This window comes from Nicotiana sylvestris, chromosome 11, assembly GCF_000393655.2.
Source record: "Nicotiana sylvestris chromosome 11, ASM39365v2, whole genome shotgun sequence".
NCBI lineage: Eukaryota > Viridiplantae > Streptophyta > Magnoliopsida > Solanales > Solanaceae > Nicotiana > Nicotiana sylvestris.
Window position 1 is genome coordinate 149,016,702 of NC_091067.1, and position 60,948 is coordinate 149,077,649.

General features: G+C 35.7%; 6 protein-coding genes across 10 annotated transcripts; 4 read left to right on the forward strand and 2 right to left on the reverse strand.

Annotated features, from left to right (window-relative positions):
• The first annotated feature begins 8,905 nt into the window (after positions 1–8,905).
• LOC104224064 (actin) lies at positions 8,906–11,795 on the forward strand. Of its 2 annotated transcripts, none has more exons than XM_009775622.2 (5): positions 8,906–9,018; positions 9,654–9,723; positions 10,132–10,525; positions 10,699–11,312; positions 11,609–11,795. In XM_009775622.2, the coding sequence occupies exons 2-5, from the start codon at positions 9,664–9,666 to the stop codon at positions 11,672–11,674; spliced, it is 1,134 nt and encodes a 377-aa protein (XP_009773924.1). In that variant the 5' UTR covers positions 8,906–9,018; positions 9,654–9,663; the 3' UTR covers positions 11,675–11,795. The 2 variants fall into 2 exon arrangements, with proteins under 2 accessions (XP_009773924.1, XP_070018667.1); XM_070162566.1 differs by having other exon boundaries at positions 8,928–9,018; positions 9,651–9,723.
• A 4,096-nt stretch (positions 11,796–15,891) lies between these two features.
• On the forward strand, positions 15,892–24,584 carry LOC104224063 (U-box domain-containing protein 33-like). The gene is made up of 7 exons (XM_009775621.2): positions 15,892–16,215; positions 17,158–17,276; positions 19,857–19,963; positions 20,953–21,538; positions 22,080–22,622; positions 22,913–23,632; positions 24,155–24,584. The coding sequence occupies exons 1-7, from the start codon at positions 15,927–15,929 to the stop codon at positions 24,347–24,349; spliced, it is 2,559 nt and encodes an 852-aa protein (XP_009773923.1). The 5' UTR covers positions 15,892–15,926; the 3' UTR covers positions 24,350–24,584.
• Positions 24,585–26,164: 1,580 nt separating this feature from the next.
• LOC104224062 (epsin-3) lies at positions 26,165–28,725 on the reverse strand. 2 transcript variants are annotated; one of them, XM_009775617.2, is made up of 4 exons: positions 28,520–28,723; positions 28,197–28,319; positions 27,714–27,875; positions 26,165–26,995 (listed from the first exon to the last, which is right to left on the reverse strand). In XM_009775617.2, exons 1-4 carry the CDS (start codon positions 28,666–28,668, stop codon positions 26,434–26,436), a joined length of 996 nt encoding a protein of 331 aa, XP_009773919.1. In that variant the 5' UTR covers positions 28,669–28,723; the 3' UTR covers positions 26,165–26,433. The 2 variants fall into 2 exon arrangements, with proteins under 2 accessions (XP_009773919.1, XP_009773921.1); XM_009775619.2 differs by lacking the exon at positions 27,714–27,875 and having other exon boundaries at positions 28,520–28,725.
• Positions 28,726–32,500: 3,775 nt separating this feature from the next.
• LOC104224061 (xanthine dehydrogenase 1-like) lies at positions 32,501–48,861 on the forward strand. Of its 2 annotated transcripts, XM_009775616.2 has the most exons (14): positions 32,501–32,767; positions 33,652–33,751; positions 38,722–38,830; positions 38,974–40,482; positions 41,345–41,587; positions 41,665–41,979; positions 42,765–43,004; positions 43,599–43,883; positions 44,026–44,247; positions 44,815–44,976; positions 45,460–45,594; positions 47,217–47,453; positions 47,973–48,146; positions 48,487–48,861. In XM_009775616.2, exons 1-14 carry the CDS (start codon positions 32,632–32,634, stop codon positions 48,727–48,729), a joined length of 4,110 nt encoding a protein of 1,369 aa, XP_009773918.1. In that variant the 5' UTR covers positions 32,501–32,631; the 3' UTR covers positions 48,730–48,861. The 2 variants fall into 2 exon arrangements, with proteins under 2 accessions (XP_009773918.1, XP_070018435.1); XM_070162334.1 differs by lacking the exon at positions 32,501–32,767 and having other exon boundaries at positions 33,650–33,747.
• Positions 48,862–49,746: 885 nt separating this feature from the next.
• LOC104224068 (extensin-2-like) lies at positions 49,747–50,541 on the forward strand. The gene has a single exon (XM_009775626.1). It carries the CDS (start codon positions 49,747–49,749, stop codon positions 50,539–50,541), a length of 795 nt encoding a protein of 264 aa, XP_009773928.1.
• A 2,739-nt stretch (positions 50,542–53,280) lies between these two features.
• Positions 53,281–60,166, reverse strand: LOC104224060 (1-acyl-sn-glycerol-3-phosphate acyltransferase PLS1-like). 2 transcript variants are annotated; one of them, XM_009775615.2, is made up of 11 exons: positions 59,986–60,166; positions 59,169–59,291; positions 58,570–58,609; positions 58,381–58,454; positions 57,593–57,652; positions 57,089–57,166; positions 56,842–57,000; positions 56,530–56,655; positions 55,956–56,048; positions 55,476–55,562; positions 53,281–55,383 (listed from the first exon to the last, which is right to left on the reverse strand). In XM_009775615.2, exons 1-11 carry the CDS (start codon positions 60,061–60,063, stop codon positions 55,168–55,170), a joined length of 1,134 nt encoding a protein of 377 aa, XP_009773917.1. In that variant the 5' UTR covers positions 60,064–60,166; the 3' UTR covers positions 53,281–55,167. The 2 variants fall into 2 exon arrangements, with proteins under 2 accessions (XP_009773917.1, XP_070018684.1); XM_070162583.1 differs by lacking the exon at positions 59,986–60,166 and having other exon boundaries at positions 59,185–59,254.
• Between the last annotated feature and the right edge of the window lie 782 nt (positions 60,167–60,948).

The window sequence follows — 60,948 nt, forward strand, 5'->3', positions numbered from 1 at the left end:
CAAACACGTGCAAAGAGTTATAATCTACAGCAGGTTTTCCGTACCATTTTTCAAATGGTGTTTTGCCATCAATAGCAGCAGATGGTAGACGATTAATGAGGTGGCATGCATATGTAATTGCCTCAGCCCAAAATTCTTTGCCCAAGCCAGCATTGGACAACATACACCGTACCTTCTCCAGCAAGGTCCGGTTCATACGTTCTGCCACTCCATTCTGTTGTGGTGTATGTCTAACAGTGAAGTGTCGGATGATGCCATCATTTTCACAGACCTTATTGAAATGATCATTTTTGTATTCACCTCCATTGTCTGTGCGAATACACTTGATTCTCCTGCCTGTCTGATTCTCCACCATCGTCTTCCATTTGAGAAAAATTCCCAACACTTCATCTTTGCTCTTCATTGTATACACCCATACTCTTCGGGAAAAATCATCAACAAAGGTTACAAAATAGTGCTTCCCACCCAATGAAGGTGTTTTGGAAGGACCCCAAACATCAGAGTGTACATAATCCAAAATGCCTTTAGTATTATGGATCGCTGTACCAAATTTAACCCTTGTCTGTTTCCCTTTAACACAATGCTCACAAAACTCCAAGTTGCAAGCCTTTACTCCTTTTAACAATCCTTGATCTGATAGAGTTTTCAAGGATTTTCCTCCAGCATGTCCCAAGCGCATGTGCCATAGCTTGGTTGCTTCTGCCTCTTTGTCGTCACTGGATGTTACTGTCGCTGTCCCAATAACTGTACTGCCACGATAGCGGTACATATTATTATTCTTCCGATTAGCCTTCATTACCACTAGTGCACCGGAGCATACTCTCATCACTCCATTTTCTGCAATGATTTTGAACCCTTTTGATTCTAGGGCTCCCACAGAGATGAGATTCTTCTTCAAATCCGGTACATATCGAACATCTATCAATGTTCTGATCATTCCATCATGGTTCCTTAATCGTATTGAACCAATGCCATATGAGGTAAGAGGGCTGTTATCCGCTGTGTGGATGACTCCATATTCTCCTTCTTGAAATTCCATGAACCAGTCCCTGTTGGGACACATATGATAGCTACAAGCCGAGTCCATCAACCATATGTCTGATGATGTTGATGACTCTGTTGTAACTAATGAGAAGTCTGAATCATCACAATCAGCTACATTTGAATCCATAATAGCCTTTCCATTGTTATGTTTGGCCTTATTCTTCAACTTCGGACAGTCTTTCTTCCAGTGCCCTTTTTCTCGACAAAAGGCACATTCATCTTTACTGGGTCTGGATCTTGACTTGGATCTTCCCTTCTTTGTCCTCGTTTGATTTTGAGGACGACCCCTCACAAACAGTGCTTCTCCTTCTCCGCCCTTCTGTTTTTCTCGCTTTCTTTGTTCATAGCTGTACAAAGCTGAACAAACTTCTCTGAGAGAAATTTCGTCATTTCCATGGAGTAGAGTAGTTTCAAGGTGCTCGTACTCATCAGGAAGTGACGCCAACAACATTAAGGCCAAGTCACCATCATCATAAGTTGTATCCATATTTTGCAAATCTGTGACCAACTTATTGAAACTGGTGATATGTTCATTCATCGTGGTACCAGGAACATAGGTGAAGTGAAACAGTCTCTTCTTCATGTACAATTTATTTTGACTGTTTTTCTTCAAAAATTTATCCTCCAGTGCTTTCCATAATTTACTTGCAGAAGTTTCCTTTGTGTATGGATATTTCTGCTCTCTAGCAAGGTAGGATCGAATGGTACCGCAAGCAACACGGTTGATAATTCTCCAATCTTCTTCTCCAATAACATCTGGTTTCTTTTCTTCAATGGCCAGATCTAGCCCTTGTTGAAAAAGGACATCTAGAACCTCGCCTTGCCACATCCCAAAATGTCCGGACCCGTCAAAAATTTCTACCGCAAATTTCGCATTTGACACAATTCTTGTCATAAGCGAAGATGCCAATGATGACGTATTGTTGACACTTGATGTAGATTCTTCTTGTTTATTGTCCCCCATATTTGACACAAATATTATTTAATAGCTGACGACACAAATCAAGATTATTTCCTTTCTGATGTAGAAGATCAGACTAAGCTGCAACTACAGAGCATACTCAGACAGAACCTTGACTCAGTTACCAAGATAAATCTTTTCTGATGTGGAAGATCAGACTATGCTGCAACCACAGAGCATACTTAGACAGTACCTTGGCTCTGATACCAATTGTTGCGGAAGCCAAATGTATATAGTGTGAATAAGTCACAACTACTATACCAAAAATTATGACAGCCACCAAATAATAAATAAGACAATAAAACAACAATAAAGGAAACACCAGAATTTACGAGGTTCGGCTAATTTTGCCTACTCCTCGGACACAACCAATATTTTATTCCACTCCAAAAATACAAGTGAAATAATACTAAAGAGAGAAGATACAAATGCCTTAAACAGATGAGAAGGCAAATGAGAGGTGTGTCTCAATCCTAAACATTAGGCCTTCTTTTATAGGGGAAAAATCCCCTCCAAACTTAACTCCCAACCAATGTGGGACTTTGGCATTTTGCCAAACTTCAACAGTTTCCACTGTCAAAATTGTGTAAATTAAATCTTTTAAAAGTTAGTTAACATATATAGACCTCTTCTCAGCATTTAGATCGATATTATCAAATGCGAAGTCAAGATTTCAAGCTTATAAGTTCGAGATTCTAATCTTTTTAAGTTATTGGATTCTAAATTAATTATTTATATATATTCAATAAATTTTTAAAAATAAATACATGGTTCGAACCAAAGCTACTAGATTTGGCCGAACCCGTTCCCAATACTCTAGCTCCGCTCGGATATTATGCTCTTAAAATATTTTAGACGGATTGATCAAATGAACAGCTAAAGATCATCAGGTCACAAATATCAAAATGGATCCTGTAACATTAATTAAAAGTTTAGTATCATCAAGTATTTTGCTTTTCCTTAAGAATACCGAATAAATAACATAGACGCGGTACCACTATTTTTATATTTTTAAATACCTAATTCCTATTGTTCTTTCTTGAATGAAGCAGATGACTAAAAAGAAGGAAAATAGTAGAATTTTCTTAGCTAATGAAAGTCAACTACACTTTCCTATTGAGAGATATTTCATTCTTAATTTGTTTTGTAGAATAGAAGTGTTTTTATGTTATCATGCATGTTCTATCTAAAATCAATTAAAGCAAATCAATTTTGATTCTTAAATAATTCACTTCACTTATTATTTTTTAGTGATGAAAGGAGGGCGCCTGAGCTGCACAAGGTAGGGTAAAATTGTGCATATACTATTTTTTTCAGACTTTTTTGTAAAATTATACTGAATATATTGTTGTTGTTGTCGAAAAGGAAGGCGTCTAAATATTATTTAACTAGATAGATTTTTTTTCCTTCTCTCAACTCGTAAATAAAATAGTTTTAATATATAAAGCATCATCGGATAGTCGGCATCTTTCAAATAGTGGAATTTTCATGACTTTTATCTATGTTCTATCTTCGAAATAATTGCCAATTGGCCTCATTTCTGACTTGTTACTTCCTCTCAGCTGGTGGAAATTGCAGGAAAATAGAACTCGCAGGAATAAAAGTAAAATATTTCTAATCGAATCTTCTTTATCTATGTTTCCCTCTTTGAAATCATTGCCAATTGGCCTTATTTCTGACACATGACTTATTTACCTCTCGGGTTGAATCTATAAATACAAAGAACAAATGTACGAACACATTTTTTTTTTGGTCCGAAAAGATAATATATATAAGCATTTAATAACCGCGTACAAATGGCTGGGGCCTAATTGGCACCCTATCACAAACCATTGTTGTATTACAAAACCCTAAACTACTACTAGTTTTTATAGCTGTCATGGTCATCATATTGGAATTATCATCATGACAACTAGTTACACACGGATATAGGCTATTCATATTGCCACTGTAATTTTGCCAAGCAGTGTCTTGGCGTGATTGAGTTCCTTCCTAACAAGCCTTGTCCTGTGCAAAAGTTAGTTCAACAAAATTAGGAACATGTTCAAAAACTCTTGGCAAATATTCCTTTCCAAAATTGTGGCCTGTTTTTGCTAGTCGGTCTGCTACCATGTTTTGCTCTCTGTACGCGTATTTGACTACAGGGTTACCTAGCTGGCTCAGATAGTACCTGCAATTAGCAATTAAGTTAGAGAAAGCAATATTTTCAGAATGTAATAATAATATAAGATCATTTGCATCCACCTCCACCTCCAAAGGTGCAATGTTATTTTCATAAGCTAATTTCAAGCCTTGTGTTAAGGCATAGAGCTTTGCCAAAATGGATGAATCATGTGGTGCAGATCCTGAGAAACCTAAAATCTATTCAGTTTTGGAGTTCCTAATTAATCCTCCTATGCCTGCCGTATTAGATGAAAAAGCTCCATCAGTATTAAGTTTATAACAAAGAGCAGTTGGAGGATTCCATTTGATATTCTTAGCTGGTTTTATTATACGATTAGTCTTACAAGTATAAGAAGCCAAATAAGTAAATTCCGCTGCTTGTTGAGTAATATGATTATGGAGAATATTAACTCTAGTCATGTTAAACAGGTTATAATGTACGAACACATACTACCATAGTTAGGGGTGTATTTGTTCGATTTTTATCAAAATCAAATAAAACCAACTATATGAATTTGGATTGGTTCGGTTTTATCGGATTATTGTGTTATATGAATATTATTTCAATATTACTTTGTTCAATTTTTGATAAGTAAATATATGTTTAATAATACAAATATATGATCTATTAAAATATTCTTATGGAAGAATTTTCATAGTAACACATGATGGTTATTTTTTAGTCGTCTGTGAATAACTTTACGTTGATGTACACTTTCAAGGTTAACCGAATTTAATATAAACATAAAAATAAATATGAACCTATATAATGATGTGCTTTATTTAATTTTAAATTATCGAAATACCATTTCAAATTCGAAAAAGATATAAGAATTTAATAGAGTTTGACATATGAATATAAAAGAACAAAGAGATTGACACATTTCACTAACCCTTGACAAGAAAGTGATCATACAACCGATTATTTAAAGTTAATAAATATGGAACATTTCATATTTAACTAAATATTACATTCCATAAGAGAATCACAAATATTTCTTTTAAAGAAAATTCTATAAAAAGTCTTAAAAGTATATATAAAAATTATATATTTATATGTCGGTTTGATTCGAATTTTTTTATTCAATACCAAATCAAATCAAACCAAACTTAATCGGATTTTTTAATTAGTTTGGTTTGAGTTTTCGGTTTGGTACGATTTTCCGGTTCTGTTTCACTTTTCGGTTTGGTGCGATTTTCCGGTTTGGTTTCACTTTTCAGTTTGGTGCGGTTTTCCGGTTGGGTTCGTACATCCCTAACCATAGCTATACTCAGAGGGACGAAGTAAGCATTTGAATTTTATGGGTTCAGAATTATAATTCTTTTAAGTTGCTAAATTTTAAATTAATAATTTGTACATATTCAATAAATTTTTAAAACAAATACAAAGTTTGAACAATAGCTACTGAGTTCGGCTAAACTCACGTCCCCGCCCTCGGCTAAGATCCACACCTTGTAGAAAGCTCTACATACAATGAGAGTTCTTTTGTCAAGAAAGCGTTCAACTTTCATGTACTGATAATGTAAAAAAAATATTATATTAAGTAGCTTAGAAAATACTTGGTAATAAGTGAGATTAGTTATAATTAACCTGAAAAATTAAACGTATAAGTTAAAATCAATATATAAGTTAAATCCGTCAAAAACTTAAACGTTGCATTAGGAGTGACTAAACTGGTTTTTCCTATCTGAATTTAAAGTTGATGTACTTATAACAGTTTAAGAAAACAATATTTATGCAACAATACTTCATTAAGGTCCAGATTAACATTTTATATATTATGCATCCTCTAGACCTCTCCTATTAATTACTTCCTACTTCCATAATTAATGATCCCATTTATTGTTTTCTTTGTATAATTTTTGTCAAATATCTCACAGATCATGATAATCTCACTTTAATAAGATAATATATGAAGATTTGACTCAACCAAGAATTGTTTGGGTAAAGATTTTAGATTTGTAGAAGCCATTTTGACTTTAAACTGATTGCATTGAAACAAATAAATCTTGGATAATCAATTTTATTGGAAAATATGGTACGAAAATATCCAAACTTGACAGGCCCTTAAGCATCTCCGTCAATTGATAGAATCTGATCCTAGCTTCCATAATAACCTTTAAATAAAAGTATCAAGATCTGAGGCTGCCGGAGAATTGGAGGCAAATTAAAGGCAGATGAGGGATGTAAAATTTAATGGGTTCAATTTTTATAATTTTTAGTACTGAATTTATTATATTGTTAGAATTCGGGTTCAAATCTAATAAGTGTTAGAGATTTTAATAGGTTTTTATATATAGAATCATACTCCGTATTGCAACTATAGATTCAAATGAACTCATAGCTGAAAAGCTATATCCGCCCCTGATGGGTGGTCATGATAAAGGCACTAAGAAAAAGATGGATACAACACATCTCTTCGTATAAATGTAAAGACGAGGCATGAGGCATTGTTGTCATACTTACAGCATGTTTGGATGGTTGTTATAACATATCGTTTCATAATATAATAATATAATGCATCGTATTGTATTGTATTGTACTGTACTGTATTGTTTGATGAATACAATATCTGGATGGATTGTGTCGTTTTGCCGTCGTTCATGGTATCAAGCTCCAATAATATGATAATAAACTTGTAATATTATAAAGAAAAATTATGACACGGTATATTAAAAAGTAGGGTAAATGATAAAATAAAATTATTTAATAATAATGAAGGATGAGATTGAGAAAAATAGACAAGGTAACGACGCGACCACACCAAGTCGATCGTTACATAAAGTGGCACATTTCATCGTTACGTAATGACGGATTTAACGATGCGATACAATAAAATTTAATAATCAAACAAATATTGTATTTAAAGTAACAATACGATACAATACAATAATATGATACAATACAATAAGTAACAACTATCCAAACAAGCTGTTATAAGGGGAAAAAATTAATTTTTTTTTAGAAAAACAAAAGGATGTGTCTTTATGAGATCACATGCATGAAACTAAAAGATGAAGAAAAATCAGATCAAAGAAATAAGGACAATGTAACAAGTAGACTGATGGGTTTATTAAAATAAATTTTGATGCGAATATTTTTGCAGTGGGATTCCCACAGATCTTCCCCACGTTAAGGTCAAGTGCATCTCATGATGTTTATCTCAATCTAAGATCTAAATTCTAATTAAAAACAATTATGGCATCTATCTCATCATTGCCTATATGAACATAGTATATAAGTACAACTAATGAAGAATATTCCAAGTTCGAAACTATTAGTTTTGACATCCCTTTATTTAAGTGGATTAGTCTCTTTACTAATTTATTTTTCCTTTAGGTTTATAATAGTAGGGAACACTAATAATTTAAGTATCTCACACTGAATACAGGGGTATTATTGTCTTCAAGTAAAAGAAAAAGAGCAATCGGGTATACTTTCTTCGGTCCATTTTAAGTGATTTTTTGGTCTTTTTGTGGTCCACAATATCTGATTATTTTATATATCAAGAAGGAATTAACTTCTTCTTTTCAAAAATGTCATTCGAGTAAAGAGCCTAGGAGTAGTTTGTTATATTTTCAATGAGTAAATTAAGGTTAATATGGTCAATTTTATTGTTAATTAATGATAAAAGATTCCTTAATATATGTGAAAAGAGCCAAAAAAAAAATCAATTAAAGTGGATCAGAAGGAGTACAAAATATCCCGCATTCACATAAGGTACGGGGAAGAGCCGTACTCCAAGGGATATGATGTAGGCAGTCTATCTTGATGCACACATATCAGTGGCTGATTGCACGTGTAGACACTGAAACTTTTACATATCAAGATAAATCATAAATTCAAGACAACTCTTGAAATATTAGGAGTCTATTAGGGTTACTTGGTGGCTGCTCCACTCAAACCCTAATTCATGCCTATAAATAAGGCTACATATGTCCTTCAAAGACCATCTCAATAATTCCATAAACTCTCGGAATATGCAAAAAGAGATCAAATATGAGATCTCCGAAATTCCATGAAACTCTTGGAATATTTATTAAGAGATCAAAGACATGTCAAATATGTCTTGCTTAAATTTCTAGCAACATTCAAGATCCAAATGGAGTGCTGCTACATGCTTGTTGATCATCAAATACATCAAGGAGATGCATATCATTCTACGTTCGAGAAATACACCGCTAAGGCCCTCGAATCAAATAGAATAAATCAGAGGAAGAATCAAGGGATAAACAGAGTTGTAACCTGCAATGTTTATCAATAAAATCTTTTTTTCTTTATAGTTGTTTGTGATTGCAATTTTATTTTTCTGCCCAAAGTTATTGCAAACAGCACGGCTCGAATTCGTGACCTATAGATTACACAGAGATAACTTTATTACTACTTCAAATCCAGAGTGTCTACAAGAAATTTTTTTTGTACCTCGTATTTTAACTTTTTTCAACAGTACCTTTCTAATGTTAGTTAGAAATTAAAGTTTAGAGTATGAAAAAAAAAATCAAAATTTAGAGGAGCAGGCCAAGCGGTTTAAATGGGCCAAAAGAAGGGGGAAGCCCAAACAAGAAAGCAGTTATAAGTTACTAACGACCACTGATGAATATGTGACACGTGGCAACGGACAAAAGCAAAAACCAAAACCAACGAATAACCAACGGACACCCAGGTTTTGAGACAGCAAAAATTGCGGGGTTTTTTAGCATTTAAAAAGCATACCATATGATTATTTTTTAGCGTTGGGTTTCATTTGAATTTTTTTTGTTTTGCATTTGGAACTCATAGCCAACCGTGGGCACCACTAACTTACTCCTCCTACGACCTCCTCCTAAAGTTCCCTCTTTTTTACACAAAGGTAATACATGCGACGAATTCAGAATTTAAACTTAATCAGTAGTATGCATTATTTGCTTATGATGTGTTAATGTTTGTTTCTCTTTGCATTTATAATTGTCAAAACATAATTTCTCGTAGTTTGTTAAATATGTATTTACGATATGCAACATCTATTCTGGACTGACTTGAAATTTTTGATATTTTTGGACCTTGTCAAATTTTGCTCTTATCGTTGGATTCGATAGTTTATTGAGCATTGCTAGCCATGCGAGTTGGAACCTATATTTTTTGATTTCATTGAATTTCTTGGGTTTTAGCTCAAATTTGATTCTTGATTGTTCATATCAATCACATTATGGTGGACAATTGGATAAACTTATTAGGTTTTCAAATGTAGGAATATAGTTAGAGTGAAGATAGATTCTTGGATCTTTATTAAGTTTTGCCCTTACCCATTGGATTTGATAGTTTAATTAGAAATACTGTCAATGTTAGTGGGAAGATGAATCTTGTTCTTTGTGTGTTACTGCTTGATTTAGACTGCCAATTCCTCTTGCTCTTGGTTATTAATGGTGTTTTGTCTGATTTCTATTATCTGTTTATTTCTTTTTTATGGTCTTTCTAATTTGAGGCTTTCAATTTTGTTGATAGCAGTAGATAGAAAATGGCAGACGGTGAGGATATTCAGCCACTCGTCTGTGATAATGGGACTGGAATGGTCAAGGTATGTACAAAAACTTTCAACTATCCAAACATATAAATCTTCGTTTCTATATAAAGGGTACACCGGGTGCTAAACTCCCACTATATATACACGAGGTTAGTGTAAGGACGGATCACATTATATTGGTCTATTGTACGCTATGTTGCTCGGATCTTTCGACAATATATAAGATCTGACACAGGTGTGACAACATTTCTAGAGAGGATCCGAGCAACATAAATGGTATGCATCCTTATACCTTTGAAGTTTGTTTCCATAACTTGAACTCGTGACCTCCTGGTCATACAACGAGAACTTTCACCCTTGCGCGATGGCTCCCTTTCAATATGTGTGCTATTATAAATCATAAAAAATGCCATTCTTTGGTAGTTACTTATTCATGTTTTGTATTGTGTGCCCATTTTATAGGCAGGGTTTGCTGGAGATGATGCTCCACGAGCAGTATTTCCGAGTATTGTTGGTCGCCCACGCCATACAGGTGTGATGGTTGGCATGGGGCAAAAAGATGCATATGTTGGTGATGAAGCTCAATCCAAACGTGGTATTCTAACTTTGAAATATCCAATTGAACATGGTATTGTTAGCAACTGGGATGATATGGAGAAAATCTGGCATCACACGTTCTACAACGAACTTCGTGTTGCACCAGAGGAACACCCTGTACTACTCACTGAAGCACCTCTTAACCCGAAGGCTAATCGCGAAAAGATGACTCAAATCATGTTTGAGACATTTAATACTCCTGCTATGTATGTCGCCATTCAAGCCGTTCTATCCCTTTATGCTAGTGGTCGTACAACAGGTAAACACTTTCTTTTGTTCAATGGCACGTCCAGAGTGTTCAACGTTATAGTAGGAACCCATAAACGTTAAATCCCGGATCCGCCTCTGTGCTCCTGTTTCATTTTTTCCTTGATATTATCTAGAGCTTGGACAGTTCTGCAATATAACATCAAATGTTTTAATGTTATGCAGGTATTGTCCTGGATTCTGGTGATGGTGTTAGCCACACTGTTCCAATCTACGAGGGATATGCTTTGCCACATGCTATCCTTCGTCTTGATTTAGCCGGTCGTGACTTGACCGATCACCTAATGAAAATCTTAACAGAGCGCGGTTACTCATTCACTACTTCTGCTGAACGAGAAATCGTGAGGGATGTGAAGGAAAAACTCTCCTACATTGCGCTTGACTTTGAGCAAGAAATGGACACGTCGAAAACTAGCTCTTCTGTTGAGAAGAGCTACGAGTTGCCCGATGGTCAAGTGATTACCATCGGTGCTGAACGTTTCCGATGCCCTGAAGTCCTTTTCCAACCTTCAATGATTGGAATGGAAGCTGCAGGCATTCACGAAACGACGTACAACTCAATCATGAAGTGCGACGTCGATATCAGAAAGGATCTGTATGGAAATATTGTACTCAGTGGCGGTTCGACTATGTTTCCTGGAATTGCTGATAGGATGAGTAAGGAAATTACTGCCTTGGCTCCAAGCAGTATGAAAATTAAGGTGGTAGCTCCACCTGAGAGGAAGTATAGTGTTTGGATTGGAGGTTCTATTTTGGCTTCTTTAAGTACTTTCCAACAGGTGAGTGAAAAATTAGAATTTTACATTAACATTTACATTTATTGTCATTCATATTTTGTGTTTATAGTTATTAAAATAGTTTCATATTGGTCGTAGATAAGGTAATTGGTCTCTTTTTACGGACTCGGCAATTCTCATCTCATGAGCTAGCTTTTGAGATGAGGATTGCTCGAAACCATATAAGGAGACCAATTACTCCATCTACACAGTCGATGGGGGACTATTTCGTATCGTGACTTGTTATATAACGATTAAACTACATTGACTATAATTCTATGTTGTTTTTTGAAATGCAGATGTGGATTGCAAAGGCAGAATATGATGAATCTGGTCCATCCATTGTGCACAGAAAATGCTTCTAATTTTTAGAAGTGTAATATTTTTATTATGTTGCTTATCGATCGCTGTAACAATGGCAAACAAATTTTCCAGAATTGACAGTAAAAAACAGATATTTCAATGTAGATTTTATTTTATTGTGAACTTTTGTCCTTCAATGCTAACTCCAATTGTTTTCCATTATGTCCGTACGTAAGTACATAACATATTACATAGAGAAGTAACTATTTTTTATAATCATGGTGTTCGAGTCAGCTTACGCACATCTTGACTAATTCCACAGTATCTTGTAACTCGGATCCATCAAGACTTGATGGATGGGAAAAGATCACTTAATGTGTTTTGTATGTGCTGAGATTTAAACTTAAGATCTCATAATTTTCAACCTACTTCATTGGCCATTTAGCGAGACCCGTTTTAATATGACATCTGCTATGAAAAATGTAGCACTCTAGTGCTGCAAGCTCTTCAAAAATAATTGGCGTTATACATATAATAATGAATTAATTAATTAAAAGAAAAAGAGTATCCATATTAAGAACTAAAGTATCGACTGTAGATATTAGATAACAGGCTACGATCTTTCAATAAAGACGTTTCCCTTTCTTTGGAATGAAGATTGGAAACAAACATAGTTCTTTGGTGATGTTACGAATAAAATAAAAATAGAAACAATTCAAAAGAAAGTTTTCGAAAATAGCACATAAATGTTTTCCCAAAATATTTTCTCAATAGCTAATTTAAACGCACACTGGAACTCTTTTCCAACATAATCTTTCAAAACTCAAAAGTCTTTCAAGAACCAAACTTTTCAAAAATTAAACCAAATTCAACAACAACAAATCCAGCATTTTCCTACAAATAGGGTCTAGGGAGTGTAAGATGTACGCAGCCTAGGAGTGGCAATTGGCAAGCGGGCAGGTAGGGTCGAATATGGTTCCGGTCGAAGACATGTAATGAAAAACACAGATAAATTATCCGACCCGACCCATATTTAATATGGATAAAGACGGGTTAACCGACGGATAATAAAGGTAATCATATTATCCATGATTCCTTGCATATGATCACATTTGGGAGAATTCTCGGTCTCCCTAACTTGAGGAACTCCCAATTTGAGGCTTTACAAATGTAAAAGTTGGTTTAATTTTACATTTAAACTTTTGAGCCATTTTAAAAAAGTTCATTAGCCAACCCATTTTAATGAATAATATGGGTGGTTAACTTTTTTCTTTTAATCATTTTGTCATCTCTGTCACAGCCTTATCCCTACCCCTGAAAGGACAAAGAGGTTGTTTTCGAAAAAAAATTAAAACCAAATTCAAATACTGAAATATATTTTTCTTACCAATGCAACCATCGCATTCAAATGTATAGCCAAGAAAAAAAAACATATACTTATCTTTTTGAAAAAAATCTGGCATTTTCTATATAAACCTCCCCCGCACCCCACCCCCCTCACCACCCCACAAAGACTTCATTGGTCTTGATTAACCAAGATTTGTTGCTTTCATCACTGCTTTTTGACAAATCAAAAAATTAATAATTTTTCATAACCAATTCTCTTTTGGCTGCATTATCCACTTTTCGTTATATGATATGATAGAAATATTAAAATTTGGTGCTTCCGAGGATCATGGTCCACAAAAGTTCATTAATTTTTTTCATAGATAATTAATTTTGATTGGATTGATGTATAGCACACTGTTGAAAATTGACTTTTGTTTTTTAGCTTTGTGCAACAGGTGCAAACATATTCACCGTATTTAACTCGAAATAGTTAGTTTTAAAAAAACAATAATAGCATATATTTATTCTAAACAAATTTAGACTTATCATCAAGAAAATAGCACGAGCAAATTAACTTAAATTGTGAAGGAAAACTATACAGTATAACCGTCCTAAAAAATAGTAGCCATTTTTTTTTGTATATTTATAGCGAATGTTATTATTTTTGGCTGAATGGTCAAATAATTAACTTGCCAATCGCAAATCTGTCTATAATTGAAATTAGTTAGACTAGTGGATAATATGTAAAAGTAGAATATCAATATGACATGAATCAACCTAGGATCGAATCCCGCCTCAATGCCTTTTGGGTTGAGCGGCTTACATTCCGTATGTGGTTTGCAAGCTATTACACAGAGAAAGGTTTACTCAGTGCACACAAAATGCTCACCACATTGTGCTCACCTGAAGGATAGAGGCTGTAGCAGAAATTGTAGCGGTCGCGAGTTTCTCCTCTTGCCAAAAAATAAAAGAATGACATGAATCATCACAGGTCAAAGTAGGTACGAAAAGGAAAACTCTTCGTCATTAGTAGTTTAGTATTACTGTATTAATACTGTTACATTTCGGACTTTTTTATTAAAAACCTCAGAAGCTCTTGGAGGAGGAGAAGAGGTCGAAAACAAAAGATAACTTCCTAAAGTCAACAAAGCATACCTAATCTCAATTAATTAAGTACAAATTAAATTAGCAACAAATTATTAGTTCAAATAAATTTAAAAGTAGTTAGCAAAGACGGATTCAAGATTTAAACATGATAAATTCAACCTTTAAAATACTATTTAATACTAAATTTATTGTACTTTTAATATTATGGTTTCAAAATATTATATTTGTTAATTTTTTTAGTTATTTTCACATATGCAGGGACGAATGTACGTAGAACCAAGTGTTGCCACGTGATATCATTTTATCGGATTTTTTTATAAAATATATGTAGTAATACTATACGAATACAATAAGGTAAAGAAAATGACACCACTTGATGCATATTGTAATTTGACTTGCTGATTAAATTATTTGTTTCGCTAGGAGGTCAGAGGTTCAAACCACAACTAGATCATATTTTTGTCAAATATTTGAGAGAGTATCTATTATTAAAAGTTGTAGTTTGGCATAATTGAACTCGTAATCTCTTTTAAATCAATAAAACAAATTGATTAAGGTTATTTCTTATCATGTAGTGTGACAATTAATATTTTTTATTCTCCGTTCTTTTATAAATATTGAGACCGTTTGTGAAAATCTTGCGTACGCCCCTGCGCATATACACTTATATATGTTCAATATTAAAATATTAAGTTTAGTTGAATAAGCAGCTAATTAAGAAGCTACATTGTTTTATTCTCGCTTTAAATGCTAAACTACGAAATACTAGTTATAGATTTGGCTCTTAGTGGAGTAGTTAGTGTTAGCTCATTCATTCTTTATTAGGTGGAACTTTATTATATTTTTTAATTTAATAAAAAGTGAAGCATTATTATAAAGTACTAAACTGCGACACTCAAACTTTCCTATTCTTTTTTCTCCCTTTGCTCTAATATCATCTTCAATTTGTTACGGTTTTCTGATTAATTTCTTTTTAAGGCAAAAATATTTGAAGAAAAGCTGTATGTTTGAACTAATTGTTAAGCCACTTTTTAAAAAAAAATTATTATAGAGAAATCTCTGTTACCTAGGTTGGATTAATTTTCTTTTTATAAGATTACGATTTAATATTTGAATATATCCTTTAATCTAGACATTATTATATCTAATAATTTTAACGATATTTTTCTTCAATAATTTTAAAGGTGAGTGGACTTGCGATAAATAGGACCTCTAAACCGCTTTCCTCATGGATTCGCGAGGCGGGAAAAGAGCTCATTCTTCCATTTTGAGATGTTTAAATTCGTAAAATCATAATAATAAAGTACATTTATTTTCTAGTGACTATTATATTAATCAAGTTTTAACTGTCAACTTCAAATTAACTTACCTAATAGAAATTAAGAGCGTTATCTAAAAAGTTGAAAGATTACGACTTAAAATCTGTTACTTGCTACTTGTTATCTATTTTATTTTATTATGTTATTACGGCAGAGTTCAGAATAACTTGCATGCATTATACTATTTGTTTTCTATTTTACGAGCGTTCACTGTTACGTAAAGTGAAGTTTAAACCCATTAAGTTGTAACCGATCTAAGAACATATTATTTTTTATGGATTTATAAATTAAGATTAAGAAAATCTTCTAAGAACATATTGTTTTTGCTTGATTTATTAGTTAAGATTAAGAAATCATCATTAGCTTTGGCTTTTTAAAAGTTGAAAACCTTTTCTAGATTTTCTCATTATTTAAGGATATTTTCATTTAAGTCGTGTGATGCAGACACGAGCCTAAAAAGACTAAAAAGTCCTCAAATTACACAAAAAAACGTTAAAAACGAACAAAAGAAAGTAACTCAACTTTGTCCCAGCCAGTTCGTTCTTGATATTCAATAACAATGGAGTTGTTAACCCCTTCTCCTACTCCTCTTACTCCTTCTTCAAATTCCCTTTCTGGGTTTTCTTCTATGGCCACTTATCGACGTGGGTTTTACAGAACTAGCCAAATCATCACTCCTCAAACGAGAGAAATCGTAGAAGAACAAAATGAGCCTAAAGTGTATATAGCAGTTGGAAAGTCTGTGAATAAAAATGTTGCTTTGGTTCAATGGGCTTGTAAAACATTTGGGAACTCAGAAATTTGTATTTTTTATGTTCTTGAACCTTCTCCTTATATACCCACTTTATGTAAGTCTCTGTTTATATATAAATTTATCATCTTTTGCTAAAATGTTGTTATATAAATTGATAATTTTTTGATCTTTTAGGGTGCATTTGTTGCAAAGAAAAAATGTTTATACTTTCTATGGAAAATGTTATAGCTTAAAAAATTGTTTTTTTTGGATCATTTCTAGTGTTTTCTAGGGTATACAAGTTGATGATATATCATGTAAATCATGTTCTTTTACAAAAATATTAATCAGTAAATTGATAAAGTTTTGGTCTTTAAGAATGTTTCATGATTATAAATTCATATTCTTTTACTCAAATGTTGTTCAATATTTGATAAAGTTTTGGTCTGTAAGGAATGTTTGATTACCTTAAAGGGCAGCCCGGTGGCATTTATGCAAGGTCCGGGGAAGGGTAGCACCCAAGGGGTATGATGTTGACAGCTTATCCTAATGCAAGCATTAGTAGCTGCTTTCACGGCTCTAACCCGTAGCTTATAGGTCAACTTTACCGTTGCTCCAAGGCTCCCCTTCAAATGTTTGATTGCCTTGAATTACGAAAAAGTTTTGTCCAGGAAAAATATTTTCTACCGGAAAGGAATGAGCAAAAGTTTCCTTTATAACGATCCTAATTTTAAGTCCATATCATTTGCTTCAGTCAACATTAGTCACTGTTTTTAATACTCATAAATATCACTAAAAATGTATCCTTGTACCAAATATTTTTCCTTGTACAATTACCACATGTCATCTATTTTGGTAAACCTAAATGTAGAAAATGTTCTAGAATATAATTTCTTGGAGTATGATAAACATTTTCATTCGCGCCAAATGACACGTTTGAAAACATTTTCTGCGATACTAATCACATTTTAATTCAGAGTAGAGTATTCTGGAGGAATTAATGATTCTTTCAACATACACTCATGTATAATTGTCCATACTTGTAATTTTTATGCAGTAGGAAGATTGCCGGCTACTCAAGCTAATGCGGAAGTGGTATCTGCATTTCGAGATGCGGAGAGAGAAGAGGCTAGGAAACTTCTATCTCGTTATTTGAACGTGTGCTGCAAATCGAAGGTATCGTGTGTCTGATTGGTGTGGAGTGCTCTGGACTGTTATTATGATGTTTGAAATGTCATTTATACGTTATGTATCACTCTTCCACTGTTTCCTTCTCAATGTTTAGAATAATTGTTCTGTCTAGGTCGTGCATTGTTACTTTACTTAACTAATTTGTTTTGGAAGTGTGGTCTATTTTCACAAAAGGTCATTTTATTACTCGCAATTGTCGTTGATGAACACAAATTAAGGGCATCTGCAACATTTTCTACTGAATTTAATTCAGTAATGTTATCTTAGTGGACATACTTATTTTGGTATGATTTGCATAAATTGTTAGTGTGTTACAGGGGCAAGTGTCTGAATGCGACATCTCTAAACACGTCTGAGTACGATAAACTAGATTGGACCATTTCCTTTTATGGTTCTTATGTTGTATGAATGATCATCAAGGTCACTTAAAAACTTCATATCTTAAATGGTGAGAATTCTTATCCTATATCATTAAAAGCTGCTAGAGGATTTTGTGCATTTTGTTTCAAAATGACTTATGAGCCAGATGTCAACAACTCATTTTTGTTCCAAAACCTTGTGCTGGGATTATTTCAGGGCTCAGGTTCAGGTTTGGATTGTGTATTTGTGGGCTTTTTGTTGAGAAATTTTACTTAATAGAATGGTCGGTTGCACAAATTGGGACCACAATCAAATATCTTGACTTTAACTTGTTGTCTTAATGCGTCGTTACAATCTTTTCCACAAGCATTAACTCAAATTTTCCGATTAATGTTGAGGATGAGCAAAACGTTAAAACAGCAGTCGCGAGAGGATACGTTTCCGTGCTTTCTGCCGAAAATCCTGGCTCTTATGGCACCAATATATGAATACCATCTTTGAGTCCTTCCATGTACAGTTTCTCTTATTGTCCAGTCCCCCCTACCTCCTCCTCCTCTTTCTCTCCCTCTCTCTCTCTCTCTCTCTCTCTCTCTCTCTCTCTCTCTCTCTCTCTCTCTCTCTTGAACTTTGGAATATCCGCCATTCTATCTTACTGAATATCAACCTTAACAAAAATGAAATTAGTTCAATGTATTTGCCTGCCCCTCTTCACCAAAATTCCTTCTCCATCCTAACTTTTACTATCCCTTTAGTAATTGTAGAAACTTAAGCACCATTGTAAATTTTCACCTTATTCTGTCGAGGCATCGATCACAACTGTGTCGCATCTGTATCCTGATATGAATTTTCTATCATGATGAAGTATTGATGGACTAACGGGAATGCTATCAGAAGAGAAAGGTTCATTCATGAATGATGTTTGGCTTTTCTCTCCTCTTTTACTTTTTTTCCTTCTGAAGAACACATGTCGAATTTTCAATGAAAAAACACTGAATGTGGATATGAAAATGAACAGACTTATGGTTGAAAAATATCGAACAATTTAGAGAAATTAAGATAGAAATAGTTTTTTCTACTGATCAGGAAAAAAAAATAGAAATAAATTTTCTTCTGATGATTGGAATTATTCCATGTCTGGATCAGAGGATGTGCTGAACGAAAAGAAAAGGAATTCTAATGAATTTATTTTCTTTTTTTGGATGTCAAAGAAAATCCTGAGGAAGTAAAAAGTGATGCGATTGTCAAGATATTCTTATTCGAAGAAAAGAGGTGAGGATATGAGAAAAGTTGAAAATTGTTGGGCTCCTGGCTCTCGACTCTCCATCTCAAGCAATGTCTGAATGTTTCTCTCTCCAGACCGCTCTTTTTTTTTTTTTGGTGAGGGTGGTGTCCAGGCTAGCTTGTGTGTGCCTTGACTAGTCCACCCGGTACATGCTACCTCCCACCAGCACAGATACTAGGGTAACTATGCCCTTAGACAGATAGGAAGAAATCACCTAATTTTTTTTGTCTTCGCTGGGATTTGAATTTGAGACCTCATGATTCTCCATCACTTCATCAATCACTAGGTCACACCCTTGGGCGCTCCAGATCGCTCCCCTCTTCTCTAAGTATTCTCCGGTTGCTGTCTCTCCACCCTCCTATCTCTTTAAAAGTTAACTCCTTTTATTCTTCCCCTCCCCTCTTTCTCATTTTTGTAATAACACATTATTTAAGCTATCAATGCGTGGAAAAGAGACAACTCGACAAAAACATTGATTCATTCCATGTCACTGCTTGAAAGCTTGAATTGGTTAAACCCCAAAACATATTCTTTTCTTTTCTTTTCTCCCTTTTCTACTTTTTAATGTCCTATGTTACATCCAAAACAAAGAATAGAATTCCCTTATATTAAATTATTTTTCTAATACTTTCATCCTTGCTACACTTTATCCAATGTTTGTCTTATAACTTTGTTTGTCTCTGTTGTGATGGTATGTCCCTAGATTTGACATTCTATTGCTGCTATACTACATTCAGGAACATGTTTAGATATTTTTTACCTCTGTGACACTAGTGTTTTCACAATATCATGATCTATGTACTGTAAAATCCCGCTTTTCTTTTCAAAATTAATGATGCATATGTTATGCCAATGATTTGAGTATTTACCTATATCATGCTACCTGTGCAGTCACTTACCGAAGAAATCAATAATCTTTTCAGGTTAAAGCAAGTGTTGCTATAGTTGAAGCACATTTTGTCCTTAAAGGAATTCTTGATTTTGTCAACAAACATAACATCCGAAAGCTTATAATTGGGGCTATACCAGAGTAGGTCTTCAGCTTTTCTTCATTTAATTTACTTTCAAGTGCGAGTGAACTGTTTGAACTGCTGTAGATTATGATTGCACTTGTGAATCCTGGATTATATTACATGATTCAATTTGTGACAAATTTTGAGGAGTTTTATCTTTTTGAAAAGAACTTCTGGACACTAAAATATCTCAATTCACGTGGTTGTATTTGTGTGCCTAGGATCTGAATGAAAGGTTGTAATTTTTTTTGGTAAACTTGATATCATTTTTCCTGAGTGACCCAATTTGCGAAAGAAAATAAAATCTTTTTTTTATTTATAAAAATAATGGCAGTGTCTGGGCCTGGTTGCGTGCGTCCAACTAATCCATTGGGTACCTCTATCTCCTACCCGTATATGTATTGTACTAGGTGACTTCGTCCAATGAGAACAGATCACGTACTAAGATTTCTCACAGAAAACACTTAGGCTGGTCATTTTTTTCACTGTTGGAGAAATGGGAATAGAGGTCAAATTAAGAGGTCTAGAAATCTGGAGAGGTTGTCTTTGCTTGTAGAACTGGGGAATTTCACGATAACAATGACGACGATAACAACGCTTCAACCCTGAACTAGTAGGGTCGGTTATATGAATCCTCTATTTCCATCTGCTCTATTTGGGACCACTTCAAGTTCATTCCAGCACATAACAATCTGTCTTTTAGGACAAATCAATTGTTTTAAGCTAAGGTTCTCTCAATCTGTCTTCTTTTTTAAACTAACATACAAGTCTTTAAACAAACATGAAAAAATTCTTGCTAAAGACTGAACTTAATGTAAGGATTAACATGAAAGAGCCTTATCCCATCTAGTTGATATCGTCTGTGGATCTTTTCTTTCACCTTTTCTTTTTGCTTCACCTGTATTTACTGGAATAGAATGTATATCAGTTTCTGCAGTTTGCATCGTTCTGAAATTTCATCATATGGATCTTGTCTATTGTACCCGAGCTTACCCTTCATATACAGTTGTGTGAAGGTCAAGAAAAGCTCCCAGAAAGCAAGTTTTGCTGCCGCATATTTCCCTTCATTCTGTGAAATATTCTTTGTCTACAAAGGGAAACTAGTCTGGACTAGACAGCCTCCTGATTGCTCAAGCTTCATTGGACCTATTTCTGCTAATACTCGAGCAGTGGTAGCTGATGCATGCAGTTTAAGATCTCGGTCTCTAACGTCTTGCAAGAGAGAGGTTATCCTCTCGCCAGAACGTGCTCGGTCAAGCTCGTCTAGGGACCTACTGTCATCTGGAATCAAAAGTTTAATATTTGAGGAGGGAATTTCATCAGACACTGGTTTATGGCCCAAGAACTTTTCTTCTACTAGCAGAAGCAATCCAATCATTTTCCCTAGTTTATCTATTTCAACAAGCCCTAGCACTGGTAGCAGTTGTGCTTCTTCTGCTGAACAAATGGAGTCCCCTGATGTCGAGTTGGAAAGTTTATACAAACAGCTTGAAGAAGTCTGCATAGAATTTGAATCATCAAGGAATGAAGCTATTGCAGAGATGCTTAAGCGCAAAAAACTGGAAGCTGAAGCTGTGGAAGCCATGAGAAAGGTAACCGCTAGTTTTGTATTCCAGTAGAGGAGCCCTTATTCGTATTGCTCTAAAGATCATTCCATTACTTAATCTTTTGAGGAAGAACTATATTGATGCATGATAAAATTTGGTTGCTGCTAGATATCACAAACATGCTATCTATGGAGGGCTATGAAGCTAAATTACAGTTATTAGCTTTTCTTATATTCTGGCTTCACATTCACTTGTGGACCAAAGTGATCATGTCTACTTTACCCATAGACCCACTATGGGCTTACTCAAGCTTAAATTTTTTGATGTTGCATTCTGTGCATTGCTGCATCACTTATAGAACTACTATACTCTACGTTTGCAACCAAGTAATTTGCTACTGCATGTACATCTGTATTATAAGAGTAGTCATTCTTAGGGCCAGTATGTAATTCTATGTAGAGTAGAAAGTACCAGTGTAAGAGGAATTGTATGTGGACAATAATGTCATTTCTCCTTCTTGTAACATCTATAATGGACTGAAAGCACTTCTTAGGCTGCTAATGTCAGAATGTTTGCTTTGTTATAGGTAAAAGCATTTGAATCTGCTCATGCGCATGAAGTTAAACTGAGGAAGGAAGCTGAGGTTGCTTTGGAAAATATATTGCTGGAAAAAGAAAAGCTCTTGAAGGAGAGAGAGGAGAAAACTAGTGAGCTGCGCAAGGCCATGAGAAATATAGCCCTCCTAGATAGTCGTACACAGGAGGCCGATCAGCGGTGTGAAGAGATTGCTGGAGAATTGACGTTAATTCATTCCTCCATAGCAACTCTCCGGCAGGAGAAGCGCAAACTTCTGCAGCAAAATACTGAAGCCATGAACTGGATTAATCGGTGGAAGAATCGCGGAAAAGATGGAGTACTAAGTGCAAGTGGCGAGTGGTCTGCATCACCTGCGTTGTTGGAATTTTCACTGTCCGAATTGCAGACAGCAACATGCAACTTTTCTGAGAGCTTCAGGATTGGTCAAGGAGGATATGCTGATGTGTTCAAAGGAGAACTGGCAGATAAAACAGTTGTTATTAAGCAATTGCATCCACATAATATGCAACAGCAGTCACAGTTTTTTGAACAGGTCAAAAATCTCCTTTATATTCACAAACTGCATTTAGATAGGATCTGGAAATCCACTCTAAGTTTCTTTATTTCAGAGTTCCCTTTCAGCTATATAAATCAATTGGTCTCATAATGTCTAGCATGTGATTTTCCTTAATATCATCCAACTGAAGTGCGTGGACATTTCCTTGAACCTAGTTTGTCATTCATCATAATTCATAAGCTAAAATGGAACCTCATAATTTTCTCTGCCAACAAATTCTATGATTTTTATGTGCTTGCTCATATAATTATCTTTTCCATATGCAGGTGGAAATTCTAGCTAAGTTACGGCATCCTCAACTGGTTACTTTACTTGGTGTATGTCCGGAAGCCTGGTGCCTTGTTTATGAATATATACCTGGTCGGAGCCTCCAAGACCGCCTATTTTGCAAAAACATTAGTCCCATGAATTGGAAGATGCGAGCACGAATTATTTCTGAAATTGCAAGTGCTCTTCTGTTTTTGCACTCTTCCTACCCTGAACAGATTGCACATGGGGATCTGAGGCCTGAGAATATGCTCCTTGATTCGACAGACAGCTGCAAAATATGTGATACCGGGATATCTAGCCTGATTCCTCAGCAAACCCTGCGCTGCCCAAGTTTTGGTCGTCAGAGTGAACCAAAGGGTCTCTTTTCATACACTGATCCTGAATTTCATATAACTGGAGCGCTGACAACTAAGTCGGACATTTACTCATTTGGACTAATTATCCTTCAAATACTCACTGGAAGAACTCTAGCAGGATTACTGAGTGAAGTACGCAGGGCAGTCTCATGCGCAGAATTAGAGTCTCTTTTGGATTCATCTGCTGGAGAATGGTCTACATATGTGTCAAGGAGATTAGCAGAACTGGCTTTGCAATGCTGTGAAGTTAACAGTAGGGATAGGCCTGAGCTGACACCGACTCTTGTAATGGAGCTAGAGAACTTGCATGTACTGGAAGAGCAATCAGTGCCATCTTTTTTTGTATGTCCAATTCGCCAGGTTAGTTATGCTTTCCGTACTATTCAATCATATGAAAAGATTTTGGTCCTAGGGAAGCAGGATAACAAGACATAATGATGAGTTAACTTAGTTTTCTATATTTGGATATAATCGTATATGTATTAATAAGAAAAGAATTGAATGGGAGCAAACTGGTAATGCTCCCATTCTGCATCTTAGAGGTCCAAGGTTCAACATCCAGCCCTATCGTTTCTCCACCCTACAACGCCACCCCTTCCAATAAAAGACGGAATTAAAAACTTACTTGTAGGCTGTGAGGTTAATGCATTGAGCTGTTCCACTTGCATGACTTCTTAGGCCTGTCGATGTATGCCCAAATTTAGTCACTAGTTAAATTGAAGATGATCAAGCTAGTGTGCTATGTTTATTGCTATTATTGCCTGCCATCTTCTATGCTGTACCTTTTTTTAGATATTCATGCTCTGATTTGTTGGTAAAAACAATTTCTTTGGGTTTCATGTTTGCTGCAAAATGCTCAGGTCGTTGTGAATTTTCTTTCAGGACATAATGCTTGACCCTCAGATCGCTGCAGACGGGTTCACATATGAAGGAGAGGCCATTCAAGGATGGCTGGAAAGTGGTCATGATACTTCTCCAATGACCAATTTGAAACTAAGCCATTTGGAGCTAACTCCTAATCATTCCTTGCGACTTGCTATCCAGGATTGGCTATGCAACTTAGAATTCCTCACTTAGTAATAACATAGACTATTGTAAATCCAAATGTATGTATTCTAGGAGCCTAGGATACAAAGGTAACATAGAAATATAGAACTAGCCTTGCGAAATATAAGGTAAGTGACCGCATTATCGTAGATCTCTAATACCGCAAAATGGAAAGACATTGTGTTGATTACAGTCTAGAGAACATTGAAACTGTCTCGGATGCACTGTAGTAGTTATCATAAAAATAGACTTATTTTGCACTCTATAGCTTAAAGTTGTTTCATTGTCTATTTTCCTGAGATGCTAAATGTTGCTGAACTATTGGGAAAATATAACTCTCATCTGAAGTAGTTAAATTATTGACTTTGCGATTGAAGGTTATTTCCAAGAGAGAAAAGCCCAGTTGGGCATGATTAAAGGACGTAATGTAAATATAAGACGAAGACGACCCTTATATTCTCATGCCATGGTTGGAATATCTCTACCCTTAAACAGAAGTATAGGGCTTGAGTTCTCTTTAGTGTGCTAATTCAGCACAAGTCCGGATTAGTGAGGCCGGTGCCCAGTGGGCTTCATATTTCAGAAGAGATTAGCTGGACTATCATGTGAATTTATTTGAGAATTTTTCATAAAGCACCATCTTTTAGCCCTAATTAGTCATTTATAGATACCCTTTGCTATATTACTTGTTATAGATACCTTTTATGTTTTTATACAATGTATTTCATGTATTTAAGCAGTTGTATTTATTAATACAACCAAAAAAATAGGCGTAAAAACGGGAACTCCAGCTAATGGGTATCTGTATTCAAGCTGAATACAAATAAAATACAGTAACATTTTTGCGCAAATTCTGGGAAGTTAAACTTGTTAAAAACGGAAGGAAATAAATTCACATGATAGTCTCCTAATTTAACTCAAAGAAATAATACGAGTACACATTAATCTGCTCAAAGAAAGCAGAATAATCTTCTCCCTTTTTTCGTGAAAAGAAGCAAAAAACAGAGCAAACACTTACAGAATTGCATATTTCATAGCAAATCAGTTTTGAATACATATCAATACAACTACAAACACTTACAGAAGACTAAATACAGTAACAAGGCTAAATACATATTAAAAACTAGATACCACACACATGACATAAAAAATAAGTAAGCTGAATACATATGAATACATTTGAAAACTTACTGGAAAATTGAACGGTTGCAAACAAAAATACAGTTGAATACATTGCATATTTCACAATGTAAAAGAGAGAGAGAACGTGTTTAGGAGTTATATAGTGATTATGTGAGAGAAAATACTAAAAAGGAGAGAGAAAAATATTATTTAGCATATATGGTACCTTAAATGTAGGATGTAACTATAATTAGATATTTTGCTATAAAGGATAAAAGATATTTATAGGATGTAATATTTTAAAATGGTATTTATTTAAGATAAATAGGGTACTAAGGTTTTCTATAGGGTGTAAAATTATCAAAAGAAGAAGGAAAGTTTGGTGCATTAAGCTCCCGCTTTGCGCGGGGTCCAGGGGAGGGCGGGACCACATGGGTCTATTGTACGTTGTCTTACCCTGTATTTCTGCAAGAGGTTGTTTCCACGACTTGAACCAGTGACCTCCTAGTCAAATGGTAGTAACTTTATCCGTTATGCCAAGACTCCCGGCCTCCATATTTCAGATGGTTAAATAAATATATATATATATATATATATATATATATATATATATATATATATATATATATATATATATATACTATGAAACATCATGATCATCACTAGTAAGCCAACTCATTAATTCGTCTTCCCCTTAAAGTTGTTTTTATCACCTCTAACAAGGAACAAGAACACAAACTTGGTATTAGCTCTTTCAAGAAAGTTGCAATTATTTCATGAACGTGAAATAGCAGTGCAGTTGCATTTCTGCATTGCTGTACCCTGTAGGTTACAAAATAAAGCTCAAAACATCTAGTAGTAGAGGTATGAGGGAACAGCCAACGGCGTGTTCTTAGCTCTATATAGCAGTCACACGACTGCTCCTCATAGATAGATGAACGCGTAAAACAACTATTTAGCACATGCACTAGAGCGATTAAAAGGCGATGTCCCTATTGACATGCTTGGAGGACTTGATCTCCAGAAGAGAGTAGGGAGGCTGATGTTAGTCGGTCGGTTTCAGTAAAAGGGTGATCCTCTTCTGAGGAAAAACCTATTCTTGGATCTGTTTTTTGTTCATCCAAAAGTGATTTTGCTTCCCCTTTGAAGTTCCACTTATGCATGTCTTCACTTGGAGCCATGTTTTCTTTAAAACTAATACTAGAAATCCCAGAAACTAAGTACTTATCACCAGTGTCAAGATTCCAAGAAACTGCAGCATCCTCCACTTTCTCCATTTTTGTGTTGATCAAATCTTGAGTATTGAAATTTGAATTTTCATCTTCTTCATTTCCATGATCATTAAACTGAGAATTAGACCTTCCATAAGGTTTTAGTGCTGATTCCTCCAAAATTCCTTCAGGTGAATTAGTCCTAATGTTGAAGCTCCCAAAACCTTCAATCCCTCTTGATATTTTCCTGGCTTTGTTTCTCTCATCTCTAAGAAGTTGTCCATTTTCTAGCAGCTTCAATATCCTCTCTGATTTGTTTCTAACATTTAGCCCCCAGTTGAATCTGCAGAATCATTCAAAATACCTTAACTTGTATTACCAAATATAGATTTTATTTAAAAAAAAAAGAAGAAGAAGAGCAGCCCGGTGTACTAAGCTTCCGCTATGCGCGGGGTCCGAAAAAGGGCCGGACCACAAGGGTTTATCGTACGCAGCCTTACCCTACATTTCTGCAAGAGGCTGTTTCCACGGCTCGAACCCATGACCTCTTGGTCACATGACAACAACTTTAGCAGTTACGCCAAAAAGAAAGAACCACAAAAAGAATGGGTAAAATGGTAAAAAGCACCCCCTTTATTGTACGAAGTATCTTAATTTTATCGCGTATTATGTTTAGGAAGCATTCATACCCTTGCTGTTAGCAAATTATCTCGTACTTGACCTTGATCCTAATGGAACTCCAAAGTGGATCCTAATCATGTAACGGAGGAAAATTTTAAAGCATAGTCAAAAGTAGCTAGAGGGGTAAATCTAGACCTTTTTTTTCAAGTATTTTGACACATGGAAATCACACAGTCTACGTTGGAGCTACATGAGGTCAAGGATAAATACGAAACGATTTGATAATGACAGTGGTATGAACAACCCTAAAGTATAATACGAAACGATTTGATAACGACAGAGGTATGAACAACCCTAAAGTATAACGGAAGGTAAAATTAAGATATTTTGTATAGTAAACGAATAAATTTGGACCTTTTCCAAAAGAATAAATAAATTACCCTTTCTCATCAATGAGTTGAAAGTGTCCCATTTCCTTGATAACATCTTTGTCAGTTTGGAATTCCTCAGCAACACTTTCAGGTCCATGAGTCAACAAATGTTCCAACACAATCACAGCCTTATATGACACCCTCCAATTCTTTCTGTCAAAACTTGACAATCTACCTCATAAATCAAAAAAGCAATCAAAACATCATCAAGCCTGAAAATATTATTCAAGAAACTGCAAAAAGAAAAGAAAAAAATTAAAGTTGTTGTCATAGGGAGCCTTAGCGTAACTGGTAAAGTTGTTGCCACGTGAGTAGGAGGTCACGATTTCGAGGCGTGAAAACAATTAATTACAAAAATGCGGAGTAAGGCTATATACAATAGATCGTTGAAGTCTGACCCTTCTCTGGATCCCGCGCATAACTGGAGCTTAGTACACCGGACTGTCCTTATATAAACAAATAAATAAATAAATAAAAGGAACAAACACAGACTTTTTGTGAAGGATCCCAACAATTCTCCAGTAATCATCAACTTCAAAAGCTGCCTTTGATATCATTTTCAGTGTTCTTGTATCTGGTGCACCTGGATTTCCATTTGTTGCTTCTTCTGCCAATCTTCAAACAACATAATCAGTTTAGTATCTGAACTTTATCCACTATAACAGTATCTGAACTTTATCCAATATAACAGTAAAGTCGCAAAATTATTTTTTGTGTCGTTAAAATAACTGAGCTATACACGAATTACTCAAAAAATACAAATCATGATCAGAAAGTCAAATTTTAAAAATCATAGTACAAAGCAAAGAACTTACAGTTGAGCTGGTGTAACATCAGTCAAGGCTAATCTAGCTGTCTTGATCTTTTCCTTGAGGAAGAAAGAAGCTTGTTTCTTGAATTCATGGAGTTGGAGATATGGTTGAGACATTTTGTTACTGTTTTCCCTGCCGCCTAGTATTGACATATTCTTGCTACAAGAAAAATAATGAAGGATTGTGGATTTTTTTGGTAAGAAGTAGAAGAGGCTTAATAACTTAAATGATGCAACAGTACACACCTACTCTTTGCTTTTTTTTTTTTTTTTTAATGATGGGTATGTCTAGAAGGGGAGCCTTGGTATAATTGGTAAAATTATTGTCACGTGACCAGTAGGTTATGGGTTCAAATCATAAAAATAACCTCTATAAGATTGCATAGAATAGATCCTTGTTGTCCGGTCCTTTTCCGAAAGCGCACCGGACTACCGGGCATGTCTGTATCAACTTGTTCTCTATCCAAGTCATCAACATAGATATCAAACAATTCCATCCAGTGGAGTCTTGTGGGATTTAAGTATAATTTTCTATGATTTTTAACTAATTTATTGACCACTATACCAACCATAGAGATTAGGACTCAACACTCGATGGAGATGAAAAATATATCAATTTTTTTTTTAAAATTTATTTACGTCTCGATGAATAAAGTTATTTTGAAAAATAATAGAGATTAACTTTACTATGATACTTTCTGTTTTGTCGAGCCCTGCTTTGGTCTCTGGTTTGATGGTTGTACGCGCTCAAAACCCGATACATTCCGTTTTGTTTCTCATCCCAGTCTTTCGTAACATTTACTTCTTTTGTTTAAATCGAGATATACGCAAGATTTTTGTGTATGTAACAAACAATAGACAAGCTATTTCTCATCTAATATTAGTGGCCACAGAATATGTAATGAGAAGGACATAGGAGGGACACTTGTCGAAAGGTTGATGATGAAAAAGTCAAAGGAGTAGATGTATAATATTAGATGGTAATGGATTTGTTGACCCTTTGTTTATGTCTTGTTCAAAGGGTTGGATAGTGGAGTGGTTCTTGAATATAGTATATAATATACTATCTATGGACTTGAAGTAACAAAATGCTTGCCTAATTTAAAATAATATGATCAAATAATTTGTTTTCCTACTTTTTATGAATTATTGTTTAGTTTGACGTAAACATCCGATTTTTTGATTGCAGGGACAACTAACGTAGCCTTCCTTCAGCTAGCTAAACGCGCTTCACCTTAAGATTAAGAGAGACTTTCTCTTGGTAATCGGTTAGTATTTTTTCATGTTTTTAGTATCTACATTAATTAGAATAAAACTAATTAAGTACCTCCTAAAATTGTTGGGGTTGTGCCTTGTAAATTTCATTCATTCTACTCTTAAGTGCATTATACTGCTCAATGACCAACATTTTGCTCTAGGCTACATCATTTACATATCTTGTTAAATACTCTCTTCATCCCATTTTAATTGTCGCTTTAACGCAAAAAAATTATCCCAAAATAATTATTACTTTAAAAATTCAAGACTAAATTTGTTAATTGTTTCCAACTATACCCTTAATATTAATAAATAATAGTTCTACTCAATTCTCAAAAAGCATTTACTTTCATATTTATTCTGAAACCTTTCATATTGATTGTGTTTTTCTATGAATCTTTCCCTTTTCCTTTCCCTTTCCCACATCACACTTTTTGCATTACGTAACAGACAAAAAAGATAGAATCTTTCCATTCTTCACTTTATTTCTTCTTCTTCATCTTTCACTATTGTTAGTTTGATTAAATAAGTTGTTTAATTTGATCATTATATACACAAATTCACAAAAGATTTTTCCTTTATGTATTTATTCTTCAAAATTTACTAATTCGGATAATTTTAAATATGAGTAGAACCTACTAAGACAGTGTTTCTGCTAAGATTTTTTTTCATTCTCAAAATTTAAATCCCAGCCAATATAAAAAATTGCTTCCGAGAAAAAGAATTTTTAATGATTTTTTTAAAAATAAATTAGTTTACCATTCACGTGCAACCCACGTGATTACACCATTAGTTTGGAGGAACAGTTTGAATCAAATCTGAATCTACTTTTAATAATACAAGCCCATTATTCCCCTTTTTGTCTACACAATATAAAAAAACTTTATCCATTCTCAATCCATTATCTTCTTTTCTTCTCCTCTTTCATAATTTCTTATATTAAGAGTTGGTACATGAACGATGATAACAACAACAACAATCCAGTATAATCTCACAAGTGGGGTCTGAGAAGGGTAATATGTACGCAGACCTTACCTCTACCCCGAGGGGCAGAGAGACTGTTTCTAGGAGACTCTCGGCTCAAGAAAGCAACAAGAGACGCTATATTAGTACTATCAATAGACTCATAATAAAATAACATAAAATAACAGCAATATAAGAAATATAGGAAATACGAGAAAGATGTAAAGTATACTAATAACCAACATATAAAGCTCATCATCAGTAGCTGATCAGTAGCATCCTAAGACTAACTCCTAACTGACTAATCTCACTCTAGTGCGCTGTAGAAATATTCACAATTTCTCCCTAACCTACAACCTTAATACTCGACCTCTACAATTCCCTGTTAAGGGTCATGTCCTCAATAACCCTAAGTCGCGTCATGTCCTGCCTGATCACCTCTCCCCAATACTTCTTAGGTCTCCCTCTCCCTCTCCTCGTACCCACCACAGCCAGTCGCTCACACCTCCTCACCGGTGCATCAGTGTTCCTCCTCTGAATGTGCTCGAACCATCTGAGTCTTGCTTCCCGCATCTTGTCCTCCATGGGGGCCACACGCACCTTCTCTCGAATATCTTCATTCCTAATTTTATCCCTCCTTGTATGCCCACACATCCATCTCAACATCCTCATCTCTGCAACTTTCATTTTCTGGATGTGTGAGTTCTTAACCGGTCAACACTCGGTCTCATACAACATGGTAGGCCTAACTACTGCTCTATAAAATTACCTTTCAGTAACGGTGACACTTTCTTGTCACATAGGACTCCCGTCGCTAACCTCCACTTCATCCACCCCACCCCTATACGGTGTGTGACATCCTCGTCGATCTCCCCGGTCCCCTGAATAACTAACCCAAGGTACTTGAAACTACCCATGAAATGTATTTATTGGACTGTACTTAGTTATTTTTTTGGGTTTTTAAAATATTTGACGGATCATCCAAAAATAATTATAATCGTAATATACAAAAAAAATCAATATATATATATATATATATATATATATATATATATTCGCTATTTTGGAAAGCAGCTAAATTATGTAATTTTTCCTTGTGTTTTTTTATAAATTGTCTTTCTGAATAAGTTCAAAATTCTAGCTCAATTTCTGTTAGAACTTTTACCCTCATTACGTGATGTTTAATACTCATGACTCAAACTAGTGATCGTTTGATTAAGAGGGTGTTTGGCTAAGCTTATAAGCTGGTCAAACTGGCTTATAAGCACTTTTTGGCTTATCTACGCGTTTGGTAAAATTAAAAGTGCTTATAAGTTAAGTGCTTATAAGCCAAAAATAAGTCAAAAGCCATAAGTTGGTCTCCCCCAACTTATCAAATTTCAGCTTATAAGCATTTTAGGTTTGACCAAAATATGTACTATTTTATCCGTAAAATACTTCTTTTTAAAACAAAACTTTTCGTATACCCAGTTCTTCAGCTGCTTATTATTAATTTCAGCACTTTTATCCAAACGCGTAAGTGTTTATTTTTTAAATCAGTTTCAGCACTTAAAAGTGTTGTTAAACACATAATGCTTATCAGCTACTCTAAATCAACCAAGCCAAACGGGCTCGACTTAAGATTAGAAAAATCATAATCATCCTATCACGACCCCTAGGTGTTAATTAAATGTAGTATCGTAGCATAATTGGCTAAGCTCGTTTCTATCTAGTGTACCAACCGACTACGATTCCTATAAAACCCCATGTATCTTACGTGTAATATGTGACTCTTTTTAAATCCTTTTTCCAATTTAATATAAACTATACTTTTTCTCTCTTTTGTCTCCTTCAATCAGCAAAGCTAAACAAATTTTCATTTTCACTGCTGAAGAAAATATATCAAATCTTGGAAAAATGGGTTCATTGATGAATGAGAGTGAAATGGAAAGGATAGGAGATGAGTCAAAGGAAGCAATTTTATACGTTAATGGAGTTCGTCGAGTTTTGCCTGATGGGTTAGCTCATTTGACTCTTCTTGAGTATCTTAGAGGTCAGTTAGTCTTTTGAGCTTTAAGTTTTTAGTATAGTTTCTATAATTTACTTATTTTTTGCAATTCTTGATGAATGTGAACAGTTAATTTTGAGGGGTTCTCTCTTTTTTCTTTTCTTGTCAGAAACTTAGAAAGAAATGAATAATTCAACTTCATAATCAGATTAAGTAGTAGCTATTTAACTCAAAAAAGAAAAAATATTTAATCTTGAGCATAATTTTCTGTATTCTCTCTCTTGCAATTTTGATTGAGTTAGTAGCTCTGCGGAGCTGAGGATGTCAAGTTTAAGTGGATGGATTGAAAGGGAAGAAAATGTGAAATTAATAGGACTTGAGTGTTAATTTTGTTGATTCGCTTTTTGTAGGATCGATGATGATTTGGATGTGTTAGTTTTACTGTACTAGTTTATTTATTGTCATGGTTAGCTGTTGAGGTAAATGAAAAAGAAATGAAGTGTATATAAGTTAGTGGCTTGCTGTCTTAGCAATCAAATGTGTTTGTACTTTCCCTTTAGTAATGCAATCATACCCGTATGGTGTTGAAATTTTGGTATGTCCAGTTTCGAGTTGAGTTGTAGCTTTATGTGGCAATCAATTTTGTTTGTACTTTCCCTTTAGTAATGCAATCGCACCCGTATGGTGTTAAAATTTTGGTGAGTCCAGTTTCGAGTTGCTGCAAAGTTGTAGCGTTATGTAGCTGTTAGATGAGTATGATTTTTGTATTATCTTCAGAACTCAGCCTCTATGTTTTGCCCAATTCTTCAAGAATTTACAGTTCATATTTCCGTTCAGATAATTGATCTGGATTTCTATGCTCTCTCTCTCTCTCTCTTAATTTGTTTTGGTGGTTTCTCTGAAGTTTCTCTTTCTCTTTGGCAATGCAGAGATAGGCTTGACAGGCACCAAGCTAGGCTGTGGTGAAGGTGGGTGTGGGGCGTGCACTGTGATGGTTTCTTATTTTGATCAGAATTTGAAGAAATGTGTGTGAGTCTCTTTCCATCTCTTTATCTATTGAATGTTTTTCTTCTGAACAGTTGCGTGATTACTCTAAGAGCTGAGGAAGTAAATTTTTAGTAGATTTCCTTTCTTCTCAATTGATTTTGTATCCTTTCACGATGACAGGCAAGCTTTCTTGTAAAACCCGAGAGGTGGAAAGTGTTAGTTTGATAGTTAAATAGTAGTAAATAACCCTAATCCCATATGTATTAGGAGTAGGACATGTATTATATATATATAGGGCTCATTGTATTATTGTCAATATTAATAAATAATATTTTCTCCCGTGCATTCTCACATGGTATCAGAGCAACTAGTGAGAAATCCCCGCTATGCAGTTATCAGCGAGTCCGGGACAGTCACCGTGCCTTTTTTCCGGTGACTTTAAGGCTCTTTTTTTGCGAAATCCCTTCTCCGGTGGGTTTTTTACGAAAAATAACACCACCAGCAGGTGCGGGTTTCTAAGGCGACCAAACCCCAAAAACCACACCGGCAGAACACGTCCACGCGCTCTCACGCGCCTCTAGATCTTCTGACGCCGGCGGCGCGTCAGACCCACGCGCCGGCACGTGAACAGTGTTTCGGTCATCTTTTTGGAAAATTTCTTCAGGACAATCCTATTTTCTAGTAATTCCGATCAGGCCCATATTGTTTTCTTTTTATTCCGAGCACTTTGAGATTTTTCCGGCGTGAACAGTAAGTTTCCAGCGAGAACAGTAATTCCTTGAAAAATTCTGCTTTTTTCCGGCACAATATTATAATGGCATTCGTATCAGAAGCCTTTAACTCACAATCCGTTGGATCTAATGCATTGAATCCAATCCAGATGGTTTCTTTACCGGATTATATTGAGTTCCTTTAGTACAAAGCACGTAAACAGACATCTTCAGGATTAGCCTCCGTTGTTCCAACTTCCAACAAATAGTAGCATGCCTTGTGTCTCCCAATCTTCAACTTCTGAGTCTTGGGTCATTGATTCAGGTGCATCTGATCATATTTCTGGTAACAAATCTCTTTTCACTAGTATTTCATATTCTCAATCTCTTCCAACAGTTACAATGGCTAATGGGTCTCAAGTCATGGCAACTGCAATAGGTCAAGCAAGTCCGCTTCCTTCCTTACCTTTAGACTCAGTTCTTTATGTTCCTGGTAGTCCTTTTAATCTCATAGTCGTTAGTCGCTTAGCCAAATTACTTAAATCTATTGTTTTATTTCTTGATGACCTTGTTTTTATACAAGAACGCAGTACAGGGCGGATCATTGGTACCGGACGTGAATCAGATGGACTTTATTACCTTATCCTTGCAAAATCACATGGACTCGCATCTTGTCTTTCTCCAATAACTTGTCCCGTTACTGATTCACCAGATTTATTACATAAACGGTTAAGACATCCCAGTTTGTCAAAACTTCAGAAAATGGTACCTGGCTTAGCTCACTTGTCCACTCTAGAGTGTGAGTCATGTCAGCTCGGTAAGCATACCCGCTCCCATTTCCCGCGACGTCTTGATAATCAAGCAGAGTCACCTTTTACTTTAGTCCATTCAGATGTTTGGGGTCCTAGTCGGGTCAGTTCTACCTTGGGATTCCGCTACTTTGTCAGTTTCATTTATGATTATTCCAGGTGCACTTGGATATTTCATTGAAAAATCGATCTGAGTTGTTTTCTATTTTTCAGACCTTCCACGCTGAAATTCAAAATCAATTTGGGGTTTCTATCCGCACATTTCGTAGTGATAATGCCCTAGAGTATTTGTCTTCCCCATTACAGCAGCTTATGAACTCCCATGAGATTATTCACCAAACATCTTGTCCGTACACATCCCAACAAAATGGGGTAGCTGAAAGAAAGAATAGACATCTTATTGAAACTGCTCGTACCCTACTCATACAATCTCATGTTCCGCTGCGTTTTTGGGGGATGCAGTTCTTACATCTTGTTATCTTATTAATCATATGCCATCTTCAGCTATCCAAAATCAAGTTCCATTCTCTGTCCTGTTTCCCCACTTACCTTTGTTCTCTCTTCCACCTCGTGTCTTTGGGAGTACGTGCTTTGTTCATGACCTTACTCCAGGAAAAGATAAGTTAGCTCCTCGTGCTCTTAAGTGCATATTTCTAGGTTACTCGAGAACGCAAAAGGGATATCGATGTTATTCTCCTGACCTTCAGCGATTTCTTATGTCTGCTGATGTTACCTTCTTTGAAACCCAATCATACTTCACAGGTCCAGTTAATCACTTAGATATTTCTGAGGTGCTACCAGCTCCTTCTTTTGGAGATTCAGTCCCTATCTCCCATTCATCTTTCTCTATAGCTCCACCACCTACAGTTCCAGTTGTAGCTCCACCACCTATAGCTCTAGTGCCACCACCAAGTCCAGTTCCACCAACTATAGCTCCAGTGCCACCACCTAGTCCAGTTCAACCTTCTACAACTCCACCACTCCTGACTTATCATCGTCGTCCGTGCCCAGCATCAGGCCCAACTGATTCACGTCCTGCACCTGACCCTGCTAATACTGCGGACTTGTCTCCTCTTAATCAACCGATTGCACTACGAAAAGGTATATGGTTCACACTTAATCTTAATCTTCATTATGTCGGTTTAAGTTACAATTGTCTTTCATCATCCCATTTGCATTTGTGTCATCTTTGTCCTCTGTTTCCATCCCTAAATCTACAGGTGAAGCACTGTCTCATCCCCGATGGCGACATGCTATGATTGATGAGATGTCTGCTTTACATACGAGTGGTACTTGGGAGTTTGTTCCTTCGGGTAAATCGACTGTTGGTTGTCGTTGGATGTATGCAGTCAAAGTTGGTCCAGATGGCCAGGTTGATCGACTTAAGGCTCGTCTTGTTGCCAAAGGATATACTTAGATATTTGGATTCGATTACAGTGATACTCTCTCGTGGCTAAAGTTGCATCAGTCCGCCTTTTTCTATCCATGGATGTTGTTCGCCATTGGCATCTCTATCAGTTGGACATTAAGAATATTTTTCTTCATGTTAACCTTGAGGATGAGGTTTATATGGAGCAACCATCTGGTTTTGTTGCTCGGGGGGAGTCTAGTGGCCTTGTATGTCGGTTGCGCCGGTCCTTCTATGGTCTAAAGAAGTCTCCTCGAGCCTGGTTTAGTAAGTTTAGCACAGTTATTCAGGAGTTTGGCATGACTCGTAGTGAAGCTGATCACTCTGTATTTTATCGACATTCTGCTTCAAATCTCTGTATTTATCTGGTCGTTTATGTTGACGATATTGTTATTACAGGCAATGATCAGGATGGTATTAGTAAGTTGAAGCAACATCTCTTTCAACACTTTCAGACTAAGGATATAGGCAGATTAAAGTATTTTCTGGGTATTGAGGTCGCTCAGTCTAGCTCAGGTATTGTGATCTCACAACAGAAGTATGCCTTAGATATTCTTGAGGAGACAGGAATGACAGGTTGTAGACATGTTGACACTCCGATAGATCCGAATTCTAAACTTCTGCCAGGACAGGGGGAGCCTCTTAGCGATCCTGCAAGATATAGGCGGTTGGTTGGTAAATTAAATTACCTCACAGTGACTAGACCTGACATTTCCTTTCCTGTGAGTGTTGTGAGTCAGTTTATGGATTCTCCCTGTGATAGTCATTGGGATGCAGTTGTTCGCATTCTTCGGTATATAAAATCAGCTCCAGGCAAAGGCTTATTGTTTGAGGATCGAGGCCATGAGCAGATCGTTGGATACTCAGATGCTGATTGGGCAGGATCACCTTCTGATAGACGTTCTACGTCTGGATATTGTGTCTTAATAGGAGGAAATTTGGTGTCTTGGAAGAGCAAGAAACAGAATGTGGTTGCTCGATCTAGTGCAGAAGCAGAATATCGAGCAATGGCTATGGCCACATGTGAGCTAATTTGGATCAAGCAGTTGCTGAAGGAGTTGAAATTTGGTGAGATTAGTCAGATGGGACTTGTGTGTGATGATCAAGTTGTTGTTCATATTGCGTTAAATCCAGTGTTCCATGAGAGAACTAAACACATCGAGATTGACTGTCACTTTGTTAGAGAAAAGATACTCTCGGGAGATATTGCTACAAAATTTGTGAAGTCGAATGATCAGTTTGCTGATATTTTCACCAAGTCCCTCACTGGTCCTCGTATTAGTTATATATGTAACAAGCTCGGTACATATGATTTATATGCACTAGCTTGAGGGGAGTGTTAGTTTGATAGTTAAATAGTAGTAAATAACCCTAATCTCATATGTATTAGGAGTAGGACATGTATTATATATATAGGGCTCATTGTATCATTGTCAATATTAATCAATAATATTTTCTCCCGTGCATTCTCACATAAAGTACATACAGTTTAGCATTCTGTATTCATTCAAGGAGACTAAGCTGTTACAATTTGTGGACCCTTGGCTTCGGCCTCACCTAATACTAGGTTAACCTAGAAGTCAGTATGAAGGTACATGAAAAATGAATAAAATATTCTTGTTTCTCATGATTACTATGCAAGGCTTTGGCTTGTACTTAAACCCCCCTCCAAAAAGAAAACAAACACCACCAAAAACGAGAGGCCGCTTCCAAAACTTGAAATGACCAATTATGTGCAAGATAATATTCTTCATTTTACGATCCATAGAGAATGAGCTTGTTGTAACACTGTTAGTACCTTGGACTGTGATACTATTTCTTAGTCGAAATTCTCTTGGAGAGTGGAATGCGAGTCTTCAGCGAATATCTTTACTTAGAGAGTAAAGAGAAACTAGTGGAGAATATGGATAGTTAGGAGATTAAAGAAAACATAATGGTAATACTATTATTAGCAATAATTTGGTCAACAGGAAGTCCGCTTGATTTGATTGGCCCCGTGTACATCCATTCAATTGAGCTAGTATATGACCATAATAAATTTTCCATAAATCATATCCGGTTTCTCAGTTTATATTTTCTCTGTAGGCACCATGCAATTAATGCATGCTTGGCTCCTCTATATTCTGTGGAAGGGATGCATGTCATCACAGTGGAGGGAATCGGGAACCACAAAGCTGGATTGCATCCAATTCAGGTGTGTTAATTGGCTTCACATTTTTGTTTTTCATCGCATGGTTTTCCAACATAGTTTGTGAATGCAAATATTACCTTTTTATGGATGATGGATGTATGCGATCTTCTTTTTAACTCCTCTGCTTTGTCCATTACATTCTAAAGGAATCATTGGCTTGCACGCATGGCTCACAATGTGGATTCTGCACTCCTGGTTTTGTGATGTCCATGTATGCATTACTACGATCATCTAAAGAACCGCCTTCAGAAGAGCAAATTGAAGAAAGTCTTGCAGGAAATTTATGTCGATGTACTGGTTATAGGCCAATTATTGATGCATTTCGAGTATTCGCAAAAACTAATAATGCTTTATATACCAACACATCTTTACAAAGCATTAGTAGTGGTGAGTTTATCTGTCCTTCAACGGGTAAGCCCTGTTCATGTGGGCCAAAGGCTGGAAGTAGTGAAGAAACTATTGAACAAAATTTGAGCAATGACTGTGGCTGGCGGCCATTTTCTTACAACGAGACTGATGGAACCACCTACACCAGCAGGGAACTTATTTTTCCTCCCGAACTTCTATTAAGGAAATTGACTTATTTAAGTTTGAGCGGATCAAATGGACTAAAGTGGTATAGGCCCTTAAAACTTCGACATCTGTTGGATTTAAAAGCAAGATATCCAGATGCCAGGTTAGTTGTTGGAAATTCAGAGGTGGGAATTGAAGTCAGGCTTAAAAGAATTCACTATCCTATATTAATATCTGTTGCACATGTTCCTGAACTTAACCATATAAGAGTTGAGGATGACGGCTTAGAAATAGGTGCTGCAGTGAAATTGTCACAGCTCGTGGAGGTATTAAAGAAGGTAAAAAACGAGCGTCCTGTGTATGAAACATCATCATGTCGAGCTCTCATTGAGCAGATAAAGTGGTTTGCTGGAACACAAATACGGAACGTTGCATCAGTTGGTGGGAATATCTGCACTGCAAGCCCAATATCAGATTTGAACCCTCTTTGGATGGCAGCAGGAGCAAAGTTTCGAATAATTGACTGCAAAGGAAATGTTAGAACATGTTTGGCTAAGAATTTCTTCCAGGGCTATCGTAAGGTGGATCTCGCAAGTAGTGAAATTTTACTGTCAGTGTCATTGCCTTGGAATAGGCCATTCGAATTTGTGAAAGAGTTTAAGCAATCTCATAGGAGAGATGATGATATTGCCATTGTCAATGCTGGGATGCATGTCTGCCTTGAAAAGAAAGACCAGAAATGGATTGTTTCAGATGCTTTGATTGTCTATGGTGGGGTTGCTCCTCTTTCATTTGCTGCATCGAAAACTAGTGACTTTTTAATCGGGAAAAAATGGAATAAAGAGCTGTTATATGGTGCTTTGAAAATTTTAGGGGATGAAATTGTGCTGAAGGAAGATGCACCTGGCGGGATGGTTGAATTTCGAAAATCATTAACGTTTAGTTTCTTCTTCAAATTTTTCTTGTGGGTTTGTCATCAAATGGATGGACAACCATCGTTTCTTGAGAAAGTTCCAGCTTCGCATGTTTCAGCTGTAGATTCATCTCTTCGACCATCCATTAGTTCAATTCAGGATTTTGAGATCAGGAAGCACGGCACTTCTGTGGGTTCCCCTGAGGTTCATATTTCGTCAAGGCTTCAGGTGACAACATTTATAGCATGAGAATTATGCGTAATTTTTTTTTTGTCTATTCGAGTACTGTTTAGATTTTGGAAGACAATGAATTGAATAAAATTCTATGCGTGTGGACAGATAACAAGAAAAAAGCTGTAAATATTTAAAAGAGTTCTTGATTTCCTAGCATGGCACGAATTCTTACACCATAATAGACATAATGGCTGGGATGACCTTTGTACTATTGAGATTCCTGACCTCTCTATTATTATGCTTCCGCACTCTGATGAAGAACAAGCACACATTCATCTCTTATTGGTTCATAACAAAAGTGAATTTTGGGTTTTTAGGTCCTTGCTGCTGCTCCTCTCCTGTTCTATATATTGGGATTGAATCTGTACTAACAGCATAGGGAACATGGTGTCACTTTTGAACTTTTTTAATAAGATAAATCAGCTTTATCATTCAGAAATTGTGTTTTGGGTAGTGGTGTCACGTTTTACTTTTTTCCTCTTTATTTGTTTTGTGGCACGTTTTACTTTTTCCTCTTTATTTGTTTCGTGGCTTGTGTAGGAGCATATTTCTAGTGATAAACGACGTTTCCCTTTAAGATTCTTGGATCCCAAAAGCAAATGGATTACTTTAACAACATTGGGTCCCTTTATTGCTTCTGCCTTTGCTTTGATATAGCTCTTTCTTCTGAGAAGAAAACTTTTTCTATAATCATGACGTTTGTAGTGTACGAGCTGGGTCTACACATAGGTGTTGGTATTTTTATTATTGTTAAGCTATTTTGAACTGGCATACTGATGAAATAGTTATCCTTTATCAGATCTGTTTGGCCAAAATTGCCACTCATCTTTTGGCTGGATAACTTGACCATTTTCAGGTTTCAGGAGAGGCAGAATATACTGATGATGTGCCAACTCCACCCAATAGTTTACACGCTGCTCTGGTATTGAGTAAAAAACCTCATGCTCGTATACTTTCAATAGATGATTTGGGAGCCAGGTCCTCTCCTGGATTTGCGGGTATTTTCTTTGCCAAAGATGTACCTAGTAAGAATATGGTTGGACCAGTTATTACTGATGAGGAACTTTTTGCCACGGTGTTTGTCACTTGTGTGGGGCAGGTATGATGTTATGCTCCGAGATTTTCTTTTCATCTTCTTTTGCAAATGTTAAGTGGATGAATACTATTCTTTTGTAGGTTATTGGAGTGGTTGTAGCTGACACACATGAAAATGCAAAACTTGCTGCTAGAAAGGTTCATGTCGAGTATGAAGATCTACCTGCAGTTTTATCAATAGAGGATGCTATACAGGCTAACAGTTATCATCCTAATACGGCAAGGTGTCTGACAAAAGGAGACGTCGAACAGTGTTTCCAATCTGGACAATGTGACAATATTATAGAAGGAGAAGTTAGGGTAGGTGGTCAGGAACATTTTTATTTGGAGCCTCAAGGGACTTTAATATGGACAGTGGATAGTGGCAACGAGGTGCACATGATCTCATCCACCCAGGTACTTCAACTTAATTCTAGTAATTCTCTCTTAGTTTCTCAAATATATCTAGGTTTATAGGACATTTGTTGTGGTGTTGGGCTCTTTAATTCCCCTCCACCCCCCCCCCCCCATAGCACCTGTACTTTGCTAGTTTAGATGTAAGTGTTAATAATCCTTTCAAAAAAGGTGGTAATAAAGGAACATGCTAGCTATCGGCCATTGAGTTCACAAAGTTTGTCTCCGTAAAGCCTCGATCCTAAGTTAGTTTCAGTTAATAAGTTGCTAATATACCCAAAGAGCAGTAGTTGTTAATGTATGTTAAAAAAACCACCAGAGTACCCTGCATGTGTTTGCCATACTTGGAAGTCTCAGATGACACATATTTGACCATTATATGCATTTTAACATACTTATTCTATGACTACTATTGCTTTTTGACACAAAGTCAAAAATGTTTCAAAAGCTATCTTTAACTAGAAAAGGCATAGTTACCCTACTAAAGTTCTTGATTTTGCTCTACAGACTCTTGCTTTTCAGACTCACATGATATATGAATAATCAACCATAATCATCTTAGTTTGGCATTGTCAGTTTAGATATATTACCTTGACTTCGGTTTTAGATAGTTCCTTAAAGCTGGTTAAGATTTCTTCCAGATCATTATAATGCTGTGAGCCAAGTTTGGTTTGCCATGTGGATTAGGTTAAATCCAGCTTAAAAGGCTGCACAATGTGATTTACTTGTTAGAGAAGGGGGATGTCTTTGCTGCAAATTCAGTGACGGAATCATTGTTTATCTTGCAGGCTCCTCAGAAGCACCAGAAGTATGTTTCTCAGGTTCTTGGTCTTCCAATGTCAAAGGTGGTTTGCAAGACTAAAAGGATAGGTGGTGGATTTGGAGGAAAGGAGACTAGGTCTGCTTTCCTTGCTGCTGTAGCTGCTGTTCCATCATATCTGTTGGATCGTCCAGTGAAACTCATTCTGGATAGGGATATAGACATGATGACAAGTGGGCAGCGACATAGCTTTCTTGGAAAGTACAAGGTGAATAGTTTGTGATCATGTTATACACAGCTAAACTCACCCTAACTGGCGTTTTATGGCACAAAAAAGTTTGTGTAACTCATTCACTTCAGTGGTATTAATTGCTCAAATGTTTGTGCGAAACACATATTTAAATTTGAATTATTGTGACTAGTATCTGGTGAACACCTTTTTGTTATTTGAGTGTGTCAAACCTTTTGGGATGTTTTAAAATAGAAAGTGTATCATATATATTGGAATAGACGAATGTGTATACCAACCAATTTACTGAAAGACATTGTTGGGCTGCATAAACAGGTAAGAGTTAGGATTTTGCGGTGCACAAAATAACAATTGAAAAGAGAATTGATTAGACATTGCTGTTTGTTTTTGTTACATGAGCCCAATCAGAATAATACTTGATAGATACAGATAAGTAAACTATATAAACCTCCTGAAGGGAGGGTGATAGAAAGGGCACGATCTAGTTTTGTTCTTTTTCCTAATATGTCTTTGATAGACGTTGCTTTGCTGTCATTTTCTATTTTGTTTTTTGTTAGCATTTTTTTTTTGGATTTGTGGAGTAACAATTTTAATGTTCTCTATTATTTTTAGGTTGGGTTTACAAATGATGGGAAAGTGCTTGCCTTGGATCTTCGTATCTACAGTAATGCTGGATATTCATTGGATTTATCACTTGCTGTACTTGAACGTGCTATGTTCCATTCGCACAATGTCTATGAAATACCAAATATGAGGGTTAACGGAAATGTCTGCTTCACTAATTTTCCTAGTAATACAGCTTTTAGAGGATTTGGAGGCCCACAGGGTATGCTAATTGCTGAGAATTGGATAGAGAGGATTGCCGTGGAAGTTAACAAAAGCCCAGAAGAAATAAGGGTATGACTTGTGCTTCTGATGATTGTCTTGATATTCTTTCGTCATAAGGGATGCATATCAGCAGCTCCTCCGTTCCATGCTTTCTTTAGTATTGTAGGTTATGATGTATATGAATTGTTTCTCTTTTTCATTTTTCGACCAGGAAATGAATTTTATTGGTGAAGGATCAGTCTTGCATTATGGTCAAAAAGTTGAAGACTGCACCTTGGGACGTCTCTGGAATGAATTGAAATCTTCTTGTGACTTCATTAATGCTCAAAATGAAGTTGAAAATTTCAATCGCCAGAATCGGTGGAAGAAGCGAGGTATTGCCATGGTGCCAACCAAATTTGGGATATCTTTCACTATAAAGTTTATGAACCAGGTGAGTTGCTGTCTTTGTTGTACATCCTAGAGTTGCGAACCAACTCAAGCGGCTGGATATATTTTTAAGCTGTTTCTTTTAGTACCCATGAGCATGATATAACCTGTTGACTGGCTGCTGTAATTGGTTAGGTTCCACTTTCCTTGCTAATTCTACCACTTGCATTTTGTGATTTTCTTGATAGAAAATCACAAAATGCACTTTGATTCGCTCATGGAACATTTCATACCCTTAAGTCCCATCTGTTTATTTTCCAACCATTGCACAACTGGATGATTCATACCATTTGCCATAAGTTCCGATTTCCAAGAGTGAGCTGCTTAAATTAAAATTTTGTTTCTGTGCAGAAACTGTTTTTTTCTTCCCTAGGTTAATGGGACCGATGGAGGTGAAATGCACCTGGATAAGATGAGTAGTAGATGAGAATAGTTCCTTAGGGGATATATGTTTCGTTTCTTTGTAAAGAGCACTTTGTTGGTTGTTGAGTGTTTCATATTTTCGTTTCTTATGAAAAAATTAATAATCCCAAAGATCTATCTTGGTTATTCACTGACGGATGAACTACAGGCGGGTGCTCTTGTTCAAGTTTACACTGATGGAACTGTGTTGGTCACTCATGGGGGTGTCGAGATGGGCCAAGGTTTGCATACAAAAGTTGCCCAGATTGCTGCATCTTCCTTTGATATTCCTCTAAGTGCAGTATTCATTTCGGAGACAAGCACTGATAAGGTATGGTTTGACACGAATATCAATATATCATTGCCTGAAGGTTCTAATTTTTTCTTGGTGAATAAACCGAAAGTATACATTGGAATAATGTGGCGTAAATGTTGTTTTATTTCTAAATTAGGGTGCGACGAGGGAAGAGGTAGGCATGTACGAGATGTCAATGAGAGAAAATGAACTAACCAGACGTGAATATCCACTATAAGAAACTTGAAAACATTCTGTATTTTGTTTAGCTTCTCTAGTGTTGAGTTTTACAATTGCTACCTAAATTTTTTGAAGTATATAGTAACTAATTGGAGAAGGCAAAATTGATCTTCCTCAGCCATGCGGTGGTTTTGTTCCTTGGTTTTGGGGGTTGGGGAGGGTGGGGTCTTCTAGCACGTCATGATGTTTCATTCAAGTTCCTTGTGTTGCATGTCAATTTTGTTTTGCAGTTTATGAAAATATAAGTGCGTGTCTCATCTGCTTTTTCACCAATTTTAGGTTCCTAATGCTTCACCAACAGCTGCTTCTGCAAGTTCTGACATGTATGGAGCTGCAGTACTGGATGCATGCGAGCAAATAAAAGCACGAATGGAGCCTATTGCATCCAAGAATAACTTTAGCTCATTTGCAGAGGTATCTCTTCTTGTCCTGTCTTGTAAATAATCTTTTTCTATTTTGTATGTGTTTTATTTCATTCCTCATCTCATTTACTTCCTTGCCTATCATTTGAAATGTGATGGTGACTTATACAAGAACAAGGACAGAATAAGGCATGAGGACGAAATAATAAATATGCACTACTGGTTAATTTCTTTCATTTAGTGGCTTAGTGGGTACAGTAACCGATACTTAATTGAAGAGCAAACATACTAGGCTGTTGTCAAATCAGTTGTGGCTTGTGATCAACTTTATCATATTGTCTGTTTAGTTTCTTTTTCTCCATTTTGCTTGATCTTTGAATGCTTATGAAATACTATTTCTAATCTGACCTCATCTTTCAGATAAGGGAAGGGTATATGCTTATGTCCTGATACACCTTCCTAGTCTCTGACACGAATAGAGTGAACTCCTTATGTGCTAGTCATACTTCTTCAGGGTTAGGAACCAATTGTCCATAAGATGGCTTGGCATTTTATTATTTGAAGGAGATAATTTATCTTTATCACTCTAAAGTATATTAGAGTATTGAAGACCTTAAATTTGTATTACCTTTTGCTTTTACCTAACTACTTGAGTTTGAACAGTCCAAGGAAGCAAAATACATATGCATCTTGATTGAAGATAAGGGATGTAAATGCTTTAGTTAGCTAAGTGAGGAGGTACCAAGTTCTAGGCATTATTAGTCGATGCATATATCCACTATCTCTTCAAGCATAGCCTTGTGTGGGCTAGTCTTTGACCAGGCTTCTTTGGTTAATTCCATATAATTAATTGGGTTCTTAGGTTGCCAAGGAACCAAATGTGAAAACAACAGAATTTTGCAGTGGCCAAAGATGAAGTGTGTTAGATATCCTAGATTGGAAGAGAACGAGACGCTAGATAATAACAGTGCATGGAAAGATATGAGTGCTCGAATACCAAATAGATGTTGACTGCGCAAACTATATTACTTTCAAGTTCATAAATAGCCCAACCTCCTGCATTTAAAGTAAAAGGATCTAATTTTCCACATCTTGTGTCAGTTGAACTAGGGACTAGGCATGCAAAAATTTATGAAGGGGACAAGGGGAGGTACTTAAAAGAACAGATGGAGAAGTGATTTGTTCATCTAAGAGTGCAGATTTTATTTTGTATAAGATGCAGTGAGTGAGTATGGCAACAGACGGAGGACTTAGTGACATGGATATGTAGCAAAAGAGAGTGGTAAAACCGTAAAAAGATACTTTAGGTGAAATGCTATGAGGCTGTTAACTTCAGAAATAATATATTGATGGATCATGACATTCCTAGTAATGAGATTATAGAAAGGCAGGATTAATGAGAGATTTTTTCTGAACTTGACCTTTAAAGAAAGAGCTTTTTCACCTTAATCACCTGCTTTATTCCTTGGCTCAGTAACAAGGCTGACATTATAGCTTTGGTAATTCAGTACATAGTGATCAACACAATATACTTTATTTATCTGTCTTAAATTTTATTTCTGCCTCAAAACTGGACTCTGAGATATTGTACTGTCTTTTTCTACTGATTGTGATGATGATTATAAAGGACATTGATCATTAATCAACATGTCTTGTTCTTTGATTTACGATCAGCTTGTCAGTGCATGTTACATGGAGAGAATAGACCTTTCTGCTCATGGGTTCTACATTACACCTGATATTGGTTTTGACTGGAAATCTGGAAAAGGCACTGCATTTAGGTACTTCACCTATGGTGCTGCATTTGCCGAAGTTGAAATTGACACATTGACAGGCGATTTCCATACTAGGAGAGCAGACATTATCCTAGACCTTGGATTCTCTCTCAATCCAGCAATTGATGTTGGACAGGTCATTAATGCTCTCTCCGTACTGTTACTTGTAAATTCTGAACTTTTCATTGCTTAACTGGCCTGCTTATCGACATAATTTGATTTTTATGAATTTTGAAAGGTGACTATTGATTAGTAAATGCTGAAGTATTTGATGATTGAAGGTCTGCAAGTTGTGGCTTTTGTCAGATCTATCTATGTATAGATGATGTTTCCATTTCATTGTTTTGAATAGTAAGCCAGAAATAAGAGTAGAATTGACTTTAATGTGTAGATAATGTTTCCGTTTCATTTTTTGTACTGCACTCAATTGGGAAATTTCCAGATCTTCTCTTTGTTTACTTTTTTCCTAATGTTCATATATTTACAAAGATGACCTGCAAATATTATGTCTAGTGCCATTAGATCCCAGTTGTAGACTTGCAGCTAATTGTCTATATTTGGAAAGAAATAGAACCACTACCTCACTGGATCTTGTATCTTTCAATCTGAAATGGTGCTTGCTAACGTTCGTGCATACTCCTTATACTTGGTGCAGATTGAAGGAGCATTTGTGCAGGGTCTTGGATGGGTAGCATTGGAAGAGCTGAAATGGGGCGATAAAGCACACAAGTGGATTCCACCTGGATGCCTATTCACATGTGGACCTGGAAATTACAAGCTTCCATCTTTGAACGATGTGCCTTTCAAATTTAATGTCTCTCTTCTGAAAGTAAGTTGCACCACCATCTCTTTCTTGACGTTAGGCGTCTAGATTTTCTTATTCAGTGGCTAAAAACTTCTCTGTCATTTTCTTAGTTGTTACTTTTTTTGCCCTTTGTGTTTCACAAGACTTGGTTAAGCCTAATACATCATCGGTGAGCTGATATTCACTGTTTCTTGAAATTGCTTATAATTTAAGTAGATTGTTATTGGTAGTAGCTGCTGTTAATTTTTCTTGAATAATTGTCGCGTTTTCACATAGTATTTCTATTATATTTGGAAGTCGACATGCTTTAGCACAAGCAATCTTGAGTCCGCAGTTGAACAATTTTCTGGGCATTTGTCAACAGGATGCTCCAAACACCAAGGCAATCCATTCATCTAAAGCAGTAGGAGAACCACCTTTCTTTCTTGGCTCAGCTGTCTTATTCGCAATCAAGAACGCCATCAAATCTGCAAGGGCGGAAGCTGGTTACAGTGACTGGTTCCCTCTTGATAATCCAGCCACTCCAGAGCGTATTCGAATGGCTTGCGCTGATGAATTTACAAAGTTATTAGTGGAGTCTGATTTTCGGCCAAAGCTAAGTGTTTGATGGTTGAACTATACTGCCAAGGTGAAAGGCTTGGAGCTTCTTGTATGTCCTCTGTACATTTTCCTGTAACACTATATAGTAACTTGTTAAATTAGAATGTAATTTTGATATATAAGTGGCTTCATTCAAATTCTTGTGCGGCGTGAATCTGAATTTATCGGTCCAATGAATTTCGAATATTGGATAGTTAAAATAGAAAAAGAAGTTCAGATCAATCATTAGAAGCTGTCCCATGCCATCCAACCTAAGTCTTGAAGAAAACAACATAAGAAGAGGGCAAAGCCTATAAGCCTCCTGGGGATAATTGTCAATGCAAATAAACTGGACACAACAAAACGGCTTTTAACACCCCCATAGTTTAGACAGAATATCACATCGGCAAAACACAAGAGGGATGTTGGATATATAAGTTAACAAATTTTAGACCCTAGTGACACGTTTTAATCCCATGAGGACCTAGGCCCAGAATGGCTGTCACATATGATATTAGAGTCACTCTTCGATGGTCGGTCAGAGTTCAACTGAGTTTAGGCAAATTTCGGTTAGGTGGGGCAAACCTAAGTGCTGAGTCTAGACAAGTTTTGCTTAACTAATTTGAAACCTAGACAAATTTAATAAGATATTTGCATAAAGCATGAATATTAATGAAGTGTTTTTCTGAACTTTTAAAGCCGTCCTTGGAAGTTCTTCATAGATATGTAAACAACAAAGAATCAAATTAAAATGTTTATATGGTCATGACATATTCAATAAATTAAATTTATAGTTGGTCCTTTTCTCTTTTCATGCCGAATGCACATTTGGCTAGCTCCATTTGCCCTTTGCATATATGGCAATTGACTTGGTCTCCCTTTAACTCTATTCACTATTGATGAACAAGTCTACCAACTAGGGGCTGTAAGCTTCATTGTTCACTAAAATATTGTACCAAAACTTGATGAGAAGACTATATAAAGGGACGTTCTCCATCTTTATGCTCATCAAATTCAACTCATTCTCTTCATACCTCTTATAAATATGGCTTCATTTTTGCCACATCTAATATGGTTTATGGCAATACTTTTGATATCCAAGAATGTAGAAGCAAGTCATAAACCATATGACTATACATGGAGAAAATATTATAGTTACAAATCATTTCCAAAGCCAGCACCAGTATCTGCGCCTTCTAACTCTAATAAGTCACCACGACAACCATCTCCATCACCACAAACACCAACCCAAAAGTATTACGCTTCAGAATGGTCCTCTCCTCAGCCTTCCCCTACTTACAATGACAAGAATACTGTAAGTTCACCAACCATATCACCATTATCGCCATCTCCATACAAGTATAGTTCCCCGCCCTCACCTTCAGGATGGGCTCCATCCCCATATCACTATTCATGGGCATCATCGTCTGTACTTGCGCCTTCACAATGGTTCTCTCCTCAGCCTTCCCCAATACCGTCGCCTTCTTACTATGACAAGACTCAAAGTCCACCCACCCCATCACCACTTCCAAATTACTATTATAAATCGCCACCTCCTCCATATGTTTACAACTCTCCACCACCGCCATCACCATCTCCGCCACCTCCTTATTACTATAAATCTCCTCCCCCACCATCACCTTCTCCACCTCCTCCATATGTTTACAACTCTCCACCACCGCCGTCACCTTCTCCACCTCCTCCATATGTTTACAACTCTCCACCACCGCCGTCCCCTTCGCCACCTCCTCCATATTATTACATGTCACCACCCCCACCATCCCCTTCGCCTCCGCCCGTTTACTATTACAACTACCCTCCACCACCTCCATCTTACTAAAATAAATTTTCACATTATTCTCTGTTCCTAAAACATAGCAGTGTACTATTGCCAATCACCTCCTTTTGAATTTTATTCTATCTACTTTTCACGACAGTTTTCTTTTATTTGTGCAACAGATCATGTATCATTTGCATGTGCTTCTTTTGATCCTTATTTATTTCAATATATGTATTGGCCTCCATTTACTTTTGTTAGTATGAGATGAAAAGTTGTTCTGAAATGATGAACTTGTAGTTCTTCTAATTTCTGAGTTTGCTTAATCACAGCAGTAATAAACAAGAAAATGGGCTGGCATAAAATAATATAATAAACTCAAGAAACCTAACTAAATGGAATTTTATTTAGCAATCACATTATATTTGTCTGGCTACGTAGAAAAGTTTGTTATTAAGGATAAAATGAGAAATTAAAATTGAGTGCTTCTAAATCTAGAAAAATATTATTATTTTTGGAATAGATTAAAAAGAAATGGAAACACCTCGAATCGAGGAATGAAGTAGTATTACTCTTTACTTCCCATATGAAAAAAAGAAAATAAAAGGCTAGAATACAAAATTAAAGGTCAACTGTCACTTGGAAAATGACTGTCGATTCACGTTTAGCCGACATGCAAATTTAAGTACAATCACTAAAATATATATGGTGCAAAATTGTGAAACTTTTAAGACTACAACAACAACAACCACCCAATATAATTATAAATCTGGGGATGATAGGATGTACGTAGCCTTACCCCTACCTTGGAAGGGCAGGAAGACTGTTTCTGATAGACTCTCGGCTAAAGACGGTGAAAGAAGCCTTGATAACAAGACAATAATTAGAAAACTAAATAAAAGATTGCATAGAGAATATGAATGGGGTACCGTGAAAATTTCTATCAAACACATTTTTTAAATTTTATATAGGTTAATATAATATGTATAATTGGTTTTGCAATTTTAGGTTTCAAGAATTCTATGTACGCAATCATGGCCTTCTCTAACTTACAAATTTGGCTGAACTATTTTCAAATCTAGACAAATTAATAAGATATTTGCTTAAGGTATGAAATATTAACGAACTGTTCCTTTTTAACTTCTGAAGCCGTCCTTGGAAGTTCTTCAGAGATATACAGTAAACTACAAGAGGTAAAAAATGGTTTTTTGGTAGCTGACATTTTCAATAAACTAATTTTATACTCCGTCCCAATTTATTGATGCAGTTACTATTTGGAGAATTAAAGATTTTTTTTAATCATGATCTTTATGTCTTTTAAATATTTTAGTTGTTACAAGCTATATTGTGACTTATAGTATTTTCTCTGTAGTTGCTAAATATGTAAATTTATGTTTGAATCAAACAAAAAATTAGATAGTTTAACCCTTGTAACGTATTTATTTATTATTTATTTACTATTTTGTGGCGACTTATATAAAGGGACTTAATTTCCCCCTTTTTCCACCAGGGAGAAATTCAAAAATAGCCAGATTTATAACTGGTAGTTCAAAAATAGTGCAGTTTCAAAAGTAATCGAAATTTAGTCATTTTTCATGTAAAGATAAATCTAAGTAAAAATATTGTTCAAAACCCGGAAAATACGTCAGTATATTATACTGGAGTTCCAGCATAAGTATGCTTGAACTCCAACATATTATAGTGGAGTTCCAAGATAAGTATGCTGGAACTCCAGCATAATATGATGGAGTTCCAGCATAAGTACACTAGAACTCCAGCATAATATACTGGAGTTCCAGCAAGTATAATTGTCCAGTATAATATACTAGAGTTTGGAGCACCGGTGCTCCAGTCTCTAGTATATTATAATGGAGTCAGCAAAATATATCGGTCCAGCATAATATGCTGGAGTTCATACACAGGTGCACCGAACTCCAGTATATTATGTTGGACCGGTCTTTGTTGTAGCAAAATAGTGGCTATTTTTCATTGACTTCGTAAACGCTGGCTATTTTTGAATGACCAATCCGAAAACTGGCTATACCGTGCTATTTTTACAGATTTTCACTAACAAGCCTTAATACTTATTGTTCATTCATTTGACTAACACATGAAATGTCCTGTCTTTTGGACATTTGCGTGAAAAGCCCCTCAAAAGACACATATGACTAGCACATGAGATGTAACGTTCTTTTTGGTATCAAATAAACCATTAAAATTTTCCCACCTTTATAATTTCAAAATCGAAAAATATAAATTAGTGTATTTTATTGTTAATTATGACAGTTATCCGCGGTAGAACAAAATGTCTACATGTATTTTGTGGGGGCGATTTTGTTGTCTATATAAATTGAAGTGCTATTCATAACTACAAATTATTCAGTCAGTGGCGAAGCTAGAAATTTTCTTAAGGGTATTCAAACTTTAAAAAAGTAAAAAACTTTCCTGACAAAAGGGTGTTCAATATATGTTATATACCTGTAAAACTTAACATTTTACCTATATATGTAATGTAATTTTTTGACAAACGGTGGTCAATTGACTAACCTTACGAGAGTGTAGCTTCGCCCCTGCAATCAGTATGGTCTAACCAGCTTCTTAAATACAAGGTAAGGTTGCATACAATAACTCCAATTCGATCTGACATTTTTCAAGCTCTACGAAAAGCGAGAGGTTAGTATATGGGGCTGTCTTTTTTTTGATATGGTCTAAACAATTATGTTAAGTTAGTATCATTTGCCTAACTTCTTGAGAGGATCACTATATAAACATGTACTATAGTAGAGCATTTTATTCTCAGAATCACTTCAAAAATATGGTCAGCTTTTGCCTTCAACTAGTATTTTCAATAGCAGTAAATCTCAAATTTTTTGTAGCAGCTCGCAATCACCCTACTACTAGCTTGTCTCCATCGTTGCTCCTACCACCCAATACACCACCTCCGCCATCACCATTACCATCACCTCTGCCTCACGTTCGTAAGTTGATGTCTCTGACACCACCATTATTATTATCATCTTCCTCGTCACCACCTCTATATCCATCACCACAACTTCCACAAGTGCCCGAAACTCCATCATCGCGACCATTGATTATTCGTCTACCTTCCTCACATCTCTTGAAACTACCTTCATATGATTTTGAAATTTCTTTGTTGCAATACTTGATGGTAAAGTTGTTTCTTGTCAAAATTTTGTTACTTTTTGTAGCTATAATTGATGTATGTGATGGATTTGAGTAGGATGCTACTTTTTTTCTCTTCATTAAGTTAATTGTAGGATTTTTTGGGGGGAAATGACACTGTGTAGCCGCTCTTAAAATCATAGTCGAAAAATGTATATTTTTTGTATTGTATATTATATAAAAAATATCTAAATTATATGCTTTTGCGGTCACTGGATGTAAATAGTTTCAATAGTGAGCTAAAAGTGATCTTTGCCTTTTTCTTTTTGGTGTTCCCTCAAAAGTGAAGTGCAAGGTTTAATTAAAGGCCCAAACCATGAAATTCCCGTGAAAATAGCACGGGCTAGATAGAGGCGGAGCCAAGATTTGAAGCTTATGGGTTCGAGGTTCTAATCCTTTCAAGTTACTGGGTTCTAAATTAATAATTTGTATATATTCAATAGATTTTTTAAGGCAAATACATGGATTGGACCAAAGCGACTGGGTTCGGTCGAACCCGTACTCAACGGGCTAGCTCCGCCCCTGGGGCTAGATATTTTCGGACTAGTAATCGAAAAATAGTCAGTATTTGCAAAGTCATTGAAAAATAGTCATTGTTCTGCTAAAACATGAAAAGTTCCAGTATAATATGCAAGATTATGGAGCTCCTACGTATAAACTTCCAGCATATTATGTTAGAACTCCAGCACACGGAATGTTCCAACATAATATGTGGGATTATGGAGCTCCTGCATATAGACTTACAACATATTATGTTGGAACTTCAGCACATTATGCTAGAATCTAATATGTAAAAAATTCGAACTCTAGCATATTATGCTGGAATATTTTTGAATTTTTTAGGGTATTTTTGTTGAGAGTTTATTTTTACATGAAAAAAGTGGCTAAATTTCGCTTACTTTTGAAACTATGGTTATTTTTCAATTATCAATTGTGAATCTGCTATTTCTGGTTTTTCCCCAAATTCCTCAAAGTCTACAACCTTTCATGGCACCTCATGCATGAACACTTGCACAGTTCCAGCTATATGTGTAGAATTATTAAAACACATTTAAAATAGGATTAATCATAAAGAAAAGAAGAAATTTTTAACAATTTTCTTCGTACGAAAGCAATATTAAGCACTAGCCATTTGGTTACTGAAAATATGTAAAATTTTATAATATAAAAGTGGTATTCCAGCTCCAGCTAATACTTTTCTGTCAAATACATCTTACAACAATTGTATCAACTTTTCACATACAATGGAACACAAATTAAGATACATTTGGATATTTTTGCAAACTACTAAATTGAACCTAAGCATATTGCTGATATTTTCATAAGCCAAATCTTGAATAACAAATCAAAAGAAAAAAAAAAATGAGAAAGTTAAAGCCACCAAAGAATCAATGAATCTTGATCTTCAAAAAAAATTCTTGTAAAACCAGCCCTTCTTAGTCCTCTCCTCTAATTTGAATGCTCAAATTTACACCTATTTAAACCATCTTAAATTTCATCATATCATCATGCTGGAAGTAAATTCTCCTCCAATGTATTTCGCGGAGGTACTTTAGGAGCAATAGATTTTTCTGACTTGGAAAAGACAATGAGAATCTGCATCAAGACTAGGACGAAGACCAAGAAAACTGCACAGAATACAACTCCTCCCCAAGAGAATGGACACCACTCGAAAAATTTTATAGCGCTGAAGAAAAGGAAGCATGACCAACAGATAACAACCTGCATATCAACAACATAATGTGGTTGTCAAACAGAAGAACAGAATGGAAGTGACAAGCTGTGGTTATGTTACAAATTAGCTCTTTCCTCACCAATAAGGACTTTTTTGGTCTTCCGATATCTTGACATTCTTGATCACCAAATGTACCCGTAACAAGATGTTGTTCCAACAAAGTATCCTATCGCCAGTGAAAAAGAGCATCAATAGGTATATAATAATTAACATGAGTAAGTGAAAGCTAAGAAGGAAAGCCTTGGCGTAACTGGTAAAGTTGCTGCCATCTGACCAGGAGATCACGGGTTCGAGCCGTAGAAACAGCCTCTTGCAGAAATGCAGGGTAATGTTGCGTACAATAGACCCTTGTGGTCTGGTCCTTCCCCGAAAACCGTGCATAGCGGGAGCTTAGTGCAATGAGCTGCCCTCTTTTAAATGAAAGCTAAGTACTTTTTGACTAATTTACATGCTATACAATTTACAAAGATTAGCTTGACATTGTTTTCTGTAGAAAGTTTATCTTATTTGTATCAGATTCTACAATCAATAAACTAGGCGTCATTGAATCGAATTCTACCTTTACAACAAAAACATCTTTGCACCATTGCGCAATGCCACTCTCATCTTCTGGTAATTCCTGCATCAAACGCCGTTCAACACGCACATGGACCTACAAAGAAACAAGACACATAAAATATCCAAATCTTCATGAGCTCCAGGAACTAAGTCACATATCCACAAACTGCAATTTATAGAAAATTTTGTTATTCTCACAAACAACAGCATAACTGCACCCTCAGTTTTATTCAAGCACCACTTGCCTCAAGTGCGAACAAGAAAAATTGAACATGAAAAGAGGGAATGTTAGTGAAGAGAGACACAGCAAGGTAAGTGGACATATAAACTATTCTAATCAATCTAGGCTAAAAAAATTCTGATGAAAGGAACAATTCCAAACTAATTAGAAAATTCAAACACAACTTGGACAGCTGCCAAATGTGCAAATCGATGCACGTCATGTGCATCTTTGCAGTCTCAAGCATATAGTTTAGAATTTTTTTTTCTCAACATATATAGTGTACAGTAATGTGTATACACCAAAAATATCAGTTTCCGAAAGTAAAGAAGTATGTATGTAGGTATTAGCTTACCACAGACGAACATCCTCTAAGCATTCTTAGCAATGTCGGTCGAGGCTTATCTTTAGGAATTGCAAATGTTATATTATAAATTGCTGGAACAAAAGAACGCAAATGGCTTACTGCTGCAACAAAACCCTGAAGAAGAGAATGCGAGCAGATGAATATCTATGGAAATTTTCTCTTGATCATATATATAAAAAAAGTACATGTAAACAATGTTGTCAGTGTTACGAATCATTCCTCTGAAGTTTCAATCTAGGATGAGAAAATGTTAATGTCACCAAATTAAAACCAGAAAGATGTTACAAAAGATTACATCACCTTGGTTCGAGGAATCAAAACATTCCTTGGGATAGGTAATCCTGCAGAAGTAGCATATTCTTGGGCTGCTAAAAGCTTTGTGTGCGTAAAGCGAGTTCCTTCTACAAAAACAGCCAACCAAAAAGGTTGGTGGAAATCATTTAGCTGTTGGAAGCCTGACTGCAGTGGAAGACCGAAAGAAGAAATAAATGTAACAAACAAAAGTAGAAGATTACAATACGAACTGATAAAGGTTCGATAATAGTACCTTCAAGGTGTTTTCATCCTTGGCCCAGCTTCTCTCGAGACTGATATAACCAGAAAACCACATTGACCATCCCAAAACCTGAAAAGTAAATATTTCCCTTACCATTATATTGAGCTTATGAAGATGGATTAACACATTCTTCAGCCAACTAGCAGCATTTTCCCCCTAATGCTATAGCACAACAGTGTATCAACTAGTGAGGTTATTTACTAGAGATCTGTTAAATTTTTGGCCCAACTATGCATAACACTTCCAACTAAAAATTTGACCGCTGCACTTACTGAAATTAAATGTTCGAAATGGCAAAAAATGGTCTAATATTTCTGTGTCTTTGCAAAGCAATATCTGATGTTGCACTCTTTAACCGAACACTATAAACTTTAAATTACACAAAATATAACTTGCATTCAGTTGCAAAATCCAACTTAACAACAACTAGCACCAGAGAACATAACATAGTGAATAATTCTGAAGGTGTCAATTCTGAAGGTGTCAGAGACTTACAGGAAGATATGATAAAGATTTCTTTGCCAAAGCAATTGTGCTACCGAGGCAACCTACTCTCTGTAAATAACCATAAAGGAAAATATGAAAAAGCATATCTTTCTGCAATTCTGCTTCAATAAGGGAATAAGAATAGGTTGTCTTCCCAAAAGAGCGCATAAGAATAAAATCAAGAGATTATAGTGCTACAATGGTACCAATGCTTAGATCGAAAAACCAATCTCCCAATCTATTAAATTATTATTTGCATATACATCCATCAAAATTCTCCATCTTTACAATTTTGTTTTATTAATTTTTCAACTTTTTATTCTATAGGAACACTATTCTAAAAGATCAATGAATTGCTCTTGAGCAATGACAACAGCATGAGCAATCATCCCACCACATTGTCCGAGAAGCAAGCAAACCAGAAGAACGATATGAATATGATACAATGTTTCCTAATAAGCAATCCTTGCCATATTATCATTTATCTCACACATGTTTCTTTTCCTTCCATGAAATTCCAAATAAAAGATAAAAAGAGAGAGAGAGAGAGAGAAAAGAAAAAAGAACCATTTATTCTTCTCAACAGAAAGTGGTTCTAAGTTATGGTTGTTCACGTGCTTACAGTTCTAAGTTGAGTTCTCAGCCAAATAACTATAGGGATGTTTCAAAGTTTTCTAAGGCAAAGAGAGAAATGACATGTCAAGATTTTCTTAAATTAAGAAATGGATGCTTCTCGAAAGAGAGAGAATTTCGATGCTTCAAGAAAGACAAAAATTTAAGTTAAAGTAGACAAGCACCTGAGCTATAACCCATCCGACAAGCCAGTCAATGTCACTTCTATGATTGGAGATTACTAGTGCATGTTCTTTTCCTGAAATCGGTTATTATCAAAGAATCAATAAAACTTACACATGAAAAAAGAAGATACAGAAAACCTTGTATCTCGCAAAAGAATTCAGGTAACTAAACTGACAGAGTTTTCTTACCCATCAACCCAAAAGTTTCTTGATCTGTGTATAACTCAACCTAGCAGGAAGCACAAAATATGCACATAGTTAGTCTTAAAACACAATAGAAATCAGTATGATGGAATCTTTCTAACCCAACCTTTTCCTTGCCTAATCAAGAAATTATTTTTCAAGAAAACTAACTTAATTTTGTATTCCACATGCATAAATAAAAAGGCACAACGCCTGCTGCCACATGCATGGTCAAAGTCACGGAATAGTACTTAGAGAAATGGGATGAACTTCTTTTCTTCCTACAACAGACCAACATATAGTCCTTTTTATCTAATCGAAAAGATCGTATCACATTTTTCTTGAGCTCTTAAAGAAAGCAGGAGTTTAAAATGCTCAAAATCGATACCTATGGATATGTTATTTCAGATGTGGAAAATGCGTTATCACATTTATGTAGAAGCACAATTAAGTTATCACCAAGAATATTATGATTCTCAATTCCAGTAACTTATTTGGAAAAAGGAAAAGCAGTAACTCAAGTTATGACATCTAGCACAAAATGTAAATAGTTAGAAATGCATATAAGTAAACAATCATATTTAGTACTAATAGTCTTCAAACACCTTAACATTTGCCCACCAGTCGAAAAGCCATATGAGTTCCAACCATAACAATTCTGTAACTTCTTTATTGATTCCTCTGTATATGTTTTTCGAACAGGGTCGAACTAGAATGAAGAGAAGTGCCTGAAAATAAAAACAAGTTGAAGATTGTAATGGATGAAAGATGTATCGTCACCAAATTACATTAACATGCTATAGCCCGCGATATCAAGGATTCTCTTTATAAGTATACGCCTATATTTTTAGTTAACTACATTTGTTGGTTCGCTGATTTTCTGGAAACTACATAAATAGCATAGCAAGCTGCAAAGCCACTTTGCAAACTTAAACAAATTTAAGTAAAACTCTAAGAAACAGGCTGTCAAATAACCAAAGAAAAAGTTATAATTATATATACAGATAGTAACTACTAATATTTGACAAAAATGAGCAACTAATCATAACATTGAACAATGATAACCATAAGGTCTAAAATTCAAATCTGGAACAAAAATCACTAGGTGATTCTTTCCATCTGCCTAAGCCTTGGTGGGCAGAGTTATCCTGTACCAGTGCTGGTGGGAGGTCGCAGGTACATGGTGGATTAGTCGAGGTACGCGCAAGCTGCCCAGGACACCACGGTCATAAAAAAAAATCCATTGAACAATGTGGACATGAAAGGGACAATTCTTTAATTAAATCAAGAATGTTGAAGCCATAACAAACATGCATAAAACAACCCAAAAATGCAATGTGGGATCTAATCTAAAAACTTATTACATCACAAAAGAATATTTTAAAAAATTGTTAGAATAATAAGGATAAAAAATGGGGGTACCTGAATGAAGTTGATAATGAGGCCAGATAAAAGGAAGAGAAGACCAATAGGAAGAATAATGGCGGCTGCGATTGCCATTTCTGAGATATTAACCACATCAACTAAAGAATATTGGATATAGAGATTGAAGAAATGGGAGAGAAGTTGGGGGTGGTGGGAGAGAAATGTGTATAGTTGTCAATCTGACCGTTTGTACAAATGAACGATTAGTTTAATTCCCAACTGAATATATGATTAACACTGCGACTGGCGCACGTTGCACTGCTAGCTTTTAAGAATTTAAAGCTTTAATATATAACAATCCTACCCGGACCCGCCACATAGCAACAACTTAGTGCACCGTGCTCCCTTTTTAATACTATATAACACTCCTACCTGGACCCGTCACATAGCAACATCTTAGTGCACCGTACTCCCTTTTTAATATTATAGACCCGCCACATAGCAACAGCTTAGTGCACTTGCTCCCTTTTTAATACTATATAATACTCCTTGTACTTTGTTTTAGCAAAAATAATATCATGAACTTGGCTCCATTTATTCAATACGCATTTAAATTTTAATTACACTCTAGACTTTGACAATTTAATACTTAAACTCCTCTGGACGTGTCACTTTTTTAACAAAAACTTATTAGTACTTTTTAAATCAATCATTTTTTTTTTTGGGACCAAATGTGTAAGAAATTTGGTCAAAACTATATTATTTTAGTTAAGGTTTATTTTGTTTGACTAAAAATAATGAAGTTTCGTCTAAGGTTCTTACAAGCTTCGCTCGAAAAAAAGAAAAAAATATAAAGTTAAAATAAATATGTTATTGCATTTAAAGAAGAAATAAAAAGAAACAGATCACTGGAATTCTATAATTTTGGTTAGAACCTTTTTATTTGGCTAAAGAATGAAGTTTCGAGCCAACTTTTTTATAAACTAGTATCTATGAACAAGGGCACATGATGGTTTAAAC

What these genes read in the sequence shown, in the direction of transcription:
- LOC104224064 (XM_009775622.2), top strand. Translation starts at nt 9,664, where the DNA reads ATGGCAGACGGTGAGGATATTCAGCCACTCGTCTGTGATAATGGGACT. An exon ending in ATGGGACTGGAATGGTCAAG is followed by an intron (nt 9,724 to 10,131) that starts GTATGTACAAAA and finishes CCCATTTTATAG; the next exon opens with GCAGGGTTTGCTGGAGATGA. An exon ending in CTTTAAGTACTTTCCAACAG is followed by an intron (nt 11,313 to 11,608) that starts GTGAGTGAAAAA and finishes TTTGAAATGCAG; the next exon opens with ATGTGGATTGCAAAGGCAGA.
- LOC104224061 (XM_009775616.2), top strand. Translation starts at nt 32,632, where the DNA reads ATGGGTTCATTGATGAATGAGAGTGAAATGGAAAGGATAGGAGATGAG. An exon ending in TCTTCTTGAGTATCTTAGAG is followed by an intron (nt 32,768 to 33,651) that starts GTCAGTTAGTCT and finishes TTGGCAATGCAG; the next exon opens with AGATAGGCTTGACAGGCACC. An exon ending in CGGAGACAAGCACTGATAAG is followed by an intron (nt 44,977 to 45,459) that starts GTATGGTTTGAC and finishes CACCAATTTTAG; the next exon opens with GTTCCTAATGCTTCACCAAC.
- LOC104224063 (XM_009775621.2), top strand. Translation starts at nt 15,927, where the DNA reads ATGGAGTTGTTAACCCCTTCTCCTACTCCTCTTACTCCTTCTTCAAAT. An exon ending in ACGTGTGCTGCAAATCGAAG is followed by an intron (nt 17,277 to 19,856) that starts GTATCGTGTGTC and finishes TAATCTTTTCAG; the next exon opens with GTTAAAGCAAGTGTTGCTAT. An exon ending in ATAATTGGGGCTATACCAGA is followed by an intron (nt 19,964 to 20,952) that starts GTAGGTCTTCAG and finishes CTTCATATACAG; the next exon opens with TTGTGTGAAGGTCAAGAAAA.
- LOC104224068 (XM_009775626.1), top strand. Translation starts at nt 49,747, where the DNA reads ATGGCTTCATTTTTGCCACATCTAATATGGTTTATGGCAATACTTTTG.
- LOC104224062 (XM_009775617.2), bottom strand. Translation starts at nt 28,668, where the DNA reads ATGTCAATACTAGGCGGCAGGGAAAACAGTAACAAAATGTCTCAACCA. An exon ending in GTTGGGATCCTTCACAAAAA is followed by an intron (nt 27,876 to 28,196) that starts GTCTGTGTTTGT and finishes TTTATGAGGTAG; the next exon opens with ATTGTCAAGTTTTGACAGAA. An exon ending in CAACTCATTGATGAGAAAGG is followed by an intron (nt 26,996 to 27,713) that starts GTAATTTATTTA and finishes ATGATTCTGCAG; the next exon opens with ATTCAACTGGGGGCTAAATG.
- LOC104224060 (XM_009775615.2), bottom strand. Translation starts at nt 60,063, where the DNA reads ATGGCAATCGCAGCCGCCATTATTCTTCCTATTGGTCTTCTCTTCCTT. An exon ending in TCGGATGGGTTATAGCTCAG is followed by an intron (nt 57,653 to 58,380) that starts GTGCTTGTCTAC and finishes GGTTATTTACAG; the next exon opens with AGAGTAGGTTGCCTCGGTAG. An exon ending in AATCTTTATCATATCTTCCT is followed by an intron (nt 57,167 to 57,592) that starts GTAAGTCTCTGA and finishes TTTACTTTTCAG; the next exon opens with GTTTTGGGATGGTCAATGTG.